Raw genomic sequence first — 72,089 nt, forward strand, 5'->3', positions numbered from 1 at the left:
AAGTAATGTGCTCTTTCGAGTAATATTAGCAGCAGATTTCTCTCCGTGTATATTTATATATTTATTCCACATGAAAAGGGCCTATATTGTCGGTTCTAGTTTTCGAGATAATCGCAATTTAGTAATTTTGGAGCAAAATCTTAATTTTTAAAAATTTTTTATTATCAATCTACATGTTTAAACGAGTCGAATTATGCGGTTTTCATTAATTTATCGATAATTTAACTGTTTGATTTCATTGGTTCTTTAGAAAAATGAAAAGGGCCCATTTTGGCGGTCATTTGCAAAAGTAATCCGTATTTTAAAAAATGGAGGTGTGGAAAAAATTTAAAATCTCTTGATTTTTCATCTTTAAGGTGTCCTGGACTGTAAACAATTCTTATCTGAATAACTTTCCAGAAGAACCAGTGATATTGATGTTAGAGTCTTTTTTTCGTAATTGTCGAAATGAAAATTTGGATATTACGTTAATTTTTTTTTTTTTAAAGTGTATTTTTACAGCTCCAGGATCATCTGAACACCAGCCGAATGATAAAAATGTTGATAGTTCAACTTTAAAAATGGATAAAAATTCTGGTCCTTTGACTGGTAAGTTAAATATCATTTACTTTGTTTAAAAATGTTTCATAAAATTTTTGTTAAGAAAGATATTTTTACAGCTTTAGAATCAACTGAAGACCAGTTTGATAATAAAAAAACAAAAAGTACTTCAAAAGTCATTAAAAACTCTAGTCCTTCGTCCTCAACAAACAATTCATCATCAGTGTTTTCTCGTCATAAAACTAGAAACATGTCGAAAAGAAAACCATCTAAATCTTTAGGAGGTGAGATTCATTTTGAGCGCTTAATTTGTATAAAAAATTTATTTGTAATTATTTTCTAACTAAATTTATTTTTTTACAGAAATACTTATTAGGAAATTGGAGGAAATAGCTGGGGACGTTAAAGATATTAGAAAAAATCAAAGGCAGTTAGCGCAAAACAGCTATATTCAGCAAATAGAAAGTGCTGTTGATTTTGTGAGGGAAAATGGACTTAATTTGCCTTTTAAAGACGAAAAGGATTTTCAAAATTTTGACAGTAAATTGCTTGCTGACACTCAATTCGAACAAAAGTTTGTAAGTATATTTGTAAAACAACGTAGTTTAATTTTTTAAACAGAGTAAATCAATTTAATTTATATATTTATTTTTATTTATATATATTTTATAAAGCAAAATCTATAAAAACTAACAAATTTTTCAATAAAGCACATATTTATAACTTTTTGTATAGTAAGAAATTTTTCTTAACAAAATTTTATTTAATTAAATTCACATTTCTTAGAATTATTATTTGCCTTAATATTACATTATTTTTATGAGTATTTTTACAGAAAATTCTTTACCACTGGAATTCGATCCCAAAATGACTGTACGCACAAGTATAAAAAATATTATAAAAAAATACTTTTCAAAAGATCTTTTTTTAAACAGTTTACAGTAAGTATAGACAAAAGGGAGAAAAAAGTGTGTTTTTGCATACTCAAATGTACAAGTCTATCTTGAGTAAGTTTCCATGCTTGTAAAGTATTATTTTTCTTTTATATAATGTAACTGTATAATTTAATTACATCGTTTTTTCTGTTTCAGGAGTTATTCAAAATACACATTTAGATGTTGCGTCTGGGGGTAAATGGCAAATATCGGAACAATTTTTTTCTTCGGAAATGGGAACAGTTTTTTTATCTGCGAATAATTGGGCCGGAGGAAGAAGTGAAAGGAAAAAAAAGCCAATTCAAAAAATGAAATGCAATCTAAACAAGATGATGATGTCAATGAAAACTCAAGTCAAGGTCATGGTATCGATGAATATTCAGCTGAAGATGATAGTGCAGCTGATATTTATTCAAGCAAAAATGATTTCAATTCCGAATTTTGAACTTCTCTTATTATTTAGCAAATTTTTAAAAGTATACAAATCTTCAAAAATATTTTTTTAGAGATTTTAAATTTGATGACACTTTTTTCTATTAAATATAACTTTTTTTATTTTTAATATACACGCAGAAAAAAGTTTTTTTTCAATATTTAAAAATCAGTTGCTTTGATTGGTTTTATATCATTTAAAATAAAATTTTTTAAACAAAAAGTTTTTCTAATATTTTAAAGAAAGCTTTTTTGATTTAAATAAATTTTCTTTTAATAAAATGAATTAATTTCAAAGCAAAAAAATTTTATCACTGATATAGGATCAAAAAAAACATTTTTTTGTTGAAATATTAAAATATCTTTAAAAAAAATAATTATTTTTAAGCAAATAAATTTTTTTTCTCTTCGAATATAAAAAATAAACTTTTGATTGGAGAAACAAGTCAAAGAAGACGATTTATTCAAATCAGAGCGTGGGGTAATAAGTCAAGTTATTTTGTATACTTCTAGCAACAATTTTTAAAAACGTCGCCAAAAATTTTATTTTTAATATATTATTATTTATGTACAAACATTAACATAAATATGAATAAATGTAAAAGAAACAAAGATATTTTATAACTAAATTGTTTGTAAAAATGTAAGTATGTACAAAAAGTAAGGAAATATATTAAATATATTTAAAATAGAAATTTGTGTTACTTATTATTGTAGGACCAAGTTAGATTGCCAACATAGGACCTAGATAATAAAACGGCAATATAGATAGGACCAAGTTAGGCCCACTTTTCAATTTCCACACGGGATATTTCATTAGTTTATTACTTTTTCTAAAAATCCTATAAAAAACAAATGTATATTTTAATTATTTATTGTATTTTTTTTTAAATTTTAACTGAAAAAGTTAGGTTAATTGACATGTCCCGTGACTGTTTTTTATTCTTTCAATACATAAAAAACCTACTTAGAAATTAAAAACCAGTAATAAGTTAATGTATTCTGAAAGCTATGAGTTTGTTCAACATTTCTGCGAAATATAAAAGAAATCGGACTTGTATATTTTTCACAGGAAGAAATTTAATTTTGTCGTCTAATTGCGCATCATTCCTCTGGCCTGTTGAATAATATTAAATATTTTTAATATAGGAGGAGATATTTATTAAGTATCCTGTTAGTTAATTCAATTAACACCTCTATTATTAATTTTTGATGTGTTTTATAACAATAAAATTATATTATTTAAAGTAAAAAAATATATAAATTGAGGTGCAATAGTGGCCCAATATTGGTTGCTATTATTGCACCATCATTGGTACTGATAGCTCCCAAAATAGGACCATTATTGTGCCAATGGTAAATTTCCCATTGGGTTAAGTCGTCATTCCTCTGGACCGAATTAAAAACTAAACATTAATAGATACACTACCGATCAAAATTGTGAGACAACCCTTTTTCAGGCGAATGAAAAACGTTTTAAAACATAAAATTTATTAAAACTAAAATTTTTTTCTGTTCATTTTTTGAAAGATGTTAAAATTTTGAAAAGAATAAGATATTTTAGAAGTCGTTTGGCCAATAATTTATTTAGATATTTTAAAAAAATCGTCATTTTTGATGTTTTACAAAAATTTGAATAACTTCTAAAATAATGAACGCTAATTAATGATATTAGGCTTTTTTCAAGGTCATTTGTTACACTACAAGAATTACTTATATGCATTAACGTGTAATTTTTTTCTTAGAAAATGCAAGCCATCAAACTTGGACCAAAAAAATTCAAAAAATTTGAAACAATCTAATTAACAGAAAAATAATTTTTAAAATTCAAATGTATTTTTTTATTAAATTTTCCTGAAAAATCTACACCATATGATGTTTTATATATTTTCTAGAATAGTTTTTCGTGCAGAAAAATTGTACCAAATTTTTTAATTTTTTTGGTCCAAGTTTGACGGCCTGCATTTTCTAAGAAAAAAATTATACGCTAATGTCTGTTAAAGTAGGATTTAGAAATTTAATTTTAAAAGATTAATTTTTAAAACTTTAACTCACATGTCCTTCGGACAAAAGAAATTGTAAAGGTAGTGGATTCCCCCTCTACTTAGTTATTGATTCAACTTAGAGGTTGAGAACCCTACTCTTGAGTAAAATGACAAGATAGGAAAATTATTAGGATGTTTAAATTAAAATGCAATATTAAGATGAAATCAATTAATTGTATATTTTGCCCAAAAGTCCCTAATACAAATAATCTAATTTTTATGTGTGTAAAAGAGAGTATTTTGTATATATGTGTGAATGAAATTGTAGTGTGTGTTATGTGGTGTAAGATTTTAATACTCACTACTCAGTAATTCGATCTCCTTGAAATAATAATCCAAATGACACTTTCTAACTTTGTATATTTTAAGTTGCTTTTCCGAAAAACTAAAGAAATACCCAATCTAGGTTCACTAAAATGATATTTCGTTTTAAACTTTAATATCCCTTTTATTGCACAAATTCAAGACTTAAACCCCGTAAATAAAGGCTGTCTTTAAAAAATATATTTAAATTGATATTCTTTTAATAAAATTACTTTTATTTTATTCTTGCTGATACTAGGCTTTTTAATATTCTCTTTCAATTCCTTCACTTTATATTTTTTTCACAAATTCTTAAATTTCTTTTTATTCACTTTGTTATTTTTTTCAATATCTTTTTTTATTTCTTTTATTATTTTTCACTTATCACTTTTGTTAATTGTTTATATTCAATATAACTTTTAAATTCAACCTTTCTTTACTTTTTTAAATTATTTTATATTATTCTCAATTATAATTCACTTTACTGAATAAACTTTTATCAAACCCTTACAACTTTCTGAGAAAATCCCTTGCTCAGGGATTCCAAATTTAACTTTGATCTTCACGATCAACACGGCCAATTGCCGGACTTAGAATTGCCTGGCCAAAACTGCCGGCTACAACTACAGGTGACTACGACCTGTACTAAACTGCGGGCCTAAACTGCCCGGGCTAACTGCCGGCTACCACGGCCTGGCTTAAACTGCCCAGATTTCCCAGTGTCAAGCAATTTTATTGAAAGACGATTTAGTGGGGAAATCGTATGTTAAGTTTATTGCACTTGACTGTTGTCTAGCCAATTCTGCAAGCTTGCAGATCTCTCAAAAGGGTCAATAAACTGTTTGTCCAAGAAAAGGAATTTATTAAGAAATACCGTGTTTTATTCTTAGGTTTTTCACTTCAAATTGTGAAACTTAAAGGAATGTTAAATTCCATTAAATCTATTATTTATATAAAATTAGATTTTTATCCGATTAAAATACTTTAGATTAAAATATTCAAAAAGAAGAATGTCCCTTTTGTGAAATTACAAAGGGTTGTTTTTTGTGTAAATGTTTTTGTGATGTTTAACAAAATCTCATGTTGCGTGTAATTGTTACATGTAATTTTAGTTTAAATATAATTAAAAAAGGTATTAACAATATAAAAAGTTACGGAGTTCGGCCGTAACAATGTCTATAAATAATTCTTATAGTGTAGCAAATGACCTTTCAAATAAGCCTAAGATCATTAAAAAGCATTCATTATTTTAGAAGTTATTCAAATTTTTGTAAAACATTGAAAATGAAGATTTTTTAAAAATATCTAAATAAAATATTGGCCAAATGACTTCTAAAAGATCTTGTTCTTTTTAAAATTTTATCATCTTTCAAAAAAAAAGAAAAAAAATTTACTTTCAATACATTTTATGTTTGAAACGTTTTTCAATCGCCTGAAAATGGGCTGTCTTTCAATTTTGAACGGTAGTGTATAAATTATTTTTAATTTTTTTACATTAAAGTTATTATTTACGAACATGATAAGACATTTCAAGTTAACAGAAAATCTATTGCTGTTTAATAAAAATAGAAAAACATTGAAATCGTCATTCCTCTGGCCTTTTCATATAGTGCCTTGTTTCGGGTTAAAATTATTAAATAAGCTATCAATTGTTTCTATTGTGTTAGTGAAAAATAAACTTAGAAATCTTGTCAATTAAAATTATTTTTCTAATATATTCTCCATTTCTCACGGTGCGCCTTAACTAAAATTAAATAAAAAGGTCTTACACCTAGAAAATTAGTAGATATTCTGAATTTACAATGTTCATAGATAAGAAAAATCAAAAAACTAAAATAATCTGTGGAGAGATTTTGAAATAAATCCACTTTGAACATTTTTGCGCACGAAGTACGATATTTTGGAAAATATGGCATTGTTTATTTATATGAATAGGAACGAAAAAATGATATAATAATCATTTTTAAGTGGTAATTCTATTAAACTTTTATTATTTTAACATTTTATTACTAATAAAATATAAAAATGTAACATAATTTAATTATCATTACATCAATTTAAATATGTGAAGCATTTTATCTACAAACAGCGCTCAAAAGGTGTTTAGGATAATCTGGGTGATTCGCAGCAACCTTACTCATTTCCCAGGAAGACTTTAGGAAATCAAAATGTACGGACTCCATATGAAGATTTTTTATATGGGAGAAAAATAACTATATTTTCTATTTTTTAAATAATGTTTATTTTCTATGGCAAAATTAAACATTTTCAAATAATTAATTTCTATAAACCCTAGTTCGGTTGTAATTCAACTTACTTGTTTTTATTTATTTATATCAAATATGCAATTATTTTTCATAATTAATTATTTTAATTTACTCTCTAAATCTGAATTAGTAGTTTTCTACTAGTGAAATAGTGCGAATTCATTTACCAATTAAATTAGTAACTGTTTCTACTATTTTTTAGTAGTTTTTTATTAATTATTAGTAGAAAATTTACTAATTTTAAATAGTAAAAAATACGTTCTACTAATTAAATTAGTAATTTTCCACTAGAAATTAGTAAAAAATTACTAAAAATTAGTAAAAAGAGTTACTAATTCAGTTGGTAAACGAATTCGCACTATTTCATTAGTAGTAAACTATTAATTCAGATTTAGGAAGTAAATTAAAATAATTGCATATTTGATATAAATAAATATTTAAATAAATAAAAATATTATAAGTTGAAGTATATTATAAGTATAAGTTGAAATACAACCGAACGAGGGTTTATAGAAATTAATTATTTGAAAATGATTAATTTTGCGATAAAAAATAAACATTATTTAAAAAATAGAAAATTTAGTTATTCTTTCCATAGATAAAAAAATCCTAAACACCTTTTGAGCGCTGTTTGTAAATAAAATGCTTCACATGTTTAAATTGATGTAATGATAATTAAATTATGTTACATTTTTATATTTTATTAGTACTAAAATGTTAAAATAATAAAAGTTTAATAGAATTACCACTTAAAAATGATTATTATATCATTTTTTCCTTCCTATTCATATAAATAAACAATGCCATATTTTCCAAAATATCGTAGGGGAGAGGTACGCACGTTGAGACGGGTTCTGTTTTTCAGTTATAATTTTTAAAAAACAAAATTTAGCGAAAAATTCGAAATGCTTTCTTAAAAGTATTGTCCAGGGCTACAACATTGTCAAAGAAAGTTATTTTTTTGGACAAAATTGAAAAATTTATAGCTGATTTTTTAAACATGTTATTTTTGACCAAAAAAAAAGTGGTACGCACGTTGAGACACCCATAGTAATTTATTTTAAATTAAAACAAAATGAATAATTACGTCAGATTCTAATTGTTTGTTGTTTATTTACTTATTTTGATGGTCTTAGCTCAATGAAAAAAAATTAAAACATTAAAAATTAACTTAAAAAAATAATCAAAAAATAAAATTTTATTTTGCACAAAAATAATTAATCGAAATTTTTATATTCGCAATTTTTACAGGTGAAGAACATGTAAAACGCTTAAAAATTGTGGATTCAAAATCAATTTTAATGACAGTACTATTTTTACACCGTGAGCGTTTTAACCTGCTTACCCACAGTGTGTCTCAACGTGCAGACCTTGCCGATATTTTTTTAAAGCTTTGAAATTATTTGTAGATGTTAACATATGTCTAAATTTTTGTCGGAACTTTAAAGTAGAACCAAAATTGATATGTAAATGTTATCCGCAATTTTTTCTTCTACTAAAAAATACATGGTAAATACACTAAACAGAAATTCTGAAAAAAACTTTTTTTAACTAAAAAATTGGTTCGCTCTAGTTCTACCGAAAAAAACAGGAGTTATTGCGCTTTTTTTGAATAAAAAGTTTGGTATTAATGATACGACAAAATGCCAATAAAATTTTTGGTATAATCAGTTACACAGGTTATAATATCTTAGTGTCTCAACGTGCGGACCGTCTCAACGTGCGTACCTCTCCCCTACTTCGTGCGCAAAAATGTTCAAAGTAGATTTATTTCAAAATCTCTCCACAGATTATTTTAGTTTTTTGATTTTTCTTATCTATGAACATTGTAAATTCAGAATATCTACTAATTTTCTAGGTGTAAGACCATTTTATTTAATTTTAGTTAAGGCGCACCGTGTTCTACTAGTTTTGAAAAACTTTATTTTTACAAATCGAAAAAACTTTTTTTATTTTATTATTAATTTTGAAATTTGAAAGTTGCAAAGTAGTCTTTTTCTTTAAAAAAAAACACCTGCGACAAAGTTTAACCTCGAGTTTTTTCTTTCAATTTTAATGTTAAAAGTCTTTATTAATAGTTATAAAACTGCATGATCAAAGTACAGAAGTGTTAAATCATTTAAATCTAAATATGATTCAATGTTTTAGAGTTCAAGAAATTAAATTTTTCTTTTTTTTATTTCCATCTAACAAAAATGAATCATTCGGGAGAATCACCCAAATGTAACTAGAAATAAGTAAGTAAAATGTCAACCGAGCGTTAGCGAGCAAGGAATATGTCGCTAGTAAATTGTTAAAATTTTCGGATGTGGCACCACGACAATTCAAAAACTTTAAACATTTTATCAATTTGTATTATCATAAAGAAGATTTTAAAATAAAAGTCGAATGGCATTTATTCGTTGAATAAATAATAATAAATACTAAATTTCGATAATTTTGAAAAATTCTGAAAAAATAATAAAAATTATCTACCCACGACGGGACTAGGCTTAAAATTTGCGTAAAGAGAAGTAGTTTTTTGGAATTTAAAAAAATCAATAGATACAAACAGATTTAAAAATTAAATGTTAATCTAAAAATTTTTAAAAAGTCTGTAAAAAATTTTTAAAAGGTTTAGAAAAAACACACAATTTTCGTATGAGAAAGTTTAAAAAACCGCTGCCTACTTGTATATTTTTCTTATAATTTTGCTGATAATTTCATGAACACTTTGCTTCCTCATAGAGATAATAATAATAGAAATATATATGAATAACTTTTTATAAATATGGTAAAAGTGATTGAATCTTGGGTCAATTAATGTATTTTTAAATACCCTACAAGATAGATATAATTGTTTAATAGTTAAAGAAAAGTTTTCAAATAAAAAAGTTGAAAAAATGTCATTTTCCACAATATTTGGTTTTTAAAATACCAATAATTTCGAAATTTATGATCGAATTAGGTTCAAAAATAGGTCAATCGAAGCGTTTTTTAATGCTCTACTTGTTCGTATTGATACTTTTAAAGTTACTTCTACATTTTTTAACAAAATTTTCAAAAAGTCATATTTTCCAAAATTTTTCATTTTTAAAAGTGTAATACCTCCGGTAAATATTGACGAAAAATATTCAATTATGGCTCAAAAGATGCGTCTAAAAAACTCTACAAAGTTAGAGAAAAACATTTATAGGTGTCCTAACATTTTTTTTAAGTTATGGGAAAAAACGATTTTTTGAAAAATTGAAAATCTAAAAAAAAAGTTAAACTTTATTAATCTATCTCAAAGTACTCTCATTTTATGGCCGCACGTGAGACGTACAATTTAAAAAAAATTCATCCCTACTCCAAGAAGGAAAATCTATATTAAAAATACCTCTCTATCGTACCTGCAAGATGCAAAAAACTTTTATAACTAGAAGTGCGAGACTTTGGAATAAGTTACCAGTTAATATTAGAGATGTGTCGAGTCAATTCATATTTAAAATATTGTTTTTTGATTTCTTATTTAAATGTAACAACAGTTTGTTTGATATAACATATTGGTAAAATTTTGTTTTTTATGATATAATTTATAAAATTTTTTATTATTATTGTCAAATATTTTACAACCTTTTTTAAACTATATTAAAATAATATATAAAATATATTATAATTCACGGAGAAAAATGGAAAAATGATTTATGCAGTCAGTGTAGTACTCCTTTATAGAATAATATGTGACAGGTACACACTATAGTATTAGAAGTTTCATAGCTGAACAGTTTGGGACTCAACACAAGTTATCCCATTCATCAGCTTAAACAAGACTGTTTATATAGTCTAAGAGGAAATAAGAGTATAAAAAATTGGAATGAGAAATTACTTTCTCATGTAATTGATAAAAGAACGCGGCAGTGTACAAATCACAAGTCAATAATAGAAGAGAATATTGAACAAATAGTACTCAGTCCAGTTCTTTCGAGAAATGAACGCCGTGCACATAAAGTAGATACCTACTCGAAAACCACAAGTTATTCTCTCTCTCTCACACTAATGGTCGTTCACTTATCTTACCGTTTCACTTACTCTTACTACTCTCAACTATTATGCAGTGCAGTTAAGTTAATTAAATTATTAAATATTGCTGTGATAATAATTAATTATACATTTCATTCAAGGTCAATTCACTATTTTGTACACGAAAAAAAAGAATAATCAAATTTACCATGAGGACTGTCAAACTTAAAAAAGGTTTTAAGGTTATTAAGAAAAAATTAATGTTTTTTATTTATTTATTATTAAATTCTAATAACCGTATCAAATTTAAACTAGTTGACAATATTATTTATTCAATATTATGAATATTGTTGACATCCATACTTACATTAATTACAAAGTAAAATCCACGCATGATCTAATTTATTTCATTGGTAAGGGATGTTTCTTAAATAGGAAATTTCCCCCATCGATTGCGTAGCCGAGAGGCTTAATGTAAAAGCGTGCGATTTATAATTATATGCGTATATTTAGTTGTATGGTTAGGAAGGTGTTCAATCTCGTATGATTGTAAGATTTTCCGATGCATTTAGTTGTTAATTGTAAGTATGAAGATGTGGGAAGAATAAAACTTGTGAATTAATGAATATGAATATATAAAGAGTGCATTTAACATATTTTTCTTTTTTTTAATGATTGGTTATTGTTTTTTTATATAAAATTGACGAAGTGAATAAAAGGAAACACTCGTTTCGCGTCGTGTCGGCCATTTATTTTGACAGGTTCCGCGCCTGCGTTCCCTCATTGTGAAAATTTCGAAGTAGGGGACTGAGTCCAGTTTCTCTACTATGCACACTGCAGCGCGCCTTATAATCTTCGCCTGTGTTTCAATGCTCTTTACAGTGACATTTGGAACTAAGGCCCTCTATACACTATACGCAATACCCTAAGATGCTTGATGAAAATGAATTAATGTACTTTTACTGGACTGAGTCCTGTTTTTTCAATATTGACTTCCAGTTTTTCAAACTCCATTTTTCTCAGTGTATGTCAAAAATCGTCATCAGGAAACGATTGAAATTCTTCTAAAGTTATTCTGAAAAAATTTTAATTTTAGAAATGAATTAAGGGAAACCACAATAGAACGCTGATTTATAGACGTTTTTAGAAATTTTTCGGAAAGGATTAAATTATTTAAATAAAATGCAAGAATGACATAATGTTTTACATATAATTATCTAATTAAGTCTCTTAAAATTTTTAAAAACATTTTTATTAAAAATATTGCAAGTTATCAGCTGTTGATCCCGAAGTTGATACATCAGTCCTTCCTCTTCTTCATGGACATTATTCAATTCACAAAGGGTCTTTCTCAACGACGCAACGCCGCTACTTACCAGATTCACTACTCGGAGTTACCACCGTTCATTACCTGTAGCATAGAAAGAACAAATTTCGCTCTAAGAAATTTTTTCATTCTATTTTTTAATACATAATCGTAAACTATTTATGTAAAAAAATAGATTTTTTAAACCCTTTAATGTGGTTCCCCCCTTAATATGGAAATCGTTGATAAGCAACTAATTCGAGATTTCAGTAATTTAATGCACTAATAATTAATTATATAAGCGACTTATTACTAATTTTATTGTTGATTCAGTAAATACATTATCACTATTATTGAAAAGTTAAAGTGCATTTAATGTTTTTAAATTTTGTAAAACACTATAAACGACAAAGTGTATAACGAAATATGAAAATTTACCCGCATATTATAACTGAACTGAAAACTCGATCAAATACAGCAAGATAAATTACACGAGTTATTAATGCACTTTCACATCTATAACTGTTTCAAAAATCAATTTACGCAGAATTCGTATTGTTTTCAAAGGGTATTGTTAATGAATATCTCGATTTTGAATAATGCAGATTCATATTCGATAAAATAATTCACAATGTAATTCAATATTATTTTAGGAAGTAAACATTGACTAAATATATTCATGTATTATTTAATCAACAATTTTTAAAATAAATACATAATTTTAAACAATATAATGTTAAAAACATTTAATTTATTTTCAACATAAATTATGCAATTGCTAATATATAATGTAAAATACCTGCTGAAAAGTTGAAGTAGAAACTTTTTTAGGGTTTTAGAATAGATGATTTTTAAGGACTCTGTATAAAAGTCTTTTTAATTGTCTTAAACATCTTTAGTAATCATATTACATAGTTGAATAATTATAAATATTTCGCAGTAAATAAAAATATGTTGATTTTATTGATAAAAAATAATCAATATTAATAAATAAAATAACATATTGAAACAATAATAAAATAAAATAAACTCAATTGTCATTAATTATTATTATGATAATAATAGTTGTTATTATATTTTATTATATTTATTTTTAATATTTATTTAATAAAATATTAAAATTATTATAAAATAAATAATAAAAATATGATAAAATAAATGAAGGGTCTGCGGTCTGAACTTGTTAAGCGCCATTTCAGAAATTTTAAAGGATGAGAAAAAAACGTTGTCATTTTTACAATTTTTGTTCATTTTCTGAAATTCAAAGCGTTTTTCGTTCTAGAGTAGATTTCTGATAGATGTAAGTTTCATTATTTTAAACCCAAAATTACCGATAGTACGACACTCTGAAGCTATACATATGTTATTAGCAGGGGGTCTCCGTGGTCTAAACCTGTTATCAGCCTAGACTTTCTTCCCCTTTGCCGTAGAGTATTCCTTTTTATCACGTGCGCACATTTTTCGCCGCTCTCATTCAAGCTACAAACAAAAATAATACGTCAAAATGTTCAGAACTTCATGTATAATATAAATTTGAATGCAAAAACTTGCTTATTGTTTATTTTTAAAAGTATATCAATCTTTTAAAGTGGAGACACGTTGTTCTACTCCATCTTTTTAATCACAAGCAACCGAAACTACCGAATATTATTAAAGATGGAGTTCAACAGACTCTCAACCAACACATACATCTCACTTTTCACACAATGAAAAAGGGTCGAGGCGCAGTAATTCTTCCCAAAAGACATTTGATCGAACGGCATTTAATCGAATAGACATTCGATCGAATAGACATTTGATCGAATGGACATTTGCTCGAAAAGACATTTGATCGAATGGACATTTGCTCGAAAAGATATTCGATCGAATCTTTTTTGGCATAAGAGTTTCCCTTCTTTATTCTACATATATTCACAGCTTGAAATACTATGGAAGGTAACTGTTTCCAAAGTCTATTGTACGAACTAACCGAGCGCTATGTGTTGATAACAGGTTTTGACCGCAGACCCTTCAAATATAATAATAATAATAAAAATTAATAATTCTTTATTAATAATAATATTTTATTAATATTAAGAACGACGAATTGATTGAATAATATTAATTAATTCATCTAATTACTTTATCTACCTCCACGCGGTGAGAATTAAAAACATCAGTTTTTAACTGGTGGCTAAAGATGTTCAGGATAATTAAAAAGATTCATATTCAGCGACCGTAAAACACTTAAGTAAGCATTTTCAGAAGGATTGAATAAAATTTAATCTTCTTTGCCCGCCATGAGGGATCCACCATTTTGAATATTAGAAAATTATTATCAGATTCGTAATCAGATATACCCTGAGAACCCCCGAGTTAGCATTTTCAAGTGAATATGACCGATTTTTTAAAATTTTATCAGCCATATTGGATCCACCATTTCGAATTTTGGAAAACTAATATCAGATTCGTAATAATCAGCGATCCCAAAAACCCCGGAGTAAATATTTTCAAGTGAATCCAACAGATTTTTTTTTAAATATCCGCCATATTAGATCTGTTATTTTGAATTTTGTAAAATTAATATCAGATTCATACTCAGCGACCCCGATAACCGATAAGAAATTGTTCATCGAACAATAAATTTAAAATTTTCATAAATTTTTGAGTTTTTAGGCTAAACTTTTGGTTGAATATAAGTCTAAATTATTAAAATTATTACGAATTTGAGTTAATAAATAAATGCGTATTCCTGTAGATTTAGAGAGTAATTATAAATATAAAATAAATTAAAATGTTTTTGGGAAACATTTTTTTTCAAAATAGTTTTGTCTACTTGATTTTTCCCATAAAGAAGATTGTTTATATGATTGTAATATATATATAAAGAATACATGTATGTATGTAAGCATTCACCTTTATTCAACACTAAAATATGAGGTAAAGAGAAAATAAAATCGTCTGAAAAGAGGTTCTTGATGCTCGGCAAACAAATCTTAAAGTGAGTCGTAAGCTTTACTGCTTTATCGCCTGCGAATTCAATGGATAACGGCCACTTTCGCGAACCGGTTACGGGATTCGGGGAAATGTTTCAACAACAGTTGCCTAGGATTTTCAGACATTCACAAGTGACTCGTTCTTAGAAGGGACTGAGGGTGGGGCTGAAAACGACTGTAAATTTTAAAACCTTAAACATTCTTGAATTCATTTCTTCAGTAAAAAATATTATTTTCAATACATCCAATTTCAAATTGTAATATTAACTTTAATTTCGTTACTTTTTTATATATGTATTCTTGATCGTTTATTAAAAAGGTACATACATATTTTATGATGACAGTCATTAAACTATCCTAAATAATGTGACAAACAGCAACAATATTACCTTAATACTTCTTAGAAATATTGACAATACTGAATTCGTTCGCCTTGAAGAAATATTACATAGAGCAGGGGAACATTTCAGCATGTTAATCAATTAATCTATTTTTCATGGTTACGAAATAGTAAAATAGAATTTTAAAAAATGAATTTTTTTGCAGAAATGCAAAATTTCTGGTGTAAATCTAACTATAAAACATAAAGGTGTAACATTTGAAATATCCTTTAAACCCAGGCAGAAATTTTCGTAAACAACCGTAGTTGACGTCCGATCTATTACTAATACAATACTGTTTGTCATTACTGACTTTCCGATTTCCGTGTAACTTGTACTATTGGGAACTGTGGCATTTTACTGGCTCAGTACGTGCAATGCATTAGTGAAAAAGCTGCTATTATGACTGTTTTAAGGTTAAGCTACTAATACAGCCGTTACTATATTTATTAAATATTATATCATAATTACAAAATACAAATAATTTTACTATAGCTTTAATCTATTCTTTAATAACATACTATTCAATTATTTTAATGTGTTAATGTTTTTCTAATCCCATCATAGTGTAGAATTTAGGTTATCTGCACATTTCATTCGGTAGAAAATTTTTACTACCAATTACTTTTTCCGATAAATTATTATACAATCCTACCAAAAGAAAGCATGAAGGCATGGGCAAGGTCAAATATCGAAGAGAACTCGCAGCGCGATTAGGAAAAAATTATTGGAGAAAGGGTCATAAGCAAAGTGCACCCTTAATCACAGTACAAATGCAGGACGCTCACGGTCTAACCGCTAAACGCAAGAAATTCATCGCGAAATCCGGGGAAACTACTACCTAAAAAAGGCATGAATTGAAGTCACGGGGAAAAGCCTTGTTTTTTATCACCGTGTACGAATCCATCCTTAAACCGCACACTGGGTGTGCGACACCCAGGGACTTAACTGTGTGTTCTCCAAGCTGAAATAGGATATTATCTTTTATAAAAATTATCTATTGTAGCTCAGTACATCTATTTTGAAGAAAAATAGGTTTCATAATAAGTTATTTGATCTTAATATCTAAAAAAAAAATTCTTAAACTACTGAAATTACCTTAAACCTTAAACCGACATTTAGGAGAATAATGTCACTCACGGAACATAAAATTAAGTACAAAATGTACCGTCCAATAGCGATACATGTTCAATTTTTACGAATTTAAACGAGATATTAGAGTAAAAACCTAGAATATGAGTGTCGCAAACCCAGGGAGCGCTTTAAGGGTTAGATTTTTAAAAACTGACATCATATTCGTAATCAGCGCCTACAAAAAACCCCCGAGTAGGGGGCCGTCCATAAACCACGTGGACACATTTGGGGGGGGGGTGAAATCAAAAGTCCACGTTTGTCCACGAAGGGGAGGGGGGTGTTAAAGCAAATGTCAACGTGGACATATAATCAAAGATATTTCCAAAAAAGATATCTTAAGCTTAATCAGGATGATCATAAGTTTTAGTTAATAATCAATTTCCCTGACAATTTACTGATATTCAAATTAATTTCACTGACAAAATTCTTTTTACAGTAAAATATGAATGTTTACGAAAAATGAGTAAAATTTATGATTTTAATTATTTTTTAAAATGACAATTATAACCCGTCCTAAATTCAATTATTTTCTACAATTTCCACCAGGAAGGAAGAGTAAGGAGACCGAACTCTGTGCAGATAGCGCTTTGAAAATGTCTGAGAAATATGCACGAAAAGTGCCAGGTTCGATGCGTTCTAGTCGACCACCAAATAAGTTGATCATGCGCATAAGCTGTGTTGTGTCTCTGTTTCTCGTAAAAATTGTGCGAGTGAGATGTAATATCTAATGTTTACATTAAGCCGGTCTTAGTGAGATACATATATAATACATTTCGTTTTAAAAATTATTTATTTATTTTATTTAAAAAAATGTCGTGTTGTGTGCCAGGATGTAAAGAAAGAAAAAGAGTCTAAAAACATTAGTCTCTTCTATCCTTCTACGGTATGTAAATATACTCTAGTTATAAACATAATTCTTCTTAACCATTTTCGCAAAATTTTTCCTTTTTTATAAATATATTATTAAATTCTTTCGGAAATCTAAATAATATCACAATTACAAATAAATAAATTTGCTTTTCAAATTAACACAGTTTAAACTATGTAATATTTACCTTGACATAACCACACTTTTCATCTATGTCAACACTGAACTTTAGTTCAATGCGCATGATCGACTTATTTGGTGATCAACTAGAACACAGTGAGTCTGGCACTTTTCGTGCATATTTCTCAGATATCCCTCACAGCACCGGGATATTCAGGATATCCCAGAGACGTCCTGGGGATATCGATTTGTTTTCGGAAGTTTGGATATCTCTGGGATATCCTAGGGACGTCCATGGATATCCAGAGGATAATCCAGGGATATCCAAACTTCCGAAAACAAATCGATATCCCCAGGACGTCTCTGGGATATCCTGAATATCCCGGTACTGTGAGGGATTTGTAGAAGCAGAGTTCGGTCTCCTTACTCTTCCTTCCTGATTTCCACCCAGTAAAAAAAAGTATTGGAAGAGAGCGAATAGTATTGTTGGTGAGTTTCTGACAATACGGTTTTCACGCGAAAACGTATTGGCAGAAACTCACCGCCAATACTATTCGCTCTCTTCCAATACTTTTTTTACTGGGCAACTAAACCTTCGTCTCTGAATCAATTAATTTAAATAATTTTCCGAAAGTTCTTCTAAAATTCTGTTATATTTTATAATTATTTTTGAATTTGATTGATAAATTTTAATTACAAATTTTAAACATGATTGTTTCCTCTAAAATGTTAAAAATAATTTTAAAATGTTATTTTTTTGTATATATTTGAATTTTTGAAAATATGTAATTGAGAATATTGAATTTTAAAAAATTAGAAGCTAATTTTCATTAATTTTCATTTTTAAATTTACCTTTAAAGATTTTTTATTCTACAAAAATTGTAACAAAAGACTTGAAATAAATTAGTTATTTTCAATTAAATTTCAACTATTCAAAAAGATTTGTTTATAGTTATTTTTCACATTATAAAAATCAAAATAACTTGTACTTTTTTTTTACTAAAAATTGTGGTATTTTGTCGTAATTATTTTAAATGAGTCGAAAAAAGTCACAATTTTCTTAATTTCCCTGACAAAAAATTTTTTCCTGACATTTTCCTGACTTTACTGACATTCTTGCTTTGAAATATGTTCAAAAATAATCTTTTTTATTTTTTAACATACAGGAGTAAAAAAACTTATTTTTTTAATTTGCAATATCCACGTGGACAATTGTATAGGGGGGAGGGGGTTTGACAAATGTCCACGACTGTCCACAACGGGGGGCGGGGGGGTCAAAAATTGGTGAAAAATTGTCCACGTGGTTTATGGACGGCCCCTAGAGAGTTTCAGGTGAATCCAATTTTTTTTACAAAACTGATCCGCCATTTTGAATTTTTCAAAACTGACATCATATTCGTAATCAGCGATCCCAAGAACCCCAGAGTAACGAGTTTTGGATGAATCCAATTAATATTTACATAACTCGTCCGCCATATTAGATCCGCCATTTTGAATTTTTGAAAACTGACATTATATTCGTAATCAGCGACCCCAAGAACCCCAGAGTAACGAGTTTTGGATGAATCCAATTAATATTTACATAACTCGTCCGCCATATTAGATCCGCCATTTTGAATTTTTGAAAACTGACATTATATTCGTAATCAGCGACCCCAAGAACCCCCGAGTAACGAGTTTCAGTCGATTTCAGTGACTTGAAAAAGTTGGAGCACTATGTTTCATATGTGAGCCATTTTTTTAGTTTTAGCCTCTATATTAGCGTCCGACATTTTGAAAAAAAATGGTCGCTTCAGGGTTTTGTAGCTGCATAGGGTTTCGTGGCCTAAAATGACAAAAAAAATAAATAATAATTTATTTAGAAAGTTTGTTTGTACTTAAGATTGAATTTTTTTAGGGGCCGTCCATAAACCACGTGGACAATTTTTCACCAATTTTTGACCCCCCCCCCCGCCCCCCGTTGTGGACAGTCGTGGACATTTGTCAAACCCCCTCCCCCCTGTACAATTGTCCACGTGGATATTGCAAATTAAAAAAATAAGTTTTTTTACTCCTGTATGTTAAAAAATAAAAAAGATTATTTTTGAACATATTTCAAAGCAAGAATGTCATTAAAGTCAGGAAAATGTCAGGAAAAAATTTTTTGTCAGGGAAATTAAGAAAATTGTGACTTTTTTCGACTCATTTAAAATAATTACGACAAAATACCACAATTTTTAGCAAAAAAAAAGTACAAGTTATTTTGATTTTTATAATGTGAAAAATAACTATAAACAAATCTTTTTGAATAGTTGAAATTTAATTGAAAATAACTAATTTATTTCAAGTCTATTGTTACAATTTTTGTAGAATAAAAAATCTTTAAAGGTAAATTTAAAAATGAAAATTAATGAAAATTAGCTTCTAATTTTTTAAAATTCAATATTCTCAATTACATATTTTCAAAAATTCAAATATATACAAAAAAATAACATTTTAAAATTATTTTTAACATTTTAGAGGAAACAATCATGTTAAAAATTTGTAATTAAAATTTATCAATCAAATTCAAAAATAATTATAAAATATAACAGAATTTTAGAAGAACTTTCGGAAAATTATTTAAATTAATTGATTCAGAGACGAAGGTTTAGTTGCCTAGTAAAAAAAGTATTGGAAGAGAGCGAATAGTATTGGCGGTGAGTTTCTGCCAATACGTTTTCGCGTGAAAACCGTATTGGCAGAAACTCACCAACAATACTATTCGCTCTCTTCCAATACTTTTTTTTACTGGGTGGAAATTGTAGAAAATAATTGAATTTAGGACGGGTTATAATTGTCATTTTAAAAAATAATTAAAATCATAAATTTTACTCATTTTCCGTAAACATTCATATTTTACTGTAAAAAGAATTTTGTCAGTGAAATTAATTTGAATATCAGTAAATTGTCAGGGAAATTGATTATTAACTAAAACTTATGATCATCCTGATTAAGCTTAAGATATCTTTTTTGGAAATATCTTTGATTATATGTCCACGTTGACATTGGCTTTAACACCCCCCTCCCCTTCGTGGACAAACGTGGACTTTTGATTTCACCCCCCCCCAAATGTGTCCACGTGGTTTATGGACGGCCCCTTATTACTATGGCAACGGTTGTTATGGCAACCATTACTATATCAACGGTTGCTCAAAAAAACACTCCTTCAATTGTACAAAACAATTAAATTTTTTTTTTGGGTCTGACTTTGCCAGCTTCAATAATCTTAACATGCACTGTCTAGGGTACCGAGAAACATCCATTTTAAAAATTTTATTTAACCAAGACAGTGTTAATTTAAAAACCACGTAAGAAATGTGCAAAGAACCAGATTGATTGTTCATCAGTTTCTTAAAAAAAGATAATCGAACCCCCTCCATGCACTACAAAAACAACAGACCCCATACCTGACAACCGTATAACAAATCACTCAAAGAAAGACTCTCAAATAACCTAAAACAAGATTTCCATGACTCTATTTTGACAAAGTGAATTAAATTCCATACTGAATCCACTGCGGTTCGCAGCACTAATTGCCTTATTTGCCGCAGGGGCAAAGGAGCACGAGTTGTGAAACGGTATAAATAAGAGTAAACCTTCACAACTTCAATGCGCTCCTCACCAAATTTAACATATTTATATCTTTTTGCTTTAGAATTGCCCGATCTAGTAAAAATTACAATTTTAGTCTTGTCAATGTTAACAATAAGCTTATTCTTTATACAGTAAGAACAAAACTATTTATTCTAACACATTTTACGTTCATGTGAATACACAATTATTCTCATTAACTAATATCAAATTACAGACTGAAAGGAAATCCTTAAATCCTTAAAAGGAAATTTTATTTCTTATTTCAAAAAAAAATTCCAATTTCTTAATTTGTCTATTCCTAATTTTTCTTTACAAATTTAAAATGTTGAAATTGTAGGAAACGTTTAGGGGTTAGGTTTCTCCAGCATTGCTTTATTGCTGGTCTACTACAGAAAACTACAGAAAATCTCCGTACTAACCCATTACTGATTTTCAGTACTAAGCTCAAGCCAGAGTCGTTACCTGCCGATGTTGGACACGTTGTGTGCCTGTATTAAAGTCAGTACTGGTTGTTATTTTTTGTACTGAATCAGTAATATGCCTATCGTCGATTTCTACCTGGGAAGAGTGTCTTAACCCCTTCCGTGTGTAGCTGAAATATTATAAACTATGCCAAAAAGTATAAAACCTGCCCATTAATTAAATCATTTGAAACTCAAAACTCGGATTATGAATCAGAAGTCGGATTTTCAAAATTCAAAATGTCGGATCTAATATGGCGGATAATATTTTAAAAACTGATTAGATTAGAACATTGCAATGGATTTGGTTGATGTGATGCAAAATTAATAACGGTTTTGTATATATGAGACATTCCACAACAAACCAACATATCGTTAAAATTCACATTTTTATTTGGCTGAAACATTTTTTATGTTTTAGTACTAGTTGAAAAAGAGCTTCATTTTAAAAAATTTTTTATCCTACTGTTTACAAAATACAAGTTTTTCAAAATTTTATGTTTTGAAACAAAAATTTTTTAATTTCTATGTATCTATGTTAATCAATTGATTCCTCACAGAGGAAGTATTGTAATACCAAAATTTTTCGAGTTGAATTGTTTGACATATCTTTATGTTATTTGACCTTAAGAGTTCAAAAATCACATTTTTTAAAAATGTCATTCCGTATGTGTGTGTGTGTAAACATTACATTTTCAAAAATATCTTGAGTAGTGAGTAGTGAATCTGGTAAGTAGCGGCGTTGCGTCGTTGAGAAAGACCCTTTGTGAATTGAATAATGTCCATGAAGAAGAGGAAGGACTGATGTATCAGCTTCGGGATCAACAGCTGATAACTTGCAATATTTTTAATAAAAATGTTTTTAAAAATTTTAAGAGACTTAATTAGATAATTATATGTAAAACATTATGTCATTCTTGCATTTTATTTAAATAATTTAATCCTTTCCGAAAAATTTCTAAAAACGTCTATAAATCAGCGTTCTATTGTGGTTTCCCTTAATTCATTTCTAAAATTAAAATTTTTTCAGAATAACTTTAGAAGAATTTCAATCGTTTCCTGATGACGATTTTTGACATACACTGAGAAAAATGGAGTTTGAAAAACTGGAAGTCAATATTGAAAAAACAGGACTCAGTCCAGTAAAAGTACATTAATTCATTTTCATCAAGCATCTTAGGGTATTGCGTATAGTGTATAGAGGGCCTTAGTTCCAAATGTCACTGTAAAGAGCATTGAAACACAGGCGAAGATTATAAGGCGCGCTGCAGTGTGCATAGTAGAGAAACTGGACTCAGTCCCCTACTTCGAAATTTTCACAATGAGGGAACGCAGGCGCGGAACCTGTCAAAATAAATGGCCGACGCGACGCGAAACGAGTGTTTCCTTTTATTCACTTCGTCAATTTTATATAAAAAAACAATAACCAATCATTAAAAAAAAGAAAAATATGTTAAATGCACTCTTTATATATTCATATTCATTAATTCACAAGTTTTATTCTTCCCACATCTTCATACTTACAATTAACAACTAAATGCATCGGAAAATCTTACAATCATACGAGATTGAACACCTACCTAACCATACAACTAAATATACGCATATAATTATAAATCGCACGCTTTTACATTAAGCCTCTCGGCTACGCAATCGATGGGGGAAATTTCCTATTTAAGAAACATCCCTTACCAATGAAATAAATTAGATCATGCGTGGATTTTACTTTGTAATTAATGTAAGTATGGATGTCAACAATATTCATAATATTGAATAAATAATATTGTCAACTAGTTTAAATTTGATACGGTTATTAGAATTTAATAATAAATAAATAAAAAACATTAATTTTTTCTTAATAACCTTAAAACCTTTTTTAAGTTTGACAGTCCTCATGGTAAATTTGATTATTCTTTTTTTTTCGTGTACAAAATAGTGAATTGACCTTGAATGAAATGTATAATTAATTATTCTCACAGCAATATTTAATAATTTAATGAACTTAACTGCACTGCATAATAGTTGAGAGTAGTAAGAGTAAGTGAAACGGTAAGATAAGTGAACGACCATTAGTGTCAGAGAGAGAGAATAACTTGTGGTTTTCGAGTAGGTATCTACTTTATGTGCACGGCGTTCATTTCTCGAAAGAACTGGACTGAGTACTATTTGTTGAATATTCTCTTCTATTATTGACTTGTGTTTTGTACACTGCCGCGTTCTTTTATCAATTACATGAGAAAGTAATTTCTCATTCCAATTTTTTATACTCTTATTCCCTCTTAGACTATATAAACAGTCTTGTTTAAGCTGATGAATGGGATAACTTGTGTTGAGTCCCAAACTGTTCAGCTATGAAACTTCTAATACTATAGTGTGTACCTGTCACATATTATTCTATAAAGGAGTACTACACTGACTGCATAAATTATTTTTCTATTTTTCTCCGTGTACAACTTTACTACTTATTACCCATAGATAAAGATTACATTTACATTTGATATAAATTTTTCTGTAATTTAACATCCCTTAATCCGTAAATTTTGAAGTAACTTTACATCCTGTTACCTGTAAATGAAACTCTATTGTATAAAAATGACACTTTACTTCCAAGGCAAAAAATAGGTCAAAATTAACCTTAATTTTAATGTATCGTAACGAACGATTATTTTGGGCCATAGGTCAAACGTGAAGTTGATTGATATGGAACGTCATTTCTTACCTGTAGCTACAAGTAAAAAAAGATAAGTCACGTTTTACCTACATTTTGAGTAATGTCACTTCAGAGGGCCTACAAGTTAAAATAGGCCTCGTAAATCCCCTTTCATGAGTATCCCCTTTCATTTTTTACGTCAAAAATTATTATTCTTTTGTGTCACTCCACTCACTTTCGTCTGGGGGTTGTTGCGGCTATATTTTGAAAAAATCTGGTTCCAAAATATGTAAAACCAGTAGACTTTCTGATTCCATTAACCATAATATTATTCCAAAATTTTATTTTTTAAAATTTTATTATTAATCAAAAGTTGGACTCTCAGAGTGTTATTTTGTAACCTTAAATTTTGCACTTTTTAAAAATCGTTTTTATTCAATAACTATTTTATGTCATAACATCAGAACTTACCAAAAGCATAAATCATTTGATGGTGAATCAGGAATCGAAGCAATTACTATGAAAATATATTATTTTTATTTAATAAAGCGAAATCGAAAATTTTTTTCACAAAAGAATATTCCGATTTTTTGAAGACTATAACTTTTTTCTCAATGCTCCTAAAATTTCAATCTTCTCTGTATAGCTTAACAGTAATATAATTTACTCAATATTAAAATTTGACGTAGGTGTTTTGCTTCGTAAAAAGTTATAGTCTTCAGAAAATTGGAATATATTTTTGTGAAAAAAATTTTCGATTTCGCTTTATTAATTAAAAATAATATATTTTCATAGTACTTGATTTGATTCCTTAATCACCATCAAATGATTTATGCTTTTGGTAAGTACTGATGTATGACATAAAATAGTTATTGATTATAAACGATTTTAACCCTTTCGTGCCCCCGGGGAATCCAGCGGTTGGATTTGCTTCCAAATTGGTACTCGGGGGTTTTCGGGGTCGCTGATTACGAATCCGATGAGAGTTTTAAAAAATTAAAAATGGCGGATCCAATATGGCGGACAAGATTTTTAAAAAATGCTTGAATTTGCTACAATATTGCTACTCGGGGGTTTTTGGGGTCGCTGATTACGAATCCGATGTCAGTTTTTCAAAATTCAAAATGGCGGATCTAATATGGCGGACAAGATTTTAAAAAATTACTTGAATTTGCGTTAATGTTGTTACTTGGCAGTTTTCGGGGTCGCTGATTGCGAATCAGAAGTCAAAATTAAAAAATTTTCAAAAATCAAAATGGCGGATCCAGTATGGCGGACAAGATTTCAAAAAATTGCCTGAATTTGCTTGAATATTGTTAATCGGGGGTTTTCGGGGTCGCTGATTACGAATCCGATTTTAAAAGAATTACATAAAATTTTCTAAGTGGTACATATATGTACCGGAGGCACGAAAGGGTTAAAAAAGTCCAAAATTTAAGGTTACAAAATAACACTCTCAGAGTCTAACTTTTGATTAATAATAAAATTTTAAAAAATAAAATTTTCGGAATAATATTATGGTTAATAGAATCAGAAAGTCTTCTAGTTTTTTTTATATATTGAAACCAGATTTTTTCAAAATATAGCCGCAACAACCCTCAGACGAAAGTCAGTGGACTGACCCATTTGTTCGATCGTATGAAAATGAACACCACTCTCTAAAACTGAATCAGTGAAATTTGACTGATTTTCAGTGACTTTATTTTCGCGATTTGAATCAGTGAAATTTCACTGAAGATCAGTTAAAAATGATTGAAATTTCAGTCATTTTTTACTGATTGACCAATTAAAAAATAGCTGAAATTTTCAATATGTGTGACAGAAATTTTCAGTAGTTTTTTAATTGGCGAATCAGTGAGAAATGACTGAAATTTCAGTTATTTTTAACTGATTTTCAGTGAAATTCCACTGATTAAAATCGCGAAAATAGAGTCACTGATTCTCAGTCAAATTTCACTGATTTTCAGTGGAATTTCGCTGATTCAGATTTAGATACACTGAGAGAAATGGATAGTCAGATTTTGATGTTAAAAAGATGATGTTACACGATACTATCATTATGCTACTGCCAACCATCACAGATGCTAAAAAAAATATAGTTATGCTACCCCGTACTACCAAGATGTTACTCCTGATGATATTGATGGTAACGGTGACTATCTAGATAGCTGTCTGTATATGTAGCATTAAAGATGGTCACCCTAACCACAATTATGTTACCCACTACTATAAATTTCTCTCCGTGTAGCATGTTCATACAAGTCGAACAGGGAATGGCTTTTACTCCCTGTCGTCCTCTATCTGAAATCGCCACTTTTGTGCATTAAGAATAAAAAGTATCGTAAGCAACAAGGGGACAAAGGCTGTCTCAGTTTACGTTTTTTGGAATGTGTCGAAGAAAATATTCTGATTAAGCAGGTATTAAAAGTTTTGACATGTCATTGTGAATGATAAGAAAACTTAAAAAAAGAATTTCAGATTTAAAGAAGTATGGGTACCTTCCTTCTACAGAGGGCGCTTTGTCCACTGGTAAAAGTTACTTTCAATTACGGTTGTCACTGTAGCTCATAACAGAATCATCTAAAATAAAAAATCAAACATAATTTCAAAACAGATGACTTAATACAGGACCTAAACCTCGAAATACTTAAAAACATAAGAAATTAAGAAAATGGCAAGCTTTTGAATCAAAAAATCTAAAAAACGCACAATTTTTTACCTTAAATGATTCACAAAAAATATAGTTTTAAATATTAGTAGTAAATTAGAAGTTTAGGTCCATTTTGGAAGGATATTAAATTTTTTATTTTAGATGATTCTGCTATAAGCTACAATGACAACCAGTAATTTTTACCAGTATACACTAAAAAAATAGTTTTAATTTTAATCTATTTTTGAGGCTGAATTTAATGTGTAAACGGAGTCGGCCCCGTTAAACAAAGACATACTTACATATGTAAAATACATGAGCTGAATTTAAGGTGTAAAGGAGTCAGACTTTTTTTTCCTGTGTAGAGAAAGCTCCCTCTGTAGAAGAAGGATACTTATATTTTTCAAATTTCAAATTTTTTTAAGATTTCTTAACATATACACAATGACATGTAAAAGCTTTTGATCAATTATATTTTAAAAACTTCAGATTTCAAGGCCTAAAAAAGTTACAAGACCCCTTAAATAATATTGTAAAGTGTTACGGTCAGTTTTTTCGATTTAATAACCCAATGGGAATTGGCCATTAGTCTACCATTGGTGCATTAATGGCACAATATTGGAAGCCATTGGTTTTCTTTAGGTTTATTATTGGCACCCAATAATGGACCACTAATGGTAAAATCGTGGGATGTCCACGCCGATGCCAATAATTGGCAACCATTATTGGCACATTATTGGCTGCCATTAAAAAACCAATAATAAAAAAAAATTTTTTATTAAATTTTATTAAATAACTAGCTGTCGTACCCGTCTTCGACGGGTTTTAGTTTCTTCAAATACATTAAATAGTGTGTCTACCAATCTCGAAAAATGGGAAATAGCGGAGAATTTAATTTGACCGGAAAAAATAATAATTAGCTACCATTAACTATTTCATTAGATAAATATTACTATTTAAAATCAGTGATTGACTTTTTATCATCAAATAATTTATTTTTAATTAATTAAAATGCAGAGAACAATGTTTGTCAATTATTTGTAGAAATTTAATTATTGTATTATAAGTTAATCCAAAATTTCCACCAGTTTTTGGAGTTACAGTGAAGTCAAATTCGAACTAATTGTATCAGCTGGGAGTATAATAAATTATGGATTTATAATAAAAAAATTTACAACATAACTACTTTTTAAATATCCAAACAAAATTTCCATCCACAATTAATTGTATCATAATTGCTAAAATCTAAAATAAGACCTATATTGCAGGCTGAATTCACAGTTTTTCCCGATTAAATTAAATTCCTGCATATTTCCCGTTTTTTCCAGTTGGTAGAACCCCTGTTAAAAGTATTAGTAAAAACAAAAACCCGTCGAAGAGTATTTTCATAAAATAAGTGAATTTTTGTAGCCATTTGTAGATTTATTTAATGTTAATTCTTATCAAGAAAATTTATATTTAATGAGAAAAGATACACCTGTAAAAATTTGGACAAAGCTGGGAAAAACCGGATAGTTTGTTAAACAAAAATAATAATAGACACCTTGTTTAACTTTTGCCTTTACATAATGCTCAAAACATCCCTAAAAGTTAAATCAAGAATTAAAATAACAAAACTTTTTACTATCTAAGTTTTTTTCCAGTATCATAATGCAAGTATCGTATCACAGGTATTCTTGAATTCTTGCAGTATCAATTTTATCATAAAAAATCTCCATTTTTAATATTTTCGAAATTTTTGCAATTGAAAATTGTTGATTAATTGGATAAACAAATAATTCTAAATTCCATTTTTTTAAGTTAAAAGTTTATCAGAGACCCCAAAAATTCTACTTAATTAAGCTTGATAGTAATTGGTCTGTCAATTATAATTTTTCAATTTTTTTATATTAAAAACATTTTTATACTTATACTTCAATCTTATAGTTATAGAACAGTATTTTTTTCAAAATTATGCTAAAATATGACTAAATAACATGTAATATTTAATTACAGAAAGTTTAAAAGATATACAATAAAAAATATAAAATTTGGAAATTTTCCATTTTTTTAATTTTTTCAAAAAATTGAATACCTCCCGTTCTAATTAATATGTTTAAAATCTGTAAATTTATTGTTTATATATATATCTTATACTGATTAATTTACAGCAATCTGTCAAAATTAAATAAAAAAATTTCGAATTTTTTGGAAAATTTCGAATTTTTTTTCATATTAATATTATTTTTTAATTCAATTTATTGTTATATATCTTTATAATCATTTGTATTATTAATAAATTAAAAAATGTATGCCAATCTGCAAAAATTTAAAAAAAAATTATTTTTTGAATTTTTTGAAAAATTTATAACTTTTGTTTAGCTCAATATTTTTTCATCAAATATAGCTAATATTTTAAGTTAGGCCAATACCTAAAAGATTGCCAAATTTTACTTCAATCGGTCAAGACGTTTTCAAGTTATACGCGAACAAAATTTTGCGGACATACATACATACATACATACATACATACATACATACATACACACATACATACACACATACATACATACAGACAGGAAATTTTTTATTACCATTTTTGGATTCTCCGTTGTTCAAATAAATAAATTATGCTATTAAAAATTAATTTCGTGCAATGTACAGACAAAAGTCTGATTTTATTAATATAGATAAACTAGCTGCGATACCCGTCTTCGACGGGTTATTAGTTATTGTTATTCCTACTTATATATTAATAGCTGCGATACCCGTCTTCGACGTGTTTCTTAGTATTTTTATAGTTTTCCATATTGAGTATTGATTGGTATTTAACCAACTACATTGAAACTAATTTTCTTGATGATTATTAATATTAATTAATGAAGAAGAAAACGAAATTTTAAGGAAAGAAAAAAGATAATGTTTACAATTTTTAAAATCGCCCAAATGTGAAAACCATCATGGCTTAATAACGGCCCAGTACTGGCAAAGTTGTCACCTAGTCTTGGTCGATATTATTGGGACTACTCTTGTGGTGTTAATTACGGTTTGACGTCGGCAGACGTTAATGGCCCAATATTCACTGCTATTACTTTCCCAGTATTGGCAAAATACAAAAACTAATATAAATTATTCCATTTTTTATTAATTAACTACGTCCCAATATTGGCAATTATATTTTGCCATCATTGCAGATACAAAATTTTTACTATTAATGTGCCATTACTGAGCCGATCAACGTCCCAATATTCTGAAACTGAAAATACCAACGTTTATTCGACGAAAATTTTTACTTTAGCTAATTGCTTATTTTAATATTAACACCCTTTTAAAAAAATTACAAAAGGATCACGGATTTCCCGAAATTCCTGGAAATTCAACTAAATTATTGTTTCCTCGCCTCGCAAGCATTTTTTTCTCTTAATAATCAGAATCCATTTAAAAAAATTGCAAGAGGATTCGAGGCGAGGAAAGTTGTGATTTTTATTTTTTTGTCACGGATTTTCCAAAAATCCGAGAATTCAGTTTTATCCAATACTTTCAATTACAACTTGCCATCATAAATAGAAAAGTTTAGCCTAATAGTCTGATAATAATGTGCCACTATTGGTCCGTGCTAAGTCCCGTTACCAGCAATGAGACGTTTTGAATGCCAGTATAGGCCCAGTAGTTTTTGCCAGTTTTCTGCAGACATTCACTAAAAAAATTACATTTTAATTTTAAGAAAATCCTAATATTAAAATCTTAATATTCTTATATTCCCCACTTAGATTATGTGGGAAATATTCTTACAATAAGAAGAAAATTAGTATTGTAAGAATATTTCCTACTTAATTTAAGTGGGGAATATTCTTGGCGCATATTTAAGAAGTTTTTCTTAAAATTAGAATATAATTTTTTCAGTGCTGACGGGCCCGTTTTGCAGTCTTAGAATTTCGCATTTGGAGCTTATAAAAAACCATTTATTATCTTTTTTCCGAGAAGCACCACGTGGAGGTGACCACTATTGGTTGTTTTTGGCAAGTTTTTAAATCCCGTGCAGAAATTGCCCTAACAGGGCTCTGACCCCGCATGAAACCGGGAACCCGACCGGGCCCCGGCCTGGTAGCTCGTCCAATCGGGCTTTTCGTCATGGCGCTGGGCGGGTTCCCTGTTTCACCTTGGTCTGGACCCGGCCAGGCCCCTGTCAAAATTTCTACTCGGGATTATTCTCCAGGAGCTTTGTAAAACTAAAAAAAAATTCTTGTTAATTAAATTCGATAAAAAATATGAAACATTTTTATTTCAGTATTACTAAATTATCTTGGATCATAATTTGTAAAAACAAAAAACATCTTATTTAGAAGTAATAAGTAGGTAAAATCAAAAAAATTAGATATTAATATTTTCAATTTTTATGGGTAAAAATATTTAAACTTTTAAATTTTATATTTAAAATTCCTATTTTTTTCTATTTTTATGATAAAATCGAAATTAAAATTACCAAGAAAACAAATTAATTAATTAATTAGAAAATATCAATACCAACTTAATGCAAGAATTAATTAATATTTAACCCTTTGAGTAGCAGTGATACATTTAATTTATATGAACATTTTTTTGTTAACTTCTGTATAACTTTCTTGATTTTAAAAACTGAATATTGAAACAATTTTTTTGGTCCAATGAGGCAAATTTCTTGCTTTAAATACTGGTCTTCAAATAAAAAAAGTTTAATAACTTTCCATAAAAAGCTTGTTTAAAAATCAAAAGTCATCATTTTTGTAGAAAAAATTTGATCAGAAAAATCGAAAAAAATTTCAAAATACGTCTTTTTTTGAAATTTTAGTATAGAAATGGGTTGTATTTATCTAAAAAGTTAGCTAAGGATAGTTTTTCATCCATTTTATAAAAAATAAAAATTTTTCATTTTTTTGATTTTTCGAATTTTTTGAAAAAATGTAACTTTCGTTTAAGTTAATATTTTTTAATCGGATAAGGCTATGATTTTAAGTTACGTTAATACCTAATAGACTGCCAAGTTTCACTTTAATCGGTTAAACCGTTTTGAAGTGATGCGCGAACAAAGTTTTGCATACAGACAGACAGACAGAAATTTTTTTTTTTACATTTTTCGAATTCTCATGTCTCAAAACGAAAAAATATATAAAAATTTTCAAGCTTGGAGCATTGTACAGACAGAAGTCTGATTTTATTAATATAGATAATAATTTTTTTAATTAATTATTTTATAGAAATGGTTATTATTTTCTATCACATCGAAATGTGAATAACCCTTTCGTTCAGAGTCAGAGTCTAAAAATTATTTACCTCACATCCATCAGTGCAAAAATAGGAGAGGACGGGCAGAATAAAATTCCACAAATATTCGTGAGAATGCTTAATATTTCGTGAGAATCCTTATATACTTTTCAAGTTTCATGTTAGTTGCGAGAGAGTTTGAAACAACACCTCCTACGGAGCGTTGAGCGAACTACATACAATTACTTACCGACGCTGCAGAAATTATCATGTAGTAAGTATGTAGTTCGCTCAACGCCCCATAGGAGGTGTTGCTTAAAACTCTCTCGGAACTAACATGAAACTTGAAAAGTATATAAGGAGGCAGCATTCTCACACGGAGAGAAATCTGTTGCTATTATTGCTTGCAGAATCTTTACAAATTTTATTAGTCACTGCTGAATAGAATTTTAGCTTGAGGTTATAATAATTTATATACGAAATCATCTATTTAATGTAATAGAGAGTTCGATGCAATAAAAACAAAAAGCAGCTGCTAATTTTGCACGAAATCTTTATTATAAATATAAAGAGAACGTGCTATAAAAGTATTAGATTCTTCTTATAAGAATCGCTCGAACTCCGACTGATTTTCAGGCGGACTTTATACAACACAATCTTACCTGCGTATACGCACATACAACTCACACACACATATATTTTTCTGGATGATTTCGAGGAACGGAACGCGTACAACGCGGTGACGTTTGCAATAACATAACCTAACAATTTTCACATGTTGCTTATACATTCAAACACGAATAAAAATGCAATAATTTTTAACTAATATACTTACTATTAAATAAATATTATCTTTTTATAACAGCAACAAATATTAAATACTACATATAATATATAATGTTTTACAGGACGACAAAACTGTCCAGAGAAATATATGTGTGTGTGAGTTATATGTGCGTATACACAGGTAAGATTGTGTTGTATAAAGTCCGCCTGAAAATCAGTCGGAGTTCGAGCGATTCTTATAAGAAGAATCTAATACTTTTATAGCACGTTCTCTTTGTATTTATAATAAAGATTTCGTGCAAAATTAGCTACTGTCTCTTATGCTTATTGCATTAAAAGTATTTTTACAATAAGTATATGAATCCATGCTAAAAATATAAGAGAAACGTTAAGCAATTTAAGTAATGTGCTCTTTCGAGTAATATTAGCAGCAGATTTCTCTCCGTGCACGAATATTTGTAGAATTTTATTCTGCCCGTCTTCTCCTATTTTTGCACTGATGGATGTGAGGTAAATAATTTTTAGACTCTGAACGAAAGGGTTATTCACATTTCGATGTGATAGAAAATAATAACCATTTCTATAAAATAATTAATTTAAAAAATTAATATTTTTAATAATAATAATAAATAATAATAATAATAATAATAATAATTAATAAAATAATTATTAAATAAATAAATTTATTATTTAATAAAATTTAATAAAAAAATTTTTTTTATTATTGGTTTTTTAATGGCAGCCAATAATGGTTTGCCAATTATTGGCATCGGCGTGGACATCCCACGATTTTACCATTAGTGGTCCATTATTGGGTGCCAATAATGGGACAATAATGGAATGGTGGCTCCCATTTTTGGGCCATTAATGCGCCAATGGTTTTTTTCCCATTGGGAAGTTTCAAGATGAGGTGTTTTATCATTTTTGCAAGTTGTTTTAATCTCAGGAAACCTTAATCACAAGAAAATGTTACTTCTAGTTTGCATAAGAAACATATATGCACCTATATTCGTATTTTGGATCCTTTTTAGCCCATCGAGAAATTTCAGTACCATTGCAGTCATTTCCAACCATTTATCCTAAAACTTGTTTCGGCTAGTCATTATAAATTGTTTTTGATTCCTATATGAATTTTCAATAACCATTAATTCTTAAAACTTTAAGCCAGCTGAAACACAAATAAAATTATTTCATATTATTTCCAAAAATATGATTTATTATTATATTACCCACCTGTATTTTATGAGGACGAAATTTTAATTAATTAAATGTAAAATTTTATTTTATGAAAGATTTTTATGTCTTTAGATTAATACCATATTTCTTGATAAGCTTGGAATAATATATAGTCATGCTGAAAACAATTTTAAATTAATAACACTTAAAATTAAATGTATGAATTAATTAATATTGATAAAATAAAAATTTATAAAAATGAAAGTAAGCATCACTTGTTTAAAATTATAATAATAATAATTAATTCTTTTGGAAGTAAAGTATTAATCAGATTATTTTTGTTGATTATTAGAAATATACATTTACTTATCGTCAGACTATGCTTAACAGTTGTTAAATTAAAGTAAAATTTGCAAAAATCAATAGATACGTGTAGTTTTAAAAATGACTATTTATATTTAAAATTTAATGTTATCGTTAATTATGTAGACAAGAATTTATCAAATATTATTTTTTAATATGAATCGTTTCGTTTACTACATAAGGTAATTTAAATTTACCGTAGAGAAAGAAATTCAAATAATATTTTCACAACTTTCTTTTGTATATTCTGTAAATGTTGCAAATCCGATTAAAACATGTCATTTTTATCCGAAAGGTAAGGTTGTAAATTCTGACATTTTGCGTGTTTAAGGAAGGGATTTTTTCGCCCATGTTTCATGAATCGTATAACGAAAAATGTAAACGAGTTCTATTTATGACCGGATCTTAAACGGCGACAAACCGACAATGAAAAAATGTCGTGCTGAGCTTTTGATTTATGTTTTATTATATTTAATAGATGACGTAGAAAAACGTAATATGTTCTTGACAAAAAGTTATTTAATTAATATTACATATAATAAAAAGTCACATTTATATATTATGACTAGCTGTCGTACCCGTCTTCGACGGGTTTTAGTTACTTCAAATACATTAAATAGTGTGTCTACCAGTCTCGAAAAATGGGAAATAGCGGAGAATTTAATTTGACCGGAAAAAATAATAATTAGCTACCATTAACTATTTCATTAGATAAATATTACTATTTTAAATCAGTGATTGACTTTTTATCATCAAATAATTTATTTTTAATTAATTAAAATGCAGAGAACAATGTTTGTCAATTATTTGTAGAAATTTAATTATTGTATTATAAGTTAATCCAAAATTTCCACAAGTTTTTGGAGTTACAGTGAAGTCAAATTCGAACTAATTGTATCATAATTGCTAAAATCTAAAATAAGACCTATATTGCAGACTGAATTCACAATTTTTCCCGATTAAATTAAATTCCTGCATATTTCCCGTTTTTTCCAGTTGGTAGAACCCCTGTTAAAAGTATTAGTAAAAACAAAAACCCGTCGAAGAGTATTTTCATAAAATAAGTGAATTTTTGTAGCCATTTGTAGATTTATTTAATGTTAATTCTTATCAAGAAAATTTATATTTGATGAGAAAAGATACACCTGTAAAAATTTGGACAAAGCTGGGAAAAACTGGATAGTTTGTTAAACAAAAATAATAATAGACACCTTGTTTAACTTTTGCCTTTACATAATGCTCAAAACATCCCTAAAAGTTAAATCAAGAATTAAAATAACAAAACTTTTTACTATTTAAGTTTTTTCCCAGTAGCATAATGCAAGTATCTTATCACAGAGGTATTCTTGAATTTCTGCAATATCAATTTTATCATAAAAAATCTCCATTTTTAATATTTTCGAAATTTTTGCAATTGAAAATTGTTGATTAATTGGATAAACAAATAATTCTAAATTCCATTATTTTGAAGTCAAAAGTTTATCAGAGACCCCAAAAATACTACTGAATTAAGCTTGATAGTAATTGGTCTGTCAATTATAATTTTTCAATTTGTTTATATTTACAGCAATCTGTCAAAATTAAAAAAAAAAAATTCGAATTTTTTGGAAAATTTATAATTTTTTTTCATATTAATATTATTTTTTAATTCAATTTATTGTTATATATCTTTATAATCATTTGTATTATTAATAAATTAAAAAATGTATGCCAATCTGCAAAAATTAAAAAAAAAATTTTTTTTTGAATTTTTTGAAAAATTCATAACTTTTGTTTAGCTCAATATTTTTTCATAAAATAAAGCTAATATTTTAAGTTAGACCAATACCTAAAAGATTGCCAAATTTTACTTTAATCGGTCAAGACGTTTTCAAGTTATACGCGAACAAAATTTTGCGGACATACATACATACATACATACATACATACATACACACATACATACATACATACATACATACAGGAAATTTTCTATTACCATTTTTGGATTCTCCGTTGTTCAAATAAATAAATTATGCTATAAAAAATTAATTTCGTGCAATGTACAGACAAAAGTCTGATTTTATTAATATAGATAAAATTTTTCGTTTTAGTAGTTTTCTATTAATATTAATTGTATGAACAAATTTTAAGCTTAAGAAAGTGCAATTGATTTTTTTGAAGTAGTTGAAATAAAAAAGGAAGGGATTTTGTGGAGAATGCTACGGATTTCTCTCTTGTTTGGCTCTGTAACGAGATCTTAACTCGCGACGGCGTCATAAACGCCAGATGCAGAAGGCGCTTGTATCTCTCTTAGGGGTTGTTGATAACAATGAGACAAACCAAGCAGCGCACTGATGCTGTGCCTGGTGGTATTCGTGGCTGTCGTCTGCGGGGGTTGGCAGACTCGTTCAGTCGGGGTACACCATCCCAAAAAGCACCCCCTCCCCTTTCAGTTTACTGTACCTAAGAGGTTCGCAGGGGTGCAATGATCCTCGGTGAGATAGCATATACAATTGCTAAAACATGAGATAGCCGTCGAGAGAAGCGCTGATTTTAACGCTAAACATAAAAATAATACAATAGTAATATATATATATATATATATATATATATATATATATATATATATATATATATATATATATATATATATATATATGCAAACATTTTTTAATATTTTTATCAATTATTAATTATTTACTGCGATTTATTGGAGAAGTGGTGTAGTAATATTAATAAAGCGATGCATTTATACAATAGTGAGTAACGCCATCTAGATTACCGAGACATAATTTATTTTTCGAACCTTAATGTACTGTGATTTGCAGAAGAGATGTAGTAATTAACAAGGCCATAATTAAAGGTAAAATAGGAATACATTTTAACAAATATTAATTATACAAAAATAATAAATTAAATTTCCCTCCCCCTCTTTGTCGATTATACAAAAATAAACTTTGAATCTCATCCTTAATTATATATTAGTTTGAAACTGTATTAAAACTAATAAATTATGACAAATAATATTATATTATTACAAATGACAAATAACTGACTAAATATAAAAAGTAGATTAAATTTAACCAGAAGTTCTGGTTAGATAAACCTCTAGAATAATTTAACTTGTATTATACTAAATTTTTGCGTCTACAGAACGTCTTCAAATTAGGAGTACTCGCATTTTCCTGCAACACCCGTCTAATGGGTATGCTCGCCTGTAGAGAGGGAAAATGTAGAAAACCTCTCCGAGTACAACCGGTTTATTGACAGTCGAGTTCTAATGGTGTGTACCGGACAATTTGAAACTGTACCGCAGCAATTTGAAATTAAGTGTGGCAAAATCTTATTCCGAAACAAATACGAAACAATCCAAAAGCTGTATGCAACGAATCCGAAAATTGTCTGCAACAATTGGAATTTAATCCAATTAAAAGACATAATCTGAAACAATCCGAAATCTATATGCTAAGAATCCGAAAATTGTCTGCAACAATCCGGATTTAATCCAATTAAAAGCCATAATCCTAAACGAACACAAAATAAACCGAAAGCTGTACGCAAAGAATCCGACATTAGTCCGCTTCAATTTGGAATTAGTGTCGTAAAATCCTATTTCAAAACAAATACTAAACAATCCGAAATATGTATGCTAACAATCCGGAAATAGTCGGCCACCTAAATAATATTATATTCCATGTAAAAATATCGGACTAATGCGGATTAAATTCGGGCATATTAGTATGGATTAGTCCGATAATCCGATAATTAGTCCAAAGTTATTCAGATCATATGGAACTGGTAAATGCAGAAGTAATCCGATTGGTTTAACCAGTGAATCCGCAGCTAATCCGAGACAGTCTGCTTATGGCCAGGTTTTTGTCATACGAAATTATAATTATAGTTTGAATTTATCTGTCTGTGGACTCTATGTGAATTGTACATATTTAAAAATTCCATATTATTATAAGACTTATTTTCGGACTGGGGTGTTTTGATAGGAAATTATTCGGATTGCCGCTGACTATTACCGGATTCTTTGCATACAGATTTTGGATTGTTCCATACGTTTTTTAGATTGAATCTTTTAACTGGACCAAATTCGGATTATTACTGACTGATTTCGTATTCTTTACATATTGATTGCGGATTATTCCGTATTTATTTTAGATGAATTTTTAGAAGAATATAATTTCGGATTGTTGCGGAATAATTACGGACTCAATTCATAGACATTCAAGATTACTCCAGACTGGTTTAGGATTCATAATTTCGCTCGGCTTGATGTTAGATTTCGGATTATTTTGTGTTCGTTTAGGATTATGGCTTTTAATTGGATTAAATCCAGATTGTTGCAGACAATTTTCAGATTCTTAGCATATAGATTTCGAATTGTTTCGGATTATGTATTTTAATTGGATTAAATTCCAATTGTTGCAGACAATTTTCGGATTCGTTGCATACAGCTTTCGGATTGTTTCGTATTTGTTTCGGAATAGGATTTTGACACACTTAATTTCAAATTCTTGCGGACTAATATCGGATTTCTTGCTCACAGAGTTCGGATTGCTCCGGACATTTTACGGATTTAGTTTTTTCAACTAAATTAAACTCGCATTGTTGCGGACTGATTCAGATAATTCCGTACTTATTTTAGAAGAATTCTTCACTGGTTATAAATTCGGATTGTTGCGGACTAATTACGGGCTGAATTCGTAGACATTCAGGATTACTCCGGAGTGTTTTCGGATTCAGGTTTTTGTTCGGATTGATATCAGACTAGCGCGGATCATTTTCGGACCTTTTTCGTACAATTTTCGGACTGATCCGTACTAATCTGTCCGTATTTAATCCAGAATTAGTCCGAAATTTTTACAAGGGTTGTTTATAAAATTACAAAGATATTTGGGCATTGGTTTTCTAGTTCCCATTTATTCTCTAAACGCTAGATCCCTCTGAATAATTTCTAAATTTGGATTAAACGTTTGTAGTTTATGACTTCCGTTCATTTCAGTACAGCCGCACAATGAAGTGCAATATTGCTTGTGACTTGTCCAAGCAACCACATCGCCAGTTTAATAATATACCCTCAAATAGAAGTTGAGTTTTCACAATCACTAAAGCTTGAGTTAGTAAGTGGCTCCAAGTTTTCCGAATCAGATGTGAATTTTATACTATGATTTTTTGTTCCTTTTAGATATCTGAACACTCTTTTTACATCATTACAATCATCTTTGTTAGGTTCAACTTGTTTCGTCGCCAAATAATTAGCAGCAAAGAAATATCTGATAGAGTAGCTACGTTAAAGTACAAGTTCACAAAAAAATTGTAAACTGTTGTATTGCTACCTTCAGTAGTATGCGCAGTTCGTAATGCACATCAAATATGGCTGATTAAGCATTCATTATTCAGTCGGAGTTTACATTCGGGCAAAAAACAGTCTTTGATTTAAGTTATTATTTAGAATCAGTGTATAATATTTGTTCGATCTCCACATCTGACTGATGCTAATCGTGTCGTTTGTAGAAGTACAGTGTATCTAGATTTAGCCGTGGCGGTTAGTTGTTACAACAATTATGTTATAGGGTATTAGGTTCGAATCCTGTGAAGCGAATTGCGAATTTTAATGGCGATAAAATTGTGTAGTTGGTGCGTATAGGTTTGTATGTGTTTGGCATAGTGTGTAGTTATCAAATTAAACAAAATACTATCAAAAATGGTGATTAGAAATTATTTTTTATTGTTTTTAAAATTTTTTGAAAGTTCACGAATATTTCGTTAACTGTCACAAAAAATTCGGTAACTGTACTATGATGTTTCTAGTGAAGGAGTTCATTATTGACGAAGAGTGTTTGTTAATTTTGAAGAACTTTGTGTCACATCCAAAAGTGATGTACTAGTTTACGAGAGATTCATGAACTTTTTTTTCCGTGTGTTTTGGAGTAAAAGCTGGACCACAATCCAACTTAATTCCCTCCTTCCTCTTTACCTCTGCAAATTTTCCACCAGTGTATTCTGCACCTCTGTCTGATCGAATATAGTAAAATTTTACAGGTGTACCTAAAAGATTTCGAGCTGATACCAAATAGTCATTAAGGAATTGGCAAATAACTTTTAGAAAAAACATTTTATCCTGATTGTACAGGACTTTAAAAATGCCCAAAAAACGTGTTTTTGGAACTTTTAGGTCAGAATATCTCAAAAACCTGACGTGATGGGGCAATTCAGAGGTCAGATTCGGATTCAGCACGTCAAAAACCTTTGAAAAAGTATTGTCCGGTTCTTGGTTCTAAGATTCGCTAAAATTTTGTCGGTCTGTGTTATTTAAGGACTTTTAATCAATTATGATATTCATTTTGGGATTTTACTCTTGTTTTTAACTTTCATTTAACTAAAATACAATACCTAATAATATTTTGAAAAGAGGTTACAATAGAACGTTACCTACACTTTGAATTTAATTATTTTAATAAATTAAAAAAAAATATTTTGTTAGCGCCAGAATATTTTACTTGAAAATATCCAAAAGATTAGTTTAGTTAATTTTAATTATTTTGCCAGACTAGTTCAGAAATTATTAGTCAATTTCTAATAAACCGCGGAGAGAAGGGGGTTAAGGAGATAAATACAATAATTATACAATCACTGAATTTGAATTTATCACAACAAAATTTTATTCCATTTCATTTACTTTAAGTTTAAATTTATTTCTAATAATTATTTTATTCAGCATAAATGCCGAATTCTAGAATTTGATAAGAGAAAATATTAAAAATGAATTTATTTGCCAATCTGGCAAAAACAACAATTGAATTTATAGACGGACTCCCCGTCGATTCGCCGCCGACCCACTCATAGCTCCTCGTCCAGCCATGGCACAGCTTTTACAATTAATATTTAATATTTTTCGAAAGAAACTTCCGCGAGATGCGTCTGTTGATACTAATAAAACGAGAATAAAATCAAATGTCCGTGTGCTCGGCCACGAGCGCTTTTTTCAGGTGAGTCCCAGGCGTAATTTTCTATATTTGTCCGATACAATAAAACGCCTTATTATCCAGTCACCATAAAATTCACTTAGTGTCTTTAATTCAAAATGTTCGTCGCCAGTGTTTTGACAGAACTAAAACAATTAATAATTTTCGTCTTCCTGGTGCTCTTGAATATTCTGGACTAACATCAGAATATATTCTCCCCTGCCAAGACTTGGTCCAAGGGGTCGAACAGGTCAGCCCAGGAACTGAAGGCACCTCTCGCCAGATCAGTGTTCATTTATTAATATAATCAATAAAATTATTTTCATTTATTTACTATTCAAGTAGTCATCGTCTGTAATCGAGAAGCATTTAATGTTTATTCCTAGTTTATACAAGTAATTATATTTAATTATTCAACTGAATTGTGAGAAAAGAATTGAATTAATTCAATTAATAATTTCTGACCTTCATGACTCTTAATTTTTTAAATCATTTACTATAATATATTTTATTTAATTGGCATTTGAATAAGGAGAGGGAATTGTCCATGTCAAGAATTGAAAATTATGGACAAAATTTTTTTAATTATTTAATTTTAATAGTGACGGGTAATTTACCCTCCCTCACAAGGGTTTATTCAGCACATAAGCGCAACTCTAATTATTTTTTATTTTGTTGCCGTTCGGGACAATTGAAGTAGCTGTGTCCTGTCTGAAGACAATATCCACCAAAAATTCAACATCCTCCTCTTCGGCCCAAATCGTACAAATAACTCCAGCTGTCAAAAGGAATTAATCTATTCAAATCTATTCAAGCGATCCAGAGTTGTTAACATTTTTTTAAAATTAATTCAATTAACTAAATTACTAACTTCCATTTATTTAATTTTTGAAGGTCATGGACCTGGTCCGAACAACTGGTCCATACAGCAGCTATGTAGCATTCCACTGGATCAAATCTTAATGTAATCTAGTGAAAAATGTGATCTACTTATCTCAATTTCTATTGTGTTAAGATAAATAGCGGTCGAAAATGTTCCTTTTAAGATAAATAACGGTTTTTAAATTAAAGATTATTTGTGGACGTCCACATGAAAAGGGACCATTTTAGTACTATTGGAGTTATCTATATAAGCGTATTCCTGGCAAAATTTGTAAAATTTTGAGAGGTCTTAGAACTTTTTTGGTTAAAAATTCGCTGAGTAACGGAATTTCAAAATTTAGAACGCCAAAAACCTCATTTCGAGAAAAACGGAATTAAAGATTGCGATACCAACTAATTGTTGTATCTCTGGTTCTTCTTGGAAGTTATTCAGATAAGAATTGTTTCCAGTTCAGGGCACCTGGAAGATAAAAAACCTACAGTTTTTTAAGTTTTAAAACCACCCCCCCTCTTCATTTTGAAAATACAAAAAATCGATAATATGGGCCCTTTTCTAAAAAGGACAGTTTTTCTATTAAAAAACCATTTTTTTACAAGATTAATGATTAGGTACAATTTGATTGTGTCATTTTAAGAAAGAGAATAGATATTAAACTTATTTAAAATTTTTTGACAGTCTCTTTTATAAAAAAATTGACGCAATATCCAAATTTTCATTTTGACAATTACAAAAAAAAGACTCTAACATCAATATCTCTGGTTCTTCTAGGAAGTTATTCAGATAAGAATTGTTTACAGTCCAGGGTACCTAAAAGATTAAAAACCAATAGGTTTTAAATTTTTAAAACCATCCCCCCTTCTCAATTTTGAAAATACGAAAAATCGAAAATATGGACCCTTTTCTAAAAAGGACCGTTTCTCTATTAAAAAACCATTTTTTTGCAAGATTATTGATTAGGTACAATTTTATTGTGGCATTTGAAGAAAAGAAATAGATATTAAACTTATTTAAAATTTTTTGACAGTCTCTATTATGAAAAAATTGACGCAATATCCAAATTTTCATTTTGACAATTACAAAAAAAAGACTCTAACATCAATATCTCTGGTTCTTCTAGGAAGTTATTCAGATAAGAATTGTTTACAGTCCAGGGTACCTAAAAGATTAAAAACCAATAGGTTGACCGACAAAATGGGCCCTTTTCATTTTTCTAAAGAACCAATGAAATCAAACAGTTAAATTATCGATAAATTAATAAAAACCGCATGATTCGACTTCTCAAAACATGTAGATTGATAATAAAAAATAAAAAAAATTAAGATTTTGCTCCAAAATTTCTAAATTGCGATTATCTCGAAAACTAGAACCGACAATATGGGACCTTTTCAGGTGGCCGTCCACATGTAAAGACGTATTTACAAAATTATTTACAGAATCCTTTTATGAAATTTTAACCTAGACCAATTTTCTTCATTTCTAAGGCGTACTTGCGTTTGCGAAGGCCAAAAATAGGCCCCACTTTAATGTTTTTTTCACAGTCATTTTATTTAAAATATTAAAAACGATTTTTGCACCTTAAAGTACATTATAAAAACTACCAAAAAAGAAAGAATTGTTTCGTTTTTAACCGTTATTTACGATTCGTAGAGGGCCCCAAATATGGCGATCTCAAATTTGTAAGAGTTTGCGGTGCCCCCCTACAGCTGCTCCTGGCAGTCTAAAATCAAAAAAACAAAATGTATTCTTTAGTATATATTAATACCTAGTGGAGGTATATGATGAAATTAAAAAAAAATGAAAAAAAACGAAAATGCGGTACTTTTAAAGTCAATTTTTAAGAAATGATGATTTTGATCTTTTGAATTTTTACTTTAAAAGTACCGCATTTTCGTTTTTTTTACTTTTTTTTAATTTCATCATATACGTCCACTAGGTATTAATGTATGCTAAAGAATAAATTTTGTTTTTTTGATTTTAGACAGTCAGGAGCGGCTCTATATAAGGCATCGCAAACTCTTACAAATTTGAGATCGCTAATTTTTGGGGCCCTCTACGAATCGTAAATAACGGTTAAAAAACGAAAGAGTTTTTTCTTTTTGTAGTTTTTATAATGTACTTTAAGGTAAAAATATCGTTTTTAATATTTTAAATAAAATGACTGTGAAAAAAACATTAAAGTGGGGCCTATTTTTTGCCTTCGCAAACGCAAGTACTCCTTAAGGTCAAACTTTTTTCAAATTTTTGCTCTACTTCTACGAGATTTTGAGGATTAATTTTCATTGTAAATTTACAGCATCAATTTAAACAATATCTTATCTGGACCATGATATTTTATATTTCAAGGTCAAAACCAGATGAAATTTTTAGTATTTTATTTAAATCAAATTTTACACTACCGGCGGAAATTGCGCGACCGCTAACACTTGATAGCTATTAAAAAACACACCCGCACAAAAACAGTGATAACTCTGTCAAAAATGAAGCTAGATGCTTTTTTTAAATTGCATTGGAAAGCTTATTAAATTTCCAATGAAATGACACTATTTTCATTTGTATTATATAAATAGGAAGCGAGATATCATGTTATAAACACAACAAAATAGAAAAAAAAATCGTCAATAAGTTACCAATAAGTAATGTTGAATATTGTGTTATTATCTTCAAATAGAAAGTTAAAAAAATGCTTCTTAAAAGTTAATAGTGTCGATAAATTTCTGATTGAAGTTGGAAGTTTATTCCATAATCTTGCTTCTCTTATAATAAAAGATCTTTGCATCTTAAATGTTCTATGTTGTGGTATTAATAGAGGAGATTTACTTTCTCGGAGCCTGCGTCGAGATTCCTCATTATTATTTTTAAACTCAAAAAATTCGTATAAGTAAATGGGAATCTTGTTATTGAAAATATTATAAAGTAAATTACCAGTATAAAATTGTCTCCTCTTTGCAACATTGAGAAGCCCAGATTTGATTCTATATTGTGATATATGCTCATATTTATGTAAATCAAATACAAAACGAATGCAAGCGTTTAACGCCCTTTCCAATTTGCTATTTAAATCATCAGACAAATCATCATATACGGGACAGCAATAATCAAAGAAAGGAAAAATGAGGGTTTTAATTAGTAACAATCGAGTTGAAGTTGGAAGAGATTCCTTCTTCCTGTTAAGTTGCTGTAGTACCATAAAAGTCTTGCGTGATATATTAGCCACATGCTCGCTCCATGACAAGGATCTATCCAAGATCAATCCAAGGTCTTTAACTACATTTTTGTAAATGATGGGAATTCCTCCCACTGTAAGGGGAGGAATTGACATCAATACATCATTCTTAGGGAAACCAGTCATAGTACCCAGCATGGCCTGAGTCTTGTCAGAGTTGAGGGAAAGGCCGTTATCATTTGCCCATTTTACAACGTAGTCAATATCTGACTGAATATTTTTAAGTAGTTCTGAAAGCGCCGATAGAGGACCAGAAAGATAGAGTTTGAAATCATCAGCATATTTATGATACTTGCAAAATTTAAGCTGCTTACCTAGATCATTTATGAATAAATTGAAAAGTAAAGAAGAGAGAGAGGCTCCTTGTGGATCTCCACATTTAAGCCTATCCCAGTCTGAAAAATTCCCATTTTCATCAACTATTCTTTGGAATCTAGAACTAAGATAAGACTCAAACCATGTGCATGCAGATTTTGACATATTAAAAGATTTTAGTTTATTTAAAAGTAACTTATGATTTACCAATGGGAATTTACCGATGGGAAAAATCAAAGAAAACAAGTATAGTAATATATTTTAAGTCAATTGCAATTTTAATATCAGATGTAAATTTTAATGCTGCAGTATAGGTACTATGCTTATTACGAAAACCAGATTGTAGAGGTTCAAGCATTTTGTTAACATTTAAGAATTTAGTCATCTGTTCGCAAGCTAAGTGTCCTAAGGGTTTAGATAGAGTACAAAGGATGGAGATAGGTCTAAAGGCTTTTAGGATTTTGTGTTTTTGGTATAGGACGGATTGTACTTATTTTCCATATTCCTGGAAAGACTCCTGTCTGAAGCGAGTAATTATATAGATGTTAAAAGAATAGGAAAAATGACTGGCAAAGCTAATTTTATCATTTTGATAGAAATATAATCAGGTTCTATTCTGCCGTTTGAAATAAAAACTTAGTTAACTGACATTTATGTCAAAACGAGAAAATAAGGAAAAACTGTTTGCTTTCAGAACCCTAATAAAAATTAAAAAATTGTTCAATTTAACTTCACATACTGGGTATAATGATGGTGCTCTATCGAATTATGAAATAAAAAATTAATTAATTAAACAAATTATATGAAAAAATGCACTTGCGTGTTTTTCCAAATGCAAATATGAAGTAAAAAGTTAGATAAAGTCCTTTGCGTAGTTGCTCAACAAAAAGGTACGCGAGCTCGGTCCTCCGATTTGATGGAATAACTTACTTAACTGACAGTGACGTCATGTGGTAGGGGGACGTCTGCTGTAGTTCTATAATTTTTATGAATTCACAAATTTTGTTTCAGTAAGATAAATATAAAAAATATTAATATTTAATATTAATAAATAATAATTAATTAACTAATAATAATTAATCATGTTAATTAATTACAAATTATTATAAATATAAAAAATTATTCCACATTTTTGAAACTAAATATTTTTATGTAATATGTGTGTGTAATAATTTTAATTATTAAAGACATTGATTTTGTTAACATGTTTATTTAAACAATGAAAGGTGTAAATAAAATTAGTAGAAAACACTGCTATTATTAGAAGAAAAATATGAATTATATTTTCTTTTAATTTGAAAATGAATTACAAACAAATTACAAACAACTTATTTTTAATTAATTTCAAAATAACATATTAATAATTCGTCAATATAAAATACAGCATTTAGTACAACCAAACCTTATAAATCATTTTAAAAGTAAATGAACACTGCTAATAGATTTTCACCGAATAAGAACTAATTAGACAATGTTAATTTTTAATAATGATAATAATAATATATGTTTGAACTACTGAAACGCAATGAACAATTTTTTGTTAAAAAAAATGTTACTATTTTTCTTTGGTGAAATTACTACTTCAGCAACAAAATTTTATACTTGAATCGAAAAACTAAACTATTTGTTTTACAAAACTTTTCTCTAATAATTAAGCTTTGGTAAGTATCTTAAAAATAATTACAAACATAATAAAACAGTTTTCACTAAAAAAGAACGCATATAGAATACTATATTTGACTTAATTTTAATTACAGAATTCGTCTTCGAAAAATTGGTCTTCAGAATTTTTTTCCTACAAAATTTTAATTCAAGTCAACATTTTTATATTTTAACGTTTTAACAATGTTTTTTAATTTAAAATTATTGCGTATTATAATTGAGCTTTAACAATGTATTATCGGTAAATCACATGTGCTACTCATATGAAATGAAAAGAAGCCGGCTGGTTGATCTTATTATATCCTAAAAAAAGAAAAGTCGAAAACAATTCTGTAATTGTCGAAAAACTTATTAAGTTTAAAAACATTAAATTATATACATTTACATTTTTTACATTTACATTTTAACATTAATTTAAATTTACTTACAATTTTCTTAAATAAATTTAGTTTTTATTTCCCAAGTTCAACCAGTTCAACTTAAACATAACCTCTGGGTTGAAGTATTGACAGGAGGGGAAACAGCTGCTTGCTGATTGCGACCCGAGGATAAACCGAGTTTAGCCGAATGCAGTTAAGTAGTCGTTCGGCTCTGTCTCCGACTGAGGCTGAAGTCCCATGGCAGCGTTTTGCGTTGCTTTTTGTAACTAGGCAATGAGTGTGAGAGAGATGGAGATATATGTTTGCTATATTTGCACTCATGGCCTAGTTACAAAACGCAACGCAAAACGCTGTCATGGGACTCCACCCTGACTTTTTGACAGAATAACTTAGGTAATTGCAAGCGTTGCAGATGCAAAGTTTTTATTTCAAATCCAACGCTCAGACTCGACTACTTATTTAATACAAAAAACATTTTTTTTTTGGACTACGCAAAGTACTTTCCTTAACTTTTTATCAAATATTCTTTCATTTTCTGCAATTTCTCAGATTTTTAATATTAATTTTTTACAAACAATAATTTGCAAAAAAAGTTTAAACTATAACTATTAGACGCAGTTTTTTCTTACGAGTTCATTGATACCAAAAACTCATTTTTCACCAAAATGTCATTTAACTAAGTTTTTATATCACACGGCAGTATTGCATTCGTTTTAATTCTATTTATACTTTGAATAAGATGTTCAGCTTTTAAATCTGCAAAGAAAAAAATATTTTCATCAAAAGCATCAAGATTGACATTCGGAAACGCAGAAGTAGAGGAGGAAATAGGGATTGGTGTTTGAGAAAAAATCATTTGCTTGAAAACAATAATTCGTACTTGTTTTTTTGTTCGGAATGAGGTTAAGACTTCTTAAAGTGTACCATATATTTTCAGATTTGTTTCTATTTTTAATCCTGTTGTAATTATATTTATTGTAGGGTAATGTTACATTGAGTGGACCGCCACTTTGAGTGGACCACCTGAGTTTTTAAGTTATCTGACAGCGGAAACGTAAAATAAATAAAACGAATAGCAGCACCGCACCTAGATGCTGGTTCCACATATACAAAACGCGCGCGTATCGCGTAGACGCGTAAGCTAGCGTATAAGTATTATATTTATAAGCCTATACGTATAAGTACACTAATGTACACTAGAACCAAAAGGGCGCGCGTTGCGCGCCTACTCCTGGTCCTTTAACACACAAAATAAAACCTTAATGTAACCTTGAATTAAATCTTAATTTAATAAAAACATATGTTTATATTTTAAAAATTATTTTTCTGTTAATAAGATTGTTTAAAATTTTTTTATTTTTTTAAATCTAAGTTTGACGAATTCAATTTTCTATAAAAAATTACACGTTAATGCCTATAAAAAATTCTCATCCTGGAGAAAATCACCTTTAAAATAAGCCTAAAATCATTAAAAAGCATTCAGTATTTTAGAAGTCATTAAAATTTTTGTAAAACATTGAAAATTATCAATTTTTAAAAATGTCTAAATAAAATATTGATCAAATGACTTGAAAAATTATGTACAAACTCCAAGGATTAATCTAAAAAAAGAAAAATCAGTAACCTTCTATATTATAGAAATTGTGTAGATTTTTCTGCCAAAATACAGGCGAAATTTTTTTAAAATTAATACTTGGAGTTTTGCACATCAATACAGGGTAATTTAATTTTCCCAAAATTTTGAGAACATTCTTGAATTTGCAATTGTTTTAAAGAATTGTTAATAACAATTTTAAAATTTCATTTTTTAACAATCCCTTTATTTGATAGTCTGTCAAATCGCCCTAATATCGTTTTACCCTAATTTCTTTTTACCACCATTGACAAGGTTCAGACTGTATACTAAAGCTCTTGGATTTATAAGTTATATAGACGTGAAACGTTAGTGAAAAAGTGGAAATGTCGGTAATTTTGAAAAGTGAATTTCATAAAGTTGTTAATAGATGGAACCATAATAGGTATGTATTGTGGTTATAATTATTTTGATGAATGCAAATAAATAAATAATAAATAAATAATAATAAAAAATAAATATAATAAATAATATAATAATAATATATAATATAATAATATAAATATATAATATATATAATAATATTATAATATAATATTATATATATGTATATAATTAATAATAAATAATAATAAATGAATGCAACACAATATTAATATTATTTTTTTCAATGTATAAAAAATATTAGTTTGAATTAATAAATTGGTTGTTAAATTAAAAATCAATATTATTTAATAGATTCTTTAAATGGAATGTAATTAAATTATTAAAATATAATTTTCCAATTAAACTTAATGTACAAAGCAAACATATCATAAATAACATAATAATTTATTAATAAAACCTTAATAATAATTAATATTAATTAATTATTAATTAAATAATAATTTTTTTAATGAATAACATAATATTGTAAATAATATTTTCATAAATAATAACTTAATAATAATTATTATAATAATTTTACAAATACAATAATTATTTTTATAATTAAATTTGCAGGTTTATTTCTTATATTTAGATTAATTCATTTTTTAAGTAACAATATTATTGTAATAAAAATATTATAATACAATTATTTTAAAAATTAATAAAATAAAAAATAAATTACTATTATCATTAAATAATTTAAGAAACTATACCTAATTATTTTTATTTAATATATTTATATTAATTTATAAGGTAATTCAATAAATAATAACAAACTGATTATTATAATTATAATAATATCACAAATGTAACAATAATTTTTATATATAATGATTATATTTTATTTATAATTTGTATAATTACCTTTGCTGGTTTAATTCGTGTTATTAATTCAATTTAATTTTTAATATTTTCTAAACAATAATATAATACAGCAACAACTAATGATAATTGTATACCTATTAAAATTTTAAACTTTCATAAATTATTAAAGAAATTGTTTTAATAGTTTATTAGAATAAAAACAATATTATTTATTATTATTGTTAATTATAATTTTAAATTAATAATAATAAATAATAATTTCATGATGATTAAATGTAAAAATTTATTAAATTAAATTTCTTATTTTATCGTCGATGCTCCAGTAAAAATTATTTACAGATTTGTCACAAAATATATATTACAACATTTTATATCCCGCGTGGAAATAAAAGTTTGGGCAGAATCCAGCAAAGTTCATCAAAGTACACAATAGTATGGGCAAAGTATTGATTTAAAGAAGAATTTTAGTTAAAAATTGTTGAAAATAATAATTGAATTCATAGGTAATGATTTTATTACTCGGTTATCTTTAATTATTATAAAACATGTTTTAAAGTTATGAAAAATTTAATTTATAATTTTAAGTAAAATGTTCTCTTATTTGACTCGGACTGCTTATATTCTTGTTCGTAAATGGTCCGTAATTTTTCATTTTTGGTCTGTAAAGTACGTATTTTTAAATACTGTGTCACTGGTTCGAGCCCTGATAGTTTTTTTTAAATGTTCATTTTATATTCATAATTTATAACGTTACTGACGTTTACAATGATTAAGAAAAAAAATAATTTTCTATTCAAACTTTTGTCTTAATAAAACTTTTACAATGTTTCTTGAACAGAAAGTTAAGAAAGGAAAATTTTGTAAACGTAAAATATTGTTTTCTGAGTGAAAAACAGTTTTTCTCTTCGAATCGTTGATGACAAACGTTGTGAATACTTCTCCCACGTCATTAATAAGTGTTGTCAAATAAAATTTAAGCAATGTTTTTTTTGTAACCCCTTATTATGTCGATTCTTAAAACCTGGAAAAAAATTTTAGAAGGCCTGGAAAACCTAGAAATGTCAGGGAAATTTTTATCAGATTAGTTGTAGACACCCTGTGTTACAAATGTAACAATAATTTATATATATAATGATTATATTTTAAAATAAAAAATATTTTATTTTTAATTTGTATAATTATATTTGCTGGTTTAATTCGTGTTATCAATTCAATTTAATATTTTCTAAATAATGATATAATACAGCAGCAACTAATGATAATTGTAAATTAAAATTTCAAACTTCTTTAAATTATTAAAGAAATTGTGTTAATAGTTTATTAGAATAAAAACAATATTATTTATTACTATTGTTCATTATAATTTTATATTAATAATAATAAATAATAATTTCATGACGATTAAATGTAAGAATTTATTAAATTAAATTTTTTATTTTATCGTCGATGCTCCATTAAAAATTATTTACAGATTTGTCACAAAATATTTATTACATTTTATATCCCGCATGTAAATGTAAGTTTGGGCAAAATCCAGCAAAGTTCATCAAAGTACAGAATAGTATGGTCAAAGTACAGTAAAGTACGGCTTATAAGAGTTTCCCATACTTCGGAATGTATGTGATTAACTAAAAAATAGTTTTTTGAGAAATATTAAATAAGAAAATTAAAATTCTGAATTTTTGTAGTTCGGCAAAGTACAGCAAAGTATGGGAAAGTAAAAAATGTTTTTTTTAGGATATATTAAGTTTGAAAATTCAAATGCTGTACTTTCCCGTACTTTGACAAACTTTAAAAATTAAGAGTTTTAATTTGTTTATTTAATATTTCTCAAAAAAACATTTTTTACTTTCCCATACTTTGCTGTACTTTGCCGAACTACAAAAATTCAGAATTTTAATTTTCTTATTTAATATTTCTCAAAAAACTATTTTTTAGTTAATCACATACATTCCGAAGTATGGGAAACTCTTATAAGCCGTACTTTACTGTACTTTGACCATACTATTCTGTACTTTGATGAACTTTGCTGGATTTTGCCCAAACTTACATTTACATGCGGGATATAAAATGTAATAAATATTTTGTGACAAATCTGTAAATAATTTTTAATGGAGCATCGACGATAAAATAAAAAATTTAATTTAATAAATTCTTACATTTAATCGTCATGAAATTATTATTTATTATTATTAATATAAAATTATAATGAACAATAGTAATAAATAATATTGTTTTTATTCTAATAAACTATTAACACAATTTCTTTAATAATTTAAAGAAGTTTGAAATTTTAATTTACAATTATCATTAGTTGCTGCTGTATTATATCATTATTTAGAAAATATTAAATTGAATTGATAACACGAATTAAACCAGCAAATATAATTATACAAATTAAAAATAAAATATTTTTTATTTTAAAATATAATCATTATATATATAAATTATTGTTACATTTGTAACACAGGGTGTCTACAACTAATCTGATAAAAATTTCCCTGACATTTCTAGGTTTTCCAGGCCTTCTAAAATTTTTTTCCAGGTTTTAAGAATCGACATAATAAGGGGTTACAAAAAAAACATTGCTTAAATTTTATTTGACAACACTTATTAATGACGTGGGAGAAGTATTCACAACGTTTGTCATCAACGATTCGAAGAGAAAAACTGTTTTTCACTCAGAAAACAATATTTTACGTTTACAAAATTTTCCTTTCTTAACTTTCTGTTCAAGAAACATTGTAAAAGTTTTATTAAGACAAAAGTTTGAATAGAAAATTATTTTTTTTCTTAATCATTGTAAACGTCAGTAACGTTATAAATTATGAATATAAAATGAACATTTAAAAAAAACTATCAGGGCTCGAACCAGTGACACAGTATTTAAAAATACGTACTTTACAGACCAAAAATGAAAAATTACGGACCATTTACGAACAAGAATATAAGCAGTCCGAGTCAAATAAGAGAACATTTTACTTAAAATTATAAATTAAATTTTTCATAACTTTAAAACATGTTTTATAATAATTAAAGATAACCGAGTAATAAAATCATTACCTATGAATTCAATTATTATTTTCAACAATTTTTAACTAAAATTCTTCTTTAAATCAATACTTTGCCCATACTATTGTGTACTTTGATGAACTTTGCTGGATTCTGCCCAAACTTTTATTTCCACGCGGGATATAAAATGTTGTAATATATATTTTGTGACAAATCTGTAAATAATTTTTACTGGAGCATCGACGATAAAATAAGAAATTTAATTTAATAAATTTTTACATTTAATCATCATGAAATTATTATTTATTATTATTAACTTAAAATTATAATTAACAATAATAATAAATAATATTGTTTTTATTCTAATAAACTATTAAAACAATTTCTTTAATAATTTATGAAAGTTTAAAATTTTAATAGGTATACAATTATCATTAGTTGTTGCTGTATTATATTATTGTTTAGAAAATATTAAAAATTAAATTGAATTAATAACACGAATTAAACCAGCAAAGGTAATTATACAAATTATAAATAAAATATAATCATTATATATAAAAATTATTGTTACATTTGTGATATTATTATAATTATAATAATCAGTTTGTTATTATTTATTGAATTACCTTATAAATTAATATAAATATATTAAATAAAAATAATTAGGTATAGTTTCTTAAATTATTTAATGATAATAGTAATTTATTTTTTATTTTATTAATTTTTAAAATAATTGTATTATAATATTTTTATTACAATAATATTGTTACTTAAAAAATGAATTAATCTAAATATAAGAAATAAACCTGCAAATTTAATTATAAAAATAATTATTGTATTTGTAAAATTATTATAATAATTATTATTAAGTTATTATTTGTGAAAATATTATTTACAATATTATGTTATTCATTAAAAAAATTATTATTTAATTAATAATTAATTAATATTAATTATTATTAAGGTTTTATTAATAAATTATTATGTTATTTATGATATGTTTGCTTTGTACATTAAGTTTAATTGGAAAATTATATTTTAATAATTTAATTACATTCCATTTAAAGAATCTATTAAATAATATTGATTTTTAATTTAACAACCAATTTATTAATTCAAACTAATATTTTTTATACATTGAAAAAAATAATATTAATATTGTGTTGCATTCATTTATTATTATTTATTATTAATTATATACATATATATAATATTATATTATAATATTATTATATATATTATATATTTATATTATTATATTATATATTATTATTATATTATTTATTATATTTATTTTTTATTATTATTTATTTATTATTTATTTATTTGCATTCATCAAAATAATTATAACCACAATACATACCTATTATGGTTCCATCTATTAACAACTTTATGAAATTCACTTTTCAAAATTACCGACATTTCCACTTTTTCACTAACGTTTCACGTCTATATAACTTATAAATCCAAGAGCTTTAGTATACAGTCTGAACCTTGTCAATGGTGGTAAAAAGAAATTAGGGTAAAATGATATTAGGGCGATTTGACAGACTATCCTTTATTTTATCATTAAAGTAGGCTAATGTCACATTGAGTGGACCGCCACTTTGAGTGGACCACCTGAGTTTTTAAGTTATCTGACAGCGGAAACGTGAAATAAATAAAACGAATAGCAGCACCGCACCTAGAAACAGTAAGAATTTATGTTCCGCGATAATCATACACGTTATTGTTTGATGTAACGCATTTTTAAGAACACAAACCAAAAAAGAAGTCGCTCTTACAATGAGTAAAGTGATTCGGAAGTGTAAAAGTAGTGTAAAATTTAAGTTTTAAAAGGTAACTTTTTTTTTCCTACTACTTTGGACATTGAAATTGATTATCTTAGTTTAATTAAAAGACAGTTTTGACTCAAAAAAAATTTTTGGTGTCTGCCATAAAAAGTTGCATGTCACCATGAGTGGACCACTGTTTATAACCATGACTGGACTGCCTGTTTTTTATATTTTTAATGTCAGTTTACCATTTTTATGGAAATAAATTGACAATAAATTGGTTTGAAACTGTTTTGTGTTCTTTATTAATTTTTTTGTGATTTTGATGTGATATGTGCCAAAATTATTGAAAATGGTTTCACTTGTAAACATTGCGATACAAACATGGTCTGAAGCTGCATAAGCATAAATTTTGTTTCAATATATCAGAAATATTAAATACATTAAAGAATTTAGAATAACTTTTACAATTTTTTAAGAGTGGTCCACTCAAGGTTACACTTTTTTCATTCCTTAAAAATGAGCTATTTTTTTAAAGTCAATTGTTTTTCCCAAATAAAAAAAATCAATGCTATTACGGTATAAACACTTATCTAGGGATCTAAACTAAAGCTTGGAATAGAAACCTCCGATTAATTTGCTGTCATAAAGAATTTTTTAGAAAAAAAGCTTAGGCGGTCCACTCAAGGTGACATTACCCTATAGACTTTAAGCTTTAATTTAAAAAAATTACTTAATTATTACTTCCTCATAGAGGAAGTATTGTAATACCAAAATTTTTCGAGTTCGATTTTTTGATATATATTTATGTTATTTGACCTCAGGAGTTGCGGACATAACGTGAGAGTACTTTGTCATAGATTAATAAAGTTTAACTAATTTTTTTTTGGATTTATAATTTTCCAAAAACACGTTTTTGCCCATAACTTTAAAAAAATGTTAGGACACCTATAAATGTTTTTCAATAATTTTGTAGAGTTTTTTTAAACGCATCTTTTGAGTCCTAATTGAACATTTTTCGTCCATATTAACTGAAGATATTAAACTTTTAAAAATAATAAATTTTGGAAAAAAATATTTTTTTGAAAATTTTATTAAAAAATGTAGAAGTAATCTTAAAATTATCGTTACCAACTTGTAGAGCATTATAAAACGATTCGATTGAACTATTTTTAAACCTAATTCGATAATAAATTTCGAAATTATTGGTATTTTATTAGTAGTAAAATAGATCATGGGAAGGTGAAGAATTGAAAAAATTCAATGTATCGTCAAAATTGCGACGTTTCGTTGGCTAAGGTTTGCCAACCTCATCAGGCTAAATTTATTTAAACAGAAAAACACTCCAATATTTATTAAGGTTTAAAACAACACTATACACTATACTAAAAATATGTTTAAAGAATATCCTACCAGGTTCGTTAAAACATAAAAATCGCGTTCTAACTCGTCAAAATAAAAAAGATTTCACAGAGAAAAAATATTTTTTTATAAAAATTTCACATATATTAAAAAAGAAAAGTTTCTTTATATGAGAGGAAGACATTTTAGCACCCTAGTTCAGTGTCAACTGAAATAAATTAAAAATTTGCTATTTCGAGAAAGTCAAAAGAATCAAGATAAAGAAAAAGTCAATGAATCGAATGTAAACACAGTTTTATCATAGAGGGAGCAAGTTGTGTTATTGTTGTGTCATTATAGACAAGAGTCTAAACGTCTGAGAAGAGGAAAAAAAGTTCTGTTTAGAGTGAAAATATCTTCCTTTCTATTAATAGTGGAATGATTTGTTTTTATATGGATCATTTCAGACATTCGTCGTTTTATAAAATTTGGTTCATTGTCCAAAATTTTGGCATTTTCCCAATCGAAGTCATGATTACAATTAATTCGATGGCGGTAAACTACAGAGTTATCATTTACTTTTTTATGTTCATTTATGCGAGTTAACAATGATCGTTTTGTTTCACCTATATATGTTGCTGGACAATCTTTACAGTCAAACTTGTATACAACATTTGTTCTGTCCCATTTTTTAGAAGAATCTTTACCAAGTCTAATTATAGAATTGGAGTTTTTATTAATAAGGGGAATCGCAGTAAAATGAAACTCTTTGAGAATATTTGACAACTTAAAGAAACATTTTTCATTGAACGGTAAACAAACCTTCGGGATTTGACTGTAAATACTAATTTTATTTCGATTATTGTTATTATTATTATTAACCTGAGAAAATTTTATATGGTTTATACGAATTTTTATATGTTTATCAATAAAATCCAAAGGATAGTTATTGTTTTTTAAGATGGATCTTATCTTCTTTAAGTTATCGAAATGAAACTCTTTGTTGGACAATGAAATCGCTCTATCAACCAGATTGTATACAATATTCTTTTTTTGTTGGATTGGATGATCTGAAAAATAATTAATGAGTCTATCCGATGAAGTCGGCTTTTGATACCAATTTGTGACAATTTTGTTGTCAAAAACCAAAAATTGTGGAAAATGACATTTTCTCAACTTTTTTGTTTGAAAATTTTTGTTTAACTATTAAACTATTATAACTATATTGTAGAGTATTTAAAAATACATTGATTGACCCAAGATTCAATCACTTTTACCATATTTATAAAAAGTTATTCATATATTTTCCTATTATTATTATTATCTCTATGAGGAAGCAAAGTGTTCATGAAATGAGCGCACCAAAATTATAAAAAAATATACAACTTGGCAGCGGTTTCTTTATTTGTTTGAAAGTAATAATAACATGAAAATAAAATGATCTAAAACTTTAACACCAAATTACTTTAATAATAAAATTTTTTTTTTGAAAAAGTTTCCCTTACTGGGTCAAAACCCATTATATTAACCCTTAAACCGCACCCTGGGTGTGCGACACCCATATTCTAGCTTTTTACTCTAATATTTCGTTTAAAGTCGTAAAAATTGAACATGTGTCGCTATTGAATGACACATTTTGTACTTAACTTTATGTTCCGTGAGGGACATTAGTCTCCCACCCAGTGGGAAATTTCCAACCGGCGCGGATCCTCGCCTGTACCGACGCCGGAGTAGTGGTACTGGCTGGGAACCGCCCGAGAACTGGTATTCTACCAAAAGATGACTTGGCCAGGAGCTGGCTGGCCATCCGTCTCGGAACTGGCATTCTACCGCCCGGTAACCGGCCGCGAAGAGCCGTGCCGTGTATAATTCAACTGGCTGGGACCCGGCACTGTACCGACTGCGGATCTTTCATTTCCTAGCCAGATGTGCGCTGGCAATGCTGGCATTCTACCGCCTGACAACCGGCTCGGATCAAAATAATAATTTCAACAAATATCAATAAAAAAATAATAATTAATTGCAAAAGATAAATACTGATAACAATTCATTGATAGTTCACTTTACACATATTTTTATACACTTAACGGTATTTTTTTATATTTACATTTGAAAAATCCTAACGCTTGGGGGTACGAACCTACGCCTAACCGAATATTTACGCACCGAAATCTCGCTCGCTAACCACTATGCTACGCTCGCATGGGACTCTCAAATCTTAAATACTCTCAAGTGTCACAAGCTGAAATGAAAATTGTAAAATTACTACGCGGCAATAAACAATTTTCAAATACGGACTGATGTTATACCGGTATTTATGAATATTTTAATATTTCGTTTAAAAAGGAACTTGTTAAAATTGTTATTTTATTATTATATTTTTTAATATTTTATTACGTAATTATTAATAATTGAATGAAATTTGAATGCACAACACATTTTTTTAATTATTTAATTTGCAGAAAAGTGTCAATAAATAATTACTTAATATATTGTTCAAATTAAAAAGAGATTATTAATTAATTAACAATAAATAAATTAATTAATAATCTGTTTTTTATATATTTATTTAATGTGTTATTTATTGTAGGTATTATTATATATTGAACACATTTTCTTTCAAGTTAATATTATTATTTATTAAAAATTATTTATTTAATTGCACATTAATAAAGTTGGATTTTTATAAATATAATGAAAAAATTAAGTTTCTTATATTCTTCCTTTGCATCAATACAATTAATTTATTTATTGGTTAAATATTAATAATAATAATAATAATAATAATAATAATAATAATAATAATAATAATAATAATAATAATAATAATAATAATAATATTATTATTATTATAATAAATGCAATTAGTTATTGTAATAATTAATTAGCTATGATATATATAATAAAATAAATTTATGATTATACTGATAATGTGAACTATAACAATAAATGACGAGATCCGCAGTCGGATCCGCCCCAGCGTCGAGCCAGTACAGACCTAACATCCATCTTTCTTCCGACGGCCGTAGAAGAATGAAATCCGCAGGCGGAACAAATCCAGTACCACGCCAGTACTGACGAAAGTAGAAAGGCGGATCAAAAATTCTGATCCTAATCTGTTCAACACCGGTTGAATTTTGGGATCCGAATCGGTACAAAACATCGGTACTGGCGGTCCGCACGGGCGCGGATCCCAGGCGGTTGTAAACTCTGACATTCGTCCGACTTTTCCTCCTGGGCAAGTGTCTTTGTATATTTGATAACTTTATGAAATTAACAGCGAAAAATTTCTGGGTGGCTGATACCCAGTTTTCGGTTTAAGGTGATTTCAATAGTTTTAAAAAACATTTTTTTAATTATTAAGATTAAATAAATCATTATGAAACTTATTTTCCTTCAAAATAGATGTACTGAGCTACATAAGATAATTTTTCTGAACCATAATATCCTTTTCCAGCTTGGAGAACACACTTTAAAGTCCCCGGGTGTCGCACACCCAGTGTGCGGTTTAAGGATGGATTCGGAAGTGTGCGGTTTAAGGGTTAAAACATCAAAGATGTTTTTGTTAGGATTAAATTATTCTCTAATTAATGATTTATTACCATTTATTAAATCAATTTTAATTAATTGTACACTATCTGCAAAAATTATGTAAATGCTACATTTTAGTGCTATAAATAATTTTTTCATTTTGGAAAATGTATTTTAGAAAACAAAAACATTTACAATATAAAATTTTTTTAAATTTTTCATTTTTACTCATAGTAATCATAATAATACAACACTATCCTACCTAATTTTTTTACACAAAAAACATTTTTATAATAAAGTTTAAAAATTAAAAAATTATATTATTTATATTAATTTATTTTTAAATTTAAATTTATAAGAAAATACAAAAATTTTATAAAATAAAAAAAAAATGAATATTAGTCAGTTAAGGGGGGAAACCACATTAGAACGCTGTTTTTTGCCGTTTTTCGCGAATTTTTTTTTATTTTAAAAAAGGTACTAAAAATTTTTTTCTTTTCAAGTTTAGTTCACTTAATAATAAATTTAATAACGAACAATTTCCAATTTTTCATTTTAAAATCGGTCAAACAATACAAGATACGGAGAAGAGACTGAAACGGGGAAAAGCAATAAGTAGAATTAATAAGCATGTGATCAATAAAAGGAAAAAGCTATAAACTCAATAATTAAAATAAATAAACAAATTAGTAAAAAAATATAAAACGTAAGAAAAACTTATCTGAGGCGGTAAATTCAAATTAACTGGATCATTATGGAAGGGATCACGGGAAACTCCCCCCCCCTCTTTCCCTCTCCTTCCCACTGACAAAGATCCCTGTGTTAAAGTCGCAGTGCATAACGAAAAACTCTAACCTTAAAATACATAAACGGAAATCACATATCGGAGCTCTGAACCAACACTCATCAAAAGTGAAATAGTGAAAAAGAAAAAGAAACGAATAAATAATAAAAAAAAAAAAAAAACATATAATACGGAATCTAAATAAACCAGAATTGGCCTGATAAATCGAAGCCATAAAAAAAGAAGAAGAAGAAGAAGAAGAAGAAGTGATTACACTTTAATCGGCTATTCCAACACTATATATGAGGCATTTTACGTGAAATGTCCTAAGTTGAAATTTTAACTTCTTGAAAAAATTGAAACTCGAGGAATTTGTTGTTCTAGCAAGTAGAAATGTGACCAAAAAAATATTTTTGATTTTTTCGAAAAATTGGAGGGGGTAGAGGGGGTTCAATTTGACCAATTTTGCCAACACCGGCTACTTTGTGAATTTTTTCTGAACATACTTGTAATGGGAAAAATTTTTTAGAATATATTTCTGAAAGGTTTTTTCGTCCTCTTTCCAATGGTGTATTTTATTTTTTAATATTTTAAAAATTTACCCTAATTTTTGATAATTAATAATTAATTTTCAATTTCACAAAAATCAGTCCGTTTTTTTTTTTAAATAAATTATTGCAAACGAAAGCTGAGGTTTTTTCCTATCGGCATGTAAATTTTCAGAATGCCCTTTTTTTGTTTTTGAGTTATTAAATTTCAAAGAATAAATTGCGTCCCGGGCGCCTTGTCTCACGCCGGTTACCACGCGGCTCAGTGCAACCGCGACGCTGCGCGCCGCAATTTATTCTTTGAAATTTAATAACTCAAAAACAAAAAAAAGAGCATTTTGAAAATTTACATGCTGATAGGAAAAAACCTCAGCTTTCGTTTGCAATACAGCGAGGACTTCGAATTTCGCTCTAAAAACTTGGTTAGCCTATTTTTGAATACCTTAACGAACAATTTATGCAAAAAAGAAAAAATCGATTTTTTCAGGCGTCTAATGTGGTTTTCTCCCTTAAGTAATTTTTATTTTTATTCAAGTATTTTAACATTAAATACTATTATAAAAATACTTTAAAATTAACAATACAGATGGTCACTCTAAGCTTTAAATTTTTACTAATTTTTAAGAATTTAAAGTTAAAAATCACTAATCAAAATTACTTTTAAAATAAGTCAAAAACATGATTCTGAAACTGGCACCATATTATTATGGCACCTGTTTATTACCTTCAAAACTCTAATTTTGAACTGAAATAAAAAATATTCTTTTTTTGTTTAAGACAACATAAACTTTTTTATAATAAAAAACTGGGTATTTGTTTAAGATTTGTTAAAAAAATATTAAACCATGTAAAGTATTTCTGAAATTATATTAATTTTTTAATAAAACAAGGCAAACTCAAGGACGAGATCAAGCATTTTTAAAATGATTCTAGAAAGTTATTTAAATTTCTTTACAAGTTTAATTGTTGAAAAAGTAGATAATGTTACTGACTTAGACGGGAAAGTTGTTAATTTATTACTTGCATTTCTTAATTACAAAAAAGAAAAATCATTTTATATCATTAAAAAGTAGTATTTTACACAATTTTTAAAAACTTACCTCCTTATCCTTATTTTTAATCACAAAAATTTTTTTCGTCTTATTTTTTTTAATTTTGAAAAGAGAAAAAAAGTGTTCTTCACATTGCACTTTTTTCTGTATTATATGCTGCAAAGATCTGTTAATAACCTGTAACTATCGTCAAAATTTCAATTATCTTTATAAACATTAAAATTTTTCTACAAAATACAATTATTTTCAAAAATTTTAATGAAATTCTTTTTAACAAATTCAATTTTTTTCAAAAATTCTCCTCCAGTCAATGATTTTCAATATCTACTATTTTAATAAAATTTTCCAAAAGAAATGAATTATTTTAAAATTTTTTTATAAATTTCTTCGCAATAATTCTATTATTTTCAAGAATATTCAATTTATGTTTACAGAGATTCAATTATTTTTATAAATATGTAATGCAATTTTTTACAGGGATTCAATTACTATCTTCACAGATAATAAAACTCATTGCAGAATTTCAATTATTTTTTATACAATTTTAATCGAATTCCTCGAAAAATGTACTTTCTGATATATTAATAAAGTTTAACTAAGTTTTTTTTTATTTTTAATTTTGCAAAAAAACTTTTTTTGCCCATAACTTTAAAAAAAGGTTAGGACACCTATAAATGTTTTTCCATAATTTTGTAGAGTTTTTTTAGACGCATCTTTTAAGCCCTAATTGAACATTTTTCGTCCATATTAACCGGAGTTATTAAACTTTTAAAAATCAAAAATTTTGGAAAATAAGACTTTTTTGAAAATTTTGTTGAAAAACGTAGAAATTTTTTAGTCATCTGCACTATATTCTTTAACTACATCAAAAGTAATAAAATCATCTACTTGAAAATTGTTAGCAAAACTAAAGAAGTAATTAACTTAACACCTTTCCACTCAACTAGGTAATGGTAGTTGAAGATTTGGACCAAATTTTTTTCAGTGTGAGAGTTGAATTTTAAAAAACATTCAATTCTTCAATAAATTATTTTTTTTGTATTTAAATAATTAAATTGTCGTAGAATTTTCTAATAATAGGTAATTGATTCAAATATGAATTTCAGTTAAAACTTTAGATAGTAATTGAGTTTTGAAAAGTTTTCAAATTATAATCTTTGAATGATTGAGTTTTTTATACTTTTAACTTAAAATTGTGTAAATTTAATTTTTTTGTAAAAGTTGAATTGAATTTTTTTGAAGTTATTTCAAGTTTTTATTTTCTTATATATATTTGATTGAAGAATTTCCGAATACCTAAATAATCGATAAAATTTCGTAAAATTGAATTGTAAACAAAAGGATTTGAAAATGTTGAAAGAAATTTTTCAGAAATTATATTAATAATTATTAATTTAAAGATAAAGAAGAATTTTAGTTAGAAATTGTGGAAAACAATAATTAAAATAAAATAATGAAAGTAATTTTGAATAAGTTACAGTAACAATATTCTTATAATAGGTATAAAATGATGGTTTTATCAGTCCAACATTTTTAATTATTATAAACATGAAGATATCGATTGCTCCGAGTCGATGACTCGGAGTGATCTATATTTTCATGTTTTATAACATATTTAATTTCAAAAAGGTTAGAATTAAAAATTTTGTAAAATATAAATGTAGTTTTAAAAACCTGGAAAAGTTCCGTTTTTTAAACTGGAAAACCTGGAAAAGTCAGGGAATTTGAAATAAGCAAAAGCGTGGCAACCCAGGTTTAACACTTTATTTTTAAAAGTAAAAAATTCTATTTTATCTAATGTCCTCAGTCCAAATGAACTTTTATTTGCCTGACAATGGGCATCTTTTCTTAATGTACATTGGTGTACTTATACGTATAGGCTTATAAATATAATACGTATACGCTAGCTTACTCGTCTACGCGATACGCGCGCGTTTTGTATATGTGGAACCAGCAAGAAACCGTAAGAAATTAAGTTCCGCGATAATCATATACGTTATCGTTTGATGTAACGCATTTTTAAGAACACAAACAAAAAAAGAAGTCCCTCTTACAATGAATAAAGTGATTCGGAAGTGTAAAAGTAGTGTAAAATTTAAGTTTTAAAAGGTAACTTATTTTTTTCCAACTACTTTGGACATTGAAATTGATTGGCTTAGTTTAATTAAGTGATAATTTTGACTCAAAAAAAAAATTGTGTTGGCTGACATAAAAAGTTGCATGTCACTATGAGTGGACCACTGTTTATAACCATGAGTGGACTGCCTATTTTTTATATTTTTAATGTCAGTTTACCATTTTTATGGAAATAAATTGACAATAAGTTGGTTTGAAACTATGTTTTATGTTCTTTATTAATTTTTTTGTGATATTGATGTGATATGTGCCAAAATTATTAAAAGCGGTTTCACTTGTAAAAATTGCGACACATACATGGTCTAAAGCTGCATAAGCATAAATTTTATTTTAATAGATCAGAAATATTAAATACATTAAAGAATTTAGAATAACTTTTACAATTTTTTAGGAGTGGTCCACTCACGGTTACACTTTTTTTATTTCTTAAAAATTAGCTATTTTTTGAAGTCAATTGTTTTTTCCAAATTAAAAAAACAAAGCTATTATGGTATAAACACTTATCTAGGGATCTAAACTAAAGCTTGGAATAGAAACCTCTGATTAATTTGCTTTTATAAAGAATTTATTACAAAAAAAGCTTAGGCGGTCCTCTCAAGGTGACATTACCCTACGCATCACTTATTCTGGTTTTAACTAAATTTCGTATTTTCTTAAATTCAGCCTGATCATTACTATCTTTTGTTCTCCTGGCAATTCCACGAAATCTGTTTCTATCACTAATGAGCAATCTTAATTCATTACTCATCCAAGGAGAAAATTTTTTCTTAGAAATAACAGGATGCAAAGGTGCGAATTTATCAAATGCAGAAGTTAAATATTCAGTGAGTTTATATACTTTTATATTTATATCAATCTCGGTGTACACACTTAGCCAGTCATAAGATGAGAGATGCTTTAGGAATTCCGTTTGAGAGATCTTATTCAAGTTACGAATATAATTAGGTTTTTGGATTGTTTAATATATGTCACATCCAAACTCAAACTGCGCACTTATCAAATCATGACTGGACAAGAACGTAACCAGATGTTGATCAAACAAAAGCACCTTATTTAAATCATTTACTATGATTAAATCAATCCTCGTGCTAGAATTACATAGGTTGTGAGTGGAGCTGTGAAGTACAACACATAGTCCTGCTGAATATATCATTGATGTAAAATAATTGATAATGGGTGATGGTACGTCAAGGTTGCAATTAAAGTCACCCATAATTATAATGTTGTTGAAATTTTAAATTAATGAAAAAATTGAAGTTTCAAGGTCATTACCAAACATTTGGAGCTTATAATGCATTTGGAGGCTTATATACAACACCAACCAAAGCATTATTACATTGAGATTGAATTTTAATAAAAATAAATTCAGCAGTCGGATATTGCCCCTCACAACTGGAAGAAACAAAAGAACAATTATACTCGTTTTTTACATATTGGCATACTCCCCCACCTCTGCGCTTCTCTCTATCATTACGAAACAGCCTGTAATTGTTTGAATTAAATAAATTATTAGAATAATTGGTATTCAGCCACGTTTCATCTGCTCTAAAAATTCGTGCTTCAAAGGGTTAAACGATACTTTATGATGTGTAGAATAGACATTGTATCATGAGAAGTAATTTCGAAGTTATTTTATGTGAAAAAATCGAAATCTGTAGAATATGTCCAAGATCGCTTTAAGTGCTTTTTAGCGCAATCGGATATTTTTTCTTTTATCGTAGCGTAGCAGCTCAAGAATACTGAAAACAGCTTCAAATTGATCTAAAGGATGAAAATGAAGGAAATATTAATGTTAAAATTCACTTATATGGTGCAGGTATTGTAGATTAACAGTGGTTTCATTTTCCATGTTTTCACATTTTACAAAAGTTTAAACGCGTTTTTCTCGAAATTACATTTTTAATAACGGTGGGCAGTTCAGCTAGAACAGTTATGATTTGATTCACTTTGGACAAAGTTTTTTCTGTTCGTCATTTACTAATGTTTTCGAGTACGTAGCGGATTTTTTAAAGTTTTTTTTTCTGGAAATAGATATTTTGAAAAAATTTTGCCCTAAAAATCGACTTTTTGCTTAAAACAACTTCCAAATATACAAAAATTAATATTTTAAAAATATCCTACGTACTCAAAAGCTAAATATATCACAGATTCAGAAAAATTTTGAATTTTTGTTTTTGATTAAACGGGTTAGACAGAATCTTGCCCACCGATTTGCCTTACAGAGAAACGAGACCAACTTTGGCCCCCTCTATGGAGAACAAATTAAAACTTTTTTTAAATACAAATCTATTTTCGTAAACTTAAAAAGTTAACAAATAAAGTTCTCGACACCAAATTATATTTACTTCGGTAAATTTTTGAACGATTCGGACATTTTATTCTCTTTATTTTTGGTCCTTGCTAGAGTCTTTTTGTCCTCTGCGACGTGGTTGACGTCAACTTTATCGCCGCACATTCCTTTGTATAAGAAGTAGGTTGGGCTTCTTCTTTGCAAGACGCAAACTTATGATCGGCCTCACCGCACCTAAAGCATGCAGCCGACCTGTCTACCGCCTTACAACCTCTTCCTATGTGGCCGTATCCTTGGCACCTATTGCACCTAACGACCATACATCTCTTCCGGATTGGGGACGACATATAGGCTACCTTTATGCGTCCCAGCTTTTCAGCTTCTTCTAAGTTTATGACTACAACAGCGAGCTTTAAGCCACGCTTGTTGGGACCTAGGAAGGTTAATTTTCTACCAGCTGATGGTGCTCCCAAAATCTGCACTATTGCTTCCTGAACTTCGTCAATGTCGGCAAGGCAGTCCAGATCACGGATCTCCAGTATGACCTTTCGATCCGCAACCTACACCTTCTCAAGGTCACCTACAATCCTTGTAACCTCCTCGGTAAACTTCTCCTTAACTTGTGGTCCTTCTTTTTTTATAAGAAGGTCACCTTTGTTTGTAGGTCTTGCTCCTACCACTTTTGTTTGGCTAGCATCAGGTTTAGACTCTTTTTTGAGTTTTTCCAAGATATCAGCATAACTAATTCCTTTTGCCACCTTGACAATCATTGTTGATTATCGCGGTAGCCATGGTACGTTTCTTCCTTGGTTTACATTCGATGCATTGTCGACATGCAATCATATCACATCTGCAATCATATCAAATCATTCTGCTTCTTCCTCTCGCAGCTTAATGCATTTGTCTCTATCCTCATTGCAGCTTGCGATGTCAAGAGCAGATGCGTTGCTAAAAACAGAAACGCGACTGGCCTGACTCGACACACTGCTCTCACTTCCTCTTCTATCAACTCTGTCCAAGACTATTCTTGGTACTAACAAAGCGTTGTTGCCCTCCTGCATCTTTGGGCCACTAGCCACCGCCCCCACGCTAGGCGCTCGACGGTCGGAACCAGTAAGGGATTTAGCCAAATAATTACCCCGCAGGCTTAATAGCACCGTCTGCTAATAAAACAATACTTTGTTTATTATTATTTAGTTTATAACACAGCTCCACAAAAAAAAGAAAAGTACCCCGCGCGAAAGTCCACAGTACCATACCCCTATGTATTTTGATGCGCTGAACACGAATCCGAAGTTAGATTTGCTCCATCATGTCAGGATTTTTTTCTAACCTCAAAAAACATGTCAGATTTTATGTAATTTATGTAAAATACAAAAATTTAAAAATTAAAAATGGCGGATCCAATATGGCGAACAAATTTAAAAAATTTGTTGGATTTTTACTTTACTTGGTATATATGGGTTTTCGGGGTCGCTGATTACAAATTTGCAGTAAGATTTTAAAAATTTAATATGACGGATCCAATATGGCGGTCATTTTTTCGAAAATTGATTTATTTTGCATTAAAATGTGTACTCAGTGATTTTTCGGATCCAGGGTGGCCGCAAAATTTTATTTTCAAAATTTCCTGACTTTTCCCTGATTTTTCCCTGACTAATTTTTGATTTTCCCTGACTAACAAATTTTTGAATTATTTAATATTCTACATTGAAATGTCCGTAAGAAAATTTAAACTTATAAAAAATGTGACGGCACCATTATAATGAGCTATATTATACAAACGTCTAAATAAAAAACTGAATTGACATTTAAGTATTAAAGTTTTTTAATTTGTGGTTTTTTCGATCAAAATTCCCTGACTTTTAAAGAATTTTTAAAAATTTCCTGACTTTTCCCTGACTAACAAAATTCTCTGAATTTTCCCTGATTTTCAGTTTTTCCTTGACTTGCGGCCACCCTTGATGGGACCGCTGATCACAAATTTCAAATCAGACTTTAAAAATTTCTAACAACTGATCCAATATGACTTAATATGCAAGCATTTTTGGAGTCGGTGAATTTAAAAATTTCGAAAAGTTTGTTGGTAAACATTTATGCAACAGGAAATGCAGATTTTTAGTAACCTGAATGCCTAAATTAAAATGTATTTATCGATACGACATCTAGGAACATTTCTAGAGAATTAAGCATAATTTCTTGATGAAGTTCAATTCAACAATTGCAGAATACTTTTCTCTTGGACGCAGGCCTGCTAGGACGTAATACAGTATTGTATTTCCGTTGTGCTTTGGCACAATATTAATCCTGCTGCTTCGATAGCTGTAGTAGGGGATGACAACTGCCCCGAAAGGGGATGTGTAGAATTATTTGCTTCCAGTCTATCGAAGTAACGAAGCCAGCGAAGGCGCGCTGCCATGCAGGGGGACGTTAGGGTGTGAGGATAATACCGTAGTGTGTCCGACGACGAGTTGACAATGTCCTCGTCAAAGTCCGAAAGCTCTCATACTTAGGCCTAGGAAGGTATGAGAGTTATCACCCCTAGGACGGTGGACTCGCCTGCGATCGGGCCAGGATCCCTAGCGTGCGGGCATTTTCCTAAATATCATGGCTTTCAAAAATCAAAACAATAAAAAACTTCAAACGCTTCAAAAGTTCTTTTTGAAGTGTCAACCTCACAACATACATGTGACAGAAATGCAGATGTATTTTATTACGTATGCGGACAATTTGATTTCCCAAAAAATCGCGCAAATTAAGTAATGAAAACATTAAACAAATTTACAAAGATTGTTTTCATTTTGAGATAGTCAATCAAAATGAAAAATGGGTTCCACATACATTCTGCAGTTCCTGCTACACAATGTTTGCTCGTTGGAATGATACGAAAGAGGATAAACACCTGAAATTAAAAAAACCAACATTGTGGAAAAAACCATTGAATCGAGAAGATTGCTACTTTTGCATGACCAATATAAAGGGCTATAATAAAAATAATAAAAAGAATATAATTTACGCATGTGTATTATCTGTGACAAAACCTGAAATTTTAAGTCATTTAACTCTTTCTTCTGCAAATATGGAAATCGACAGTTCACCATTAGAGTATGTACTTTCCGATATAAGTGATGAGATTAGTAATATTGTAGAAGACAATGATGATATTTATATTCCAGATAGTTATCAGGAAGAAAAGGTTAAGAAGGCTTTACGCAAGAAGAGCTCAGCAACCTCATCAGAGATTTAAAATTACCTAAAGATGGAGCAGAATATCTAGCTTCAGTTTTAAAAAAGAAAAATTTGTTATCTAAAGGCACCACAGCTTACGTTTATCGTGACAGAGAAAAGGAATTTTGTAAATATTTTACAAAAGACGATGAGCTTTCATTAGTACATTGTTCTGTCATTGAAGGACTAATAAATGAATTGAAACCAAACGTATGTGAAGATCAACATTTGAGGTTATTTAATGACTCTTCTAAAAGAAGTCTAAAGGCAGTGCTAATTCATAACACTAATGTTTTTGCTTCAATTCCCGTAGCCCATTCCACTGAACTTAAAGAAGATTATGAAACTGTCAAATTAGTTTTGGAGAAAATAAAATATAAAGAACACTATTGGCAAATTTGTGGAGATTTTAAAATTATAAGTATCATGTTGGGCCAACAAGCAGGTTTTACCAAAACACCTTGATTTTTATGTTTGTGGGACAGTAGAGATCGAAAAAAACATTACGTACAAAAAGAATGGCCCAAAAGAACATCCTTTACACCAGGTTCCAAAAATATTATAAAAAAACCTCTAGTTGAACCTACAAAGGTAATTCCACCACCTTTACATATTAAACTAGGGGTAATGAAACAGTTTGTAAAGTCTTTAGATAAAGAAGGGAAATGTTTCAAGTACCTGGAACAAAAATTTCCAGAGATATCTGATGCTAAACTAAGGGAAGGAATTTTTGTTGGGCCTCAAATTCGCAAACTAGTAAAAGATGAAAAATTTATCACAGTAATGAGTAAAAAAGAGAAAGCTGCATGGCTTAGTTTTAAGGGAGTTATTGAAAACTTTCTTGGCAACCATAAGAGCGAGAATTGGGAACTAATAGTGAATGGTATGATCAAAAACTTTCAAAAATTGGGATCCTTGATGAGTTTAAAGCTCCATTTCCTACATTCACATCTAAGTTACTTTCCGAAAAATTTAGGAGACTACAGCGAGGAACAGGGAGAACGGTTTCATCAAGATATTAATAAAATGAAGAGCAGATATCAAGGCAGATGGAACGTAAATATGATGTCTGACTATCGTTGGATGCTAAAAAGGGATATTGTTCCAGGAAGAGTAAACTTAAAAAGAAGACCACTGCACAGGTCTTTCGAAGACAAACGAGTCCGTTACCATAAACAGACATAAATAAAAATTACATTATTTTCAAACGGACATATTGATTTTTCAAAATCTAATTGAAGATTTGTTATCAGTGATCCAAAAAACCACTGAGTACCCATTTTAAAGCAAAATAAATTAATTTTTAAAAAAATGACCGCCATATAGGATCCGCCATATTGAATTTTTAAAATCTGACTGCAAATCTGTAATCAGCGACCCTAAAAACCCCTATATACCAAGTAAATTGAAAATCCAACAAATTTTTAAAATTTGACCGCCATATTGGATCTGCCATTTTGAATTTTTAAAAACTGACTGCAAATTCGTAATCAGCGATCTTAAAAACCCCCGAGAAACAAGTTTGAGACAAATCTAATCAATTTTTAAAAAATTTTGTATTTTACATAAATTACATAAAATCTGACATGTTTTTTGAGGTTAGAAAAAAATCCTGACGTGTTAGAGCTAATATGACTTCGGATTAACCCAAATAAGTTCTAGCCGAACCCGTATCAACTAGTGCTTTAATTTCTGATTTTCTTATAATAATGTTAATGTAAGGTCTTGAATGGGTACTATCGCCGCCTAATACATTAAGTTTATTTCCCTTCTTTCCGAAATGACAAGCTTAGTCGGGATTATTTGTTCTATGCGATTCAGTATCAACCGATTCAAGTTTACAATTAATAGGTTGATCGAAAAGTTGTTTTAATTTATGGTTGTATTTCGTCGTGTCCTTTTCTCCGCATATGTGACAGAATTTATTCCATGGAAGTG

This window comes from Leptopilina heterotoma, unplaced genomic scaffold (genome assembly GCF_015476425.1).
Source record: "Leptopilina heterotoma isolate Lh14 unplaced genomic scaffold, ASM1547642v1 Lhet_74, whole genome shotgun sequence".
Classification (NCBI taxonomy): domain Eukaryota; kingdom Metazoa; phylum Arthropoda; class Insecta; order Hymenoptera; family Figitidae; genus Leptopilina; species Leptopilina heterotoma.